Source organism: Rhinatrema bivittatum, chromosome 1, assembly GCF_901001135.1.
Source record: "Rhinatrema bivittatum chromosome 1, aRhiBiv1.1, whole genome shotgun sequence".
NCBI lineage: Eukaryota > Metazoa > Chordata > Amphibia > Gymnophiona > Rhinatrematidae > Rhinatrema > Rhinatrema bivittatum.
In genome coordinates this window covers 824165114-824237202 of record NC_042615.1, presented here as the reverse complement: position 1 = coordinate 824237202, position 72089 = coordinate 824165114, and the positions used below count along the sequence as shown (strand labels likewise).

At 46.8% G+C, this 72089-nt stretch overlaps 1 long non-coding RNA gene across 1 annotated transcript; it reads left to right on the top strand.

Moving 5' to 3' along the window:
- Nucleotides 1–57376: 57376 nt before the first annotated feature.
- LOC115082490 lies at nt 57377–71787 on the top strand. Its single transcript, XR_003854181.1, has 6 exons — nt 57377–57514; nt 67459–67514; nt 69711–69728; nt 70228–70260; nt 71614–71643; nt 71761–71787. It is a non-coding gene; the product is annotated as an uncharacterized LOC115082490 (long non-coding RNA).
- Nucleotides 71788–72089: the final 302 nt, after the last annotated feature.

The following is a 72089-nucleotide window of genomic DNA, read 5'->3' as shown; positions in this document are numbered from 1 at the left end:
GGCCGTTTGGGCTTCTTCTGCAGTCATCTCTATGTTTCTATGTTTCTATAATATACATTGGGAACGTTTTCCATCACAGTCCATACAAAAGCCACTGACCATAATTCCTTTTTAAAATTTGACAATCACCATCTTAGATCCCTGAAGATGCTGCTTCCTTTAAGCTAATACCTCATATTGCACTGCATTTATGCAACTAAGGAAGAGTTCAAACCTAAGCAGCTAAATTGACAGAAAAGTTCAAACTAGTGGTTGTCTGTCATTAGTTTTGAAGCAATCATACAAAATAGATCTTCTTTCTTATAGAATTTCTAAATGAACATCAGCTACTACTTCCATACCAGTATGGATTCCGCAAGAACCATAGTACCGAAACTCTGCTCCTGTCACTTTCAGATTTATTTTATTTATTTTATTTATTTATTTGTATTTTTCTATACCGGCATTCACGGAGTTCATATCATGTCGGTTTACATAAAACAAGGGGTGAGAAATACATTATAACGTAATGTAATTTAGTATTTAATTTAGTATTAAAAATGAAAGACACAGGTCACTCTTACATCTTTGCCCTGCTTGACATATCAGCAGCATTCAACATTGTCAATCACTATACTCTGATCACCCGCCTATCTCAAATCGGAATTTCTGGCACTGCGCTCTGCTGGCTCCAGTCCTATCTTAATGAGAGAAAATACAGTGTTAAAATTGGCATCCACCAATCCAAACCCAGAAAACTACAACAAGGAGTACCTCAAGGATCCTCTCTCTCATCAACACTGTTTAACATTTACCTTATCCCTCTATGTCGACTCTTGATAAAACTTGGATTCCCGCACTTCATATATGCATGCAGACGATGTGCAAATCCTCATCCCCATTAAGGACTTTCTACCCAATGCTCTGAAAATCTGGGATTCTGCACTTGAAGAAATAAAGAATCTACTCACCGAAAACTTTCTGGCAATCAATACTAGTAAAACAGAACTCTCATCATTTCTCCACAAAGCAACATCCCCCTCAATCCTACCAATTATTCACAAGCTGGCCCCCTCGCTTTACAGCAAGTCCGTAGTCTTGGTGTTATCATAGACAACTATTTCTCACTAAAAAAATTCATTGCAGCCACTGTAAAAAACGGATTCTTTAAACTCCACACTCTAAAAAGAATAAAATCTCTCCTACACCCGTACGATTTCCGAACTGTTTTACAAGCTACTATATTGTCAACACTGGACTACTGTAATTCCATTCTACTTGGATTGCCTAAAAACTCATTACAACCGTTACAAATGTTACAAAACGCAGCTGCCCGAATACTCACTAATGTGCATCGCCATGACCACATTACACCGGTACTCCAATACCTCCACTGGCTACCAGTAGCATTGAGAATTACATACAAAGTCCTCACCCTCATACATAAATCAATCTACAACCAAGAAATGCAATGGTTCTCTGACCACTTTACATTCCACAAATCCAATAGACCTACAAGAACGATACATCAAGCCAAGACTCCCACTCTCAAACAAATTAAACATGTTTCCACAAGAGAACGATCATTTACCATAGCTGGAACAAACATCTGGAATAAAATGCCCATAGACCTGCGCCTGGAGCCTTGTCCCAAGAAATTCAAACAAAACTTAAAAACTTGGCTCTTCAGAGAAGCTTATACATAATGCCCTTAGACCCCCAAACAGTCATACTACCTCATACAGCCTCCCTCTCCTACCATTCTATCACCATCCTATCAGCCAGCCTCTCTCTCCCCCCTCCCCTTCTCTCTCAGTACTATCTGCCTTCCTCTGCCTGAATGTATCTAATTATACATAGACTGTATATTTTATTGTACATAATACACCTAAGTTTATACCGTTGGTAATTATACATAGTTTCTCCCATAACATTAGATGGGATCCAATTGTACCATATGTTGACTCATTACCTTGTTTATTGATATATGCTTGTTCTTACTGAATTGATTGTAAAGCCTGTTGCTAAATTATTGTTCATTATAAACCGAGGTGATGTTTTGAAACGTTCCACGGTATATAAAAAAACCTTTAAATAAATAAATAAATAAATAAATAAATAAATAAATACTCATGTACAAGAATCAACCAGAGCACTGAATCAACTGTTTTTTTGTGTTAAAAATATGGTCAGAGTTATGAAGATGGCATTTTCCATCATAAGGCACTGGCATGTCCTTTCTTTACATAACATTTTCTAAGATCTTCCTATGATCGCATATTCCAGAGGACACAACATTGGAGATAAGTTAGTGCATGCGATGTTCACTGAACCTCTCACTCAGATTTCTTCCTTGTTTATTCATACAGCATGTGAGAAATGTGACTTTTGTAATAGTACTATCACAGGATCTACCTGGACTGATTCAGTCACATTGAGAACAATTAAACATAAGATCCCTACTAATTGTGATACATTGTTTCTGGTATATGTGTTATTATATCCTTATCCCAAACTTTATTTTGGATGTACAAAAAGGCCCATTAAGGTGCAACTGATTGAGCAACATACAGGTCAACTCTCTGCTCTAATCGTACAGATTTCAGGTGCTTGATGTGTATTCATTTTGTCTTGGGAGGTCAGGGGGCAGTTGGGAAAAAGCACAGAGCCCTTTCATAGTTACTGTTGACACTGGGCTCTCTGCTGAAACTATTGTTAGGTGTCCTTTTCTGTGAGATTCAGATGATTTCAATTTCTTGATCACTGCCTCAGTATTCCTGATGCTTATCTAACTAGATAAATGAAGCTTGACCGACGTGCCCGCAAATGCGCAGTAGAGAGCAGCTCTACTGCGCATGTGCGGGCGAGCACGTCAGTCTTAGGCAGCGTCAAAAAAAACCAAAAAACATGGCGGCAGCGGTGGTAGCAGCGGCAGCGGGCAGCGGTAGCGGGCGGCAGCGGCGGCGGTAGCGGGGCGGCAGCGGCGGCGGTAGCGGTAGCGGGCGGCGGCGGTAGCGGCAGCGGGGGCGGGCGGCGGCGGCGGTAGCGGGCGGTAGCGGAGGCGGTAGCGGCGGGCGGCAGTGGCGGCGGTAGCGGGCGGCGGTGGCGGGCGGCGGCGGTGGGCGGCGGCGGTAGCGGCAGCGGGCAGCGGCAGCGGCCAGTAGCGAGGGAGGGAGGAGAGAGAGAGAGGGAGGGAGGGACGGACTAAGTGGGAGGGACGAAGAGAGAGAGTGGGAGGGAGTGACTGAGTGAGAGGGAGGGATTGAGTGAGGGGGAGGGAGTGAGGGGGAGGGACTGAGTGAGGGGGAGTGAGCGGGACTGAGGGAGAGGGAGGGAGTGAGTGGGACTGAGGGAGAGGGAGGGAGGGAGTGGGACTGAGGGAGAGTGAGTGGGACTGAGTGTGTGTGAGAGGGAGAGAGGGGGAGGGAGTGAGTGAGACTGAGTGGGAGGGAGGGACTGAGTGAGAGGAGAGGGAGGCTGGGGAGGAGTGGGTGAGTGGGTGGGAGGGAGGTAGGGGAGAGAGAATGAGGGAGGTAGGGGAGAGAGAATGAGGGGGAGGTGAGAGACAGAGGGATGTAGCCCGTTTTAACGGGCTTAACGGCTTGTCTGTAATAAAATATCCCGGGTCTCACAATTTCTAAATGTACACATGCAACTCAGAAAAGTATTCTGGTTGGAGATTTTGGATTTACACGCAAACATTTTTATTTTAAAAAGCTTGCATGTAAATCCGCATGCACAGGTTACTCCCTGCTTGGAGCAGGTGTAGCTTTGTGCAATGTAACTTGTGCGTGTGCTCAGTCACTAACCCAAGGATCTAGGAACACTAAACAAGAGATCAAGTATTTTCACAGCGGCTGAATATCTTCCCCCATGTTCTTTGCAAAAGCTTATGTAGTGGGATCCGTTTATTTTCATTAAGAGGCTGGATACATTTTAATGTGTTTTGGCTTTTCTCTGATAGTTTGACCACTTTTAAAGGATCCTCTGGGGTTCTCATAAGCATGGGGGTAACCCGCACGGAGCGGCAGTAACTACCCTTAATAGAAGGCATGGGATTGCTACCATTAATCAATAAGCCTTGATGCTTTTGACACTGCTGTAGTATTGCTCTCCATTTCAAAAGTGGAAGGAATGGAAATTGGATTCCAGTGACAACCAGCACAGGCCCTGACTTTTACAGTCTGGGGTTACTGATAGAAGACATAAGGGAAAATGCACAGGATTGTTTCTATAGGAAATCCATATGCAAAGCACGCCAAGCAGACCTGTCTGAATTTTCAAGATGACTGATCACCCATTAAAAATGTTGCAAGCAGTAAATGTTTATGGATTATCATAAGGTTTGGGGATTACTTTACAGACCAACAGTTACTACCTTTAGAGAAACAAGGGGGTAACCTGCACAGCTGAAACTACCATAAGAAGCTTGCTGGACACACTGGATGGACAATCTGTTCTTTTTCTGCCCTCATTACTGTGTTACTGTGATACAGCCTCTGTCATCTTTTGCATGAATGTAGGATGTGTCACATCTTGAGTGGGCAGATTACTTCTTACAGATTCTGCTGATGGAACATTTCTCATTGCTTTAAGTACATCGAGCCCTGGGCTATTTTATGAGAGCTTTCTACCTGTATAAACCCTAGAAACCAGGGGAAAGGGGAAAGACTGAATTACCCGGGCCCTCAAATGATTCATTTCCCTGCTGGGAAAAGAGCAACAAATTAGAAGAAGCAGGAATGTGAATGCTTTTGATTTATTGAAGAAGCAATACAAGGGAGAGCAGAATCATGAGAAGTCTCTGGAGGAGAAGATGCTTCGTGTGCCAGCAGAAATGGAAGAAGATCCCTTGTACTGAGCAGGAAGGAGCAGAGAGGATTCAGCCGTCAGCCATCACTTTGCAGATCCATCGGCTGATATTCAGGTATGGACCAGGACTCCCTGAAAGAGAGAATAAGAGCAATAAATACAGAGCAGGGTCAGCCTGAGACAGAAAAATACAAAATCTTCTGAAGGGATCAGTGAGAGTGGATCTCTATTAATGAGGGGATGATCCAAGGGCACCATGGGGAGAAGCTAACTCGCTGCTCGTTTCCTCTGGTTGCACTATGGGAGAGTCCTGATTACTTATTGGCTCTGACTGCACTGCAGAAGCTTTCTGATTGGCTGCTTATTGGCATTGACTGCCCCTGCTTATTAACTTCTATTGCACTGCTTTGATAATTTCTATATTTCCATGCTCACTTTCATCCATGCAATATTTCTGTAATGAATACCCGTCCCGTTCCTGCTCTCTGATTAATAAAACAGAAATCCTAGAGGACTCCGGCTGTAAGGAAGGAGGCTGCAGGTATTTGCTGGAGTAAGAGTCACCTTTGCTCTCCTCCCCAATCTTTCCCCTCAGGAAACAGCTCTCACCCCCTCCACAGCAATCACAGAACCAGGCTGTCTTAGAGCAGGATCGGGTCTCCTCCCAGAACCTCCAGTTTAATGCACATATTGACGACTCTGGACCCTAGCCGCCCCCCCCCCCCCCCTCCTCTAAAGCTGCATAAAGATTGTCCTCTCACCAATTGAGATCTGGTGCCAGCATCCAATATTCCTTGGCGTTCTCAGCCAGGGTTTTGGAGCCTTGGCGGAGATAAAGTATCTCAGATGTCAAGGAGGCTGTACATCCAGGCTCTTCCAAAATGATCTTAAATTGTTGCAGATTGTGCAAAAAATATCTCCCCATGCTCTCAGAGTTAGGACTGCTCCATCCAATAGAGACAACATATATATTGTCTTTGTCTGGTCATCAGGGAACAATGGTGCCTGTAGATAATTGGGAAAAGTGCATATGGCACTGATTCAGAAATCCTTGACATCACTTAGGGTCCTTAGTGTACGGGAGTGAAGATGGTAGCTGCAGTATCATATGGTTGTAAACTCTGAGGGTAGCCATTCTAAGGGCAGAGGAGTTGACACCTTTGACATAGACAAAGCATCCAGGTGAGTGGACAACCATTTCATGGAGGCTGTCAAATTTTCCATGATTCTTTGCTGGTCTTGCAACCGATGAGCTAGACCCAGGATAGCCTGTGAGGATGACATGTCCCCCAGATTCATGGACTCAGCAACCTGTTGTGTTCATGGACCCTTAGGATGAGGCAGGGTTGAAGAGCCCTGCAGGTCCCCACCATCATCAGGCAGATATGGATGAAGCAGAGACCCAGCTGGAGCTTCACGTCTACCAGCCTACCTTCCCTTTGGTTGGGGGACTCTGAAAATGGTGGAGGGATCTGTAGAACAGCTGGGTTGGAGAGGACAAGAGACAGGAGTGTCTGGTGGCAGGCAGCAGTCAGAGATAAGCGGTGGTCTAGCATATCCATGGAAAGACAGTGGTCAATACCAGTTATTCATCTGAAGGAAATGCAGGACAGCTTGGCAAGGTAGTTAGGCATGGAGAAGAGCAGGCGAGCAATGAAGGAGATGCTGAAGAACTGAAGAAAAGGATGCTGAACAGCAGAACCAAAGAGCGGGATGCTGAAGCAAGGAACAAGATGCTGGAGCAACACTCACTACTTCCAAGGTAAGGACACCTGTTGCAGAGGCAATTAATGAAGGTTGGATAACCTTTTATAGGCCTAACTGTCTGAGGTCATCAAGTCATGGGCTTTTTAAATGCAGTGACGTCAGATGCAGATGCACCTAAGGAAAAGTGCAGCAGGAGAGAATCAGTGGTGTCCAGCTGTGGTGCAACCAGTGGCACATTGCTCTGAGGAGGAGAGGTGAGGGTGCATCACTGTGACCGGGGCCTGGCTGTTTCGATTCAGCCTGTGGCAGGAGCCACAGACTGCTTCTCCACCTTTTCCCTTCTCTCTCCCTTACGGTCGGAGCCGTACCGTACCTTCTCCGTGGCCCAGAGGCTGCCAGAGTTCCTCTCGTGGTCCGGAGACCGCCAAAGTCTCTGCATGCGTCTGGAGCCGCGCTACGATCAGCAATGCGGCCAGGAGGCCGCCGACACACTGCACAAGTGGCAGGAGCCGCGCTTCCATTCCTCAAGTGGCCTGGAGGCTGCCAACACATTCTTATATTGGCCGGAGATGCGTTGCTACTTCCTATGTAGCACGGAGGCCGCCGACAGCTCGCCCGCGTGGCTAGTGCCGTGCTGCCACCTTCCAAGCGGCTTGGAAACCGCTGAAGTATACCTCATGCACCTCAGAGGCTACCGGCATCCTCACCATGCAGCTACTGCAGGCCCTATGTGGCCTGGAGGCCACTGACCTACCTCGGTTCCTCCGTGGGAGGGGCCTACATCCCTGGACTCGCCTACAGCATGAAGCTGCCTCTGCTGCTCTCCCTGCAGCCTGGGAGCATCTGACAACCCTAGGCCTGGTTTGCATCCTAGCTCCAGTCCCTGCTCCTGCAGTCTTCAGCGTCGCAACAGGGCCGCTATTCAGGGTCCTGCACTGCTTCCTGCTTCCTGCTTTCTCCTAAGGGGAGAGATCTGATCTCTCTTCAGCATTTAAAGCTACAGTGAAGGAGTGGTCCCCTTCTGATGTAATCGTGGGAGTCACCTCTTCAGTCCTACAAAAGATGCTCTTTGTCATTCCTTCCTTGCCTTCGCAAGAAGCCAGTCCTCCTTAGAAATTCTCTGAATCCATCTTCTCGTTGGCACTATGTTCAATGTGGGATCTCTTGTCTTCATCTTCCCTTGGTCTCTCGTCTCATCCAATCTGTGTTCCAGATGTTCCTGATGTCTTGACCTTCCAATGTCTTTCGTTCTGATGTCGTCCATCTCCTGATGTCTTCACGTAACCTGACCTTCATCTTCTGATGTTTTCACATCCTGATCTTCATCTCCTGATGTCTTCACATCCTGATCTTCATCGACAGATGTATTCTCTTAACCTGATCGTCATCTCCTGATGTCTCCACATTCTGATCTTCACCACCAGATGTCTTTTGGAACTTAATCTTCCTCTCCAGAGGTCTCCTCAGATCTAGTCTTCATGTATCTTGCTCTTCATGTCCTCGGCAGTGCAGCCTCCTGAGGCTCCCGTCTCGGTGATCCTGGCTCTGAGTCCCATCTCCGAGCTTCCTTCCTTCTCCTATATCCTGCCGGTCCTTCGGAGTCTATTGTGCCTGCCTCTATTATCACAAATGAACTCTGCTCTAAAGCTTGTCCCGGTGTGGTTTGCACCTGGCCTTGATTGGCTGAGGAGGACGCCCCTCAGAGCACACCTCACCGGAGTCTTCGTTCAGAATCTTCTAACAGTCTATATTGGGAACCATAAGCGTGATCCGTGACCAGTCAAACTTGGCTGTGTAGGGCATGTGGTATAGCATTACCTACACAGTATTGTGGACACTGTGACTCTTTCAGAGTCCTCCTATTTTCAATCAATTCTGAGTCTTCTCAGACTCTTTCTTCAGCCTTCCGGAGTCCTCCTTTTAACCATCTGAGTCCTGTCTCAGATCTTTTAACCATCTGAGTCCCCCTTCAGATCACCTTCTCCAACCAACCTGAGTCTCGTCTCACCTTCTCCAACCAACCTGAGCGGGGAATCACCAGCATAGTCCGCGACCAGCCCTGACTGGCTGTGTAGGGTGCGCCTGCTGGTGTGATCTGCAACCAGCTCTCATCGGCTGAGTAGGGTACGTGATGTGACAGTACCTACCCAGTACTTTCCAAGCAATACAAGTCTTCATCTTCGTCTCAACCTTCAATCAAGTACCCATGAAGCCCTCACGAATCTAGTCTTCATTTTGATGTCTTCATCTTCTGACCACTGTCCGCCCTGTCGCAGCTGCTGCTCCCATGTGGCAGGTCCAAAAGGGCTAGGAGTAGTCGGAGGAGCACTCATGAGACCAAGCATTAAATTGTTTGGATCTCTCTACTGTGCACAGGTGCGCCGGTGGTCAAGATCCATCTATACCAGCCTACACTTGGATGCCTCTCACCTGCCTCGGCACTTGCTGGAGCTCCTCTGCAGCTGCATCGTGGCCCAGGGGTACACATATACCACCAGAGATGGGTCCGCTACTCGTGTTCCCTCATCACTGGCCCAGGAGGTGAGCATGGTGGATCACAGGATTAGACTATGGAATGATGAACACAACACCATGTTCCAAGCATCAATGTGGGGTCATGACTCCATTGAGTTCCCTATATGCACTATCCCAAGCACCACTGCTATATCATCACTCAACTCAGTTCCTTGGCCTTTCATGTTCAATGTACTTCCACAGGAGAGTCAAGCCAAAGGTGGATGAAGACACAGTAAATATACTAAATAAAAGGAATAAGACAGGGTGAGGTTGGATGAGGTGGGCTGGATGAGGCAGACTGGAGAGATGTCTGGAATTAGGAACACATTACACAGGAACCAGGAATGAGAGCAACACATACTGCAAGGCAGGAGACCCAGTGCTGAGGCATCTGCTTGCTGAGGATCTGAAGATTAAGGTGGAGCCTTGATGATGTCATTGGAGCTCACAGCAGGGATTCTTAGGCAGAGCCTTTAAGAGCAGCCACGTGATGTAAGTTGAGCAGTGGAAATGGCAGCCCGGGAGCATCAGAAGTATCAAATGATGGTGCCTCTGCCACAGAAGGAGCTAGAGGAGCTAGGGGTAGGTAAGTCCCACAACTGGCGAAAGTAGCAACACATTTAGCACTTGGGGCATTGAAAGGAAACTTTCTTTCTACTCAAGAAAGAACTCACTCCTTGGCAAGATAAGAGACAGTGGTCCAGCTAGCCAGGGATATAGCCCTGAAGACTTATCAAAATATATTTTATGGCCCCACCACAGTGCAAATCGCTCCTGGAGGTGGGGTTACATATATACATATATACATATATATATATATATGTAACCGTATCTCAGTTTGTGTAAATGTATCGATGTATCCCAGTTTACCCAACCTGCAGAGAAGTGTTCCAGAGGGCAGAGTTGGGATTTATGCCCAATATTTGTGTTGGTATAATTTTGAGGTGCTGACACAGAGATAAATCTATATACACACATGCATTCATACATGAACACACGCACAGACACACATACACAAACACATTTATTATATACAATGTGAAAAATTAGTTTAAAATACATAAGTTTGTGAAATTATTTAGTAAATTGCTCTTACCATAGGTTTATTAACAGATTCCTTATTGATTTTCTAAAAGAAAAAGAAACAGAAATGATTAAAATGCAGATTTTTTAGCCATCAGAGTTGAGTCTTCTGCTCTCCAGGATGCCTGGGGATAGGGAAGCTGCAAAGGCAGCATTCACAGGCCCTGACTGTAAGAACTCCAGGTCATCGAGTTGTACAGAGATATCTCATGTTTTACCACTGAATGCACCAAATATGAATCATAATAGACAAAGAAGTATGCAGACAAATACCGACAATCTAGCAAAAACAGTTCACCTTAAAAATAATTTTTTCTAGAAATGCCAAAATTATGTGTCTCAGTCAATTACCCAAGTAGCTAGGTGGAACTGAACCAGACATCAATCAAGTATTTTCAGTGTGAACTTATACGTGTTACCCCTTTAATGTATCTCGTAGAGTTAAAAAGATTAACACCAGAGATCAGTGAATACACACACAGACACACATTATTATGTAGAATGTAAAGAATGAGATTAGTGAAACTATTTGTCAGAGTTCAGTAGAACACTCTGACATGTTGTCTTTAACTCAAGTTCATCCCAGTAAAGAGCATGTGGAAAAAGGGAAGCATGGGAAACAGGAAAGGCCTTTGATTGATGAATTTCCGATTACATTAAAGAAGTTTACTCTGGAGGAAATAGGAGTTATGATACTGTCAATGCACAAATCAATAAATACTTTAGCTAAAACAGTACAGGATTCGCTGAATGATAATAAGACCTTACAAGTAAAAGTAGAGAATGTGGAAACAACTGTTAACAATGTAGTAAAAAGAGTGGATGATATTGAAAAGGTTCAGTTGAATTTAATTAAATCCGAGAGGTTATATGCAGGTAAAATAGAACAGATGGAGAATCAGTTAAGGAAAGCCAATTTAAGAATATTGAACTTCCCAGTAACTCATCTGATTTCCCCTATGGAACTATTTAAGAGTTACTTAATCAATGTGTTAAAGTATGTAGAAAATGCTATTCCAGTTATATCTAGAATATATTACCCGTCTCAAAAAGCTGAAATAAAGGGATTACAACAAGAGCAAGATACATCTAAAGAGAATGCTATAAATCTTTCTGATCTGTTGGAGAAATCATCAGAATTAGATATTAAAACAAGAGCAGTGCTGATTGTTCAGTTTGCCTTTATATCAGAGAGAGATACAGTCCTGAGATTTTATTTTAAAAACCAAAAGTCAAAGTTTCATGGCCAATGTGTCAGCATATTTCCTGATATAGCTAGGGACACACAGTTGAGGAGGAGGGAATTCTTAACTTTGAGGGAAAGGGTGATACAACTAGGAGCCAAGTTTACACTGAGATTCCCATATCGATGTATTGTATCTTTACAAGATTCAAGATTTATATTTAACCATCCTGATCAACTCCGGTCTTATCTGGATTCCCATCCCTAAGGTTTCCATATGAGGGAAATGTAAAAGGGGGGTAAAGGTAGCATATTTGATATTATTGAGTTATAAGTTACTGCTCTAGAATTGCTATTTTCCTAGTTCTTTATTTCCTTATTGTAATCTAAATAGAATTTTACACGGATTGCAAACGTGTTAAGATGTTAAAATGTTTTTGCTTTTGGATGTATTAGAGTTGCAAAGGTGTAATGTCTTTATGAAAATTTGAAATTTCAATAAAAATAAAATTTAAAAAAAAAATAATAATAATAATTTTTTCTAGAAATGCCAAAATTATGTGTCTCAGTCAATTACCCAAGTAGCTAGGTGGAACTGAACCAGACATCAATCAAGTATTTTCAGTGTGAACTTATACATGTTACCCCCTTAATGTATCTCGTAGAGTTAAAAAGATTAACACCAGAGATCAGTGAATACACGCACAGACACACATTGTTATGCAGAATGTAAACAATTAGATTAGTGAAACTATTTGTCAGATATTAAATTGCACTTACCAAATATCACAATGCTTTAATTTTAAATAGCTGAAAGAAATAGAAATAGAAATGATTAAAATACACATCTTTACTAACCCTAAGTAAGATATTTTACTCCCCTGGTCACCTAGGGTAGGGATGTTGTGGATGCAAACTTCACCCCCCCTGGGGGGGGACCGGAGGAGAGGATCCTCGAATGACCCCTGGTTTTATACTCCAGTTTAACCCCTTGTGATCCAGATTTAATGATCACCATACAGGATGCAGAAGGAGCCCGGGTGCATGGCCTCAGCCCAGGACAAAAGGACAAACCTTTCCTGACAACCCTTCCATTATGACATTCAGAAAAATGTTGAAAATAACCAGTCTAAAGGACTTATCCCTCAGGCCCCCCAGCAGTAACAGAGAAATCTCCATTCACCACCACCTTTTGTTACCTCCCTCTCAGCCAGTTTCTAACCCCGTCAGTCGCTCTAGGATCCGTGCCAAGGGCTCACAATTTATAAGGCTTCTGTGTGGAACCGAGTCAAAGGCTTGCTGAAGTCCAAGTGCACTATGTCCATTGCTCTCTCATGATCCAGTTCTGTGGTCACCGAAAAGAAATTGATCAGATTCTTCTGACAAGATTCACCTCTGGTAAAACCGTGCTGCCTTGGATCTTGCAATCCATTGGATAGCAAAGTTTGCCCTCTCCTCTGTTTTAGCAGTGATTCCATTAGTTTGCTCACCACAGAGGTCAGACTAACTCTCCTTACTTCCACTTTATGAATAGGAACCACTCCTGCCCTTTTCCAGTCCTCCAGGCCTACTCCAGACTCTAAAGAAGCATTGACAAGGTCACACAGAGGAGCTTCCAGGACATCTCTCAGCTCCCTTAGTGCCCTCGGATGTGTCCCATCCGGCCCCATCGCTTATCTACTTTAAGTTTAGTTCCCCCTCACAAACGCACTGTTCTGAAAATCGATTGAGGTTTACCTCACTTCCAATCTTACTAGTGTTTGATTTATGTGGTCCTGCTCCAGACTCTTCCTCAGGAACAGAATTATTTGTTAAGCAATTTTGCTTTTTCCTCATCAGCCCCTACATATTCCTCCTCTTCACCTTTCAGTCTCCCAAGGCCACTTTTACAATTCCTTCTCTCTGTGACGTATGCAAAAGCAAAGTCTTGATCTTCTGTTTTACTGTATTTCCTATTTCCTCTTCTCTTTGAATTTTCGCATTCCTGACTACTTTCCCAGCTTCTCTTAATTTTTCCAGATATTTCCGCCTGTCTTCCCTTTTCTGCGATCTTGTGCAGTTTATGAATGTGAACCTGTCCTCCCTCACTTTATCAGCTTCTTCTTTAGAAAACCAGAATGGTCTCTTTTTCCTCTTCCCTTTATTTACTTTCCTAACATAAAGATTAGTTTCCCTTATGAGATCCCTCCAGCTGACGACTCCTTGAGGTTCTCCCCCATTCTAACAAAGTTACATTTCCTGACGTCTGGGACCCTCACCTTAGAGACAGAAGAAGAGAAGGAATATTAAGGCTGCACTGAACCATCTGGAGCTGTAAATGGCTGTAAATAATTATCCCAAGCTTCAGTTTCTGTAAATGTATTCATGGATCTCATTTATACAACAGTGATCCAGGGGGCAGAGGTGGGATTCACACACGGAGCCTCTGATGATAAAAAGTGCACATGTAAATCCACACGCACAAGTTACATCTGCTTAGAGCGGTTTTAGCTTTGTACAATGTAAGGTTTGCGTCCACATTTATGGAGCTAAAAGAAACTGATCCAGAGATCAATCAAGTATTTTAAGTATGAACTTATCCGTGTTACCCCCTTAATGTATCTGTAGAGTTATATTGATCTAAACCAGAGATCAGTGAATAAACACACATATACACATTAATATGTAGAATGTAAAAAATTAGATTTAAATTACACAACAGTTACTGAAACTATTTGTCATATATTAAATTGCTCTTACCGAATCAATCATATATCCACCATGATTTCCCTGAAAGAAATAGAAATAGAAATGATTAAAATACACATTTTTAACAAGCCCTCCAAAAGATCTTTTGCTCCCCTGGTTATCTGGGGTAGGGATGCTGTGGATGCAAACTTCACACCCCCTGGGAGATAAGAGGAGAGGTTAATTGAATGACCCCTAGTGTTATACTCAACTTTAACCACTTGAGTCCAGATTTAATGATGCAGAAGGAGCATGGGTGCATGGCGTCAGCTCAGGACAAAAGGACAAACCTTTCCTGACAACCCTTCCATTATGACATTCAGAAAAATGTTGAAAATAACCAGTCTAAAGGATTTATCCCTCAGGCCCCCAGCAGTAACAGAGAAATCTCCATTCACCACCACCTTTTGTCGCCTCCCTCTCAGCCAGTTTCTAACCCCGTCAGTCACTCTAGGATCTGTGCCAAGGGCTCACAATTTATAAGGCTCCTGTGTGGAACCGAGTCAAAGGCCTTGCTGAAGTCCAAGTGCACTATGTCCATTGCTCTCTCATGATCCAACTCTGTGGTCACCCAAAAGAAATTGATCAGATTCTTCTGACAAGATTCACCTCTGGTAAAACCGTGCTGCCTTGGATCTTGCAATCCATTGGATAGCAAAGTTTGCCCTCTCCTCTGTTTTAGCAGTGATTCCATTAGTTTGCTCCCCACAGAGGTCAGATTAACTCTCCTTACTTCCTCTTTTATGAATAGGAACCACTCCTGCCCTTTTCCAGTCCTCCAGGCCTACTCCAGACTCTAAAGAAGCATTGACAAGGTCACACAGAGGAGCTTCCAGGACATCTCTTAGTGCCCTCGCATGTGTCCCATCCGGCCCCATCGCTTATCTATAAGTTTAGTTCCCCCTCACAAACGCACTGTTCTGAAAATCGATTGAGGTTTACCTCACTTCCAATCTTACTAGTGTTTGATTTATGTGGTCCTGCTCCAGGCCCTTCCTCAGGAACAGAATTATTTGTTAAGCAATTTTGCTTTTTCCTCATCAGCCCCTACATATTCCTCCCCTTCACCTTTCAGTCTCCCAATGCCACTTTTACAATTCCTTCTCTCTGTGACGTATGTAAAAGCAAAGCCTTGACATTCTGTTTTACTGTATTTCCTATTTCCTCTTCTCTTTCAATTTTCGCATTCCTGACTACTTTCCCAGCTTCTCTTAATTTTTCCAGATATTTCCGCCTGTCTTCCCTTTTCTGCGATCTCGTGCAGTTTATGAATGTGAACCTGTCCTCCCTCACTTTATCAGCTTCTTCTATAGAAAACCATAATGGTCTCTTTTTCCTCTTCCCTTTATTTACTTTACTAACAAAAAGATTAGTTTCCCTTATAAGATCTCCTTTTTCCCAGATCTTCCCCTCCAGCTGACGACTCCTTGAAGTTCTCCCCCATTCTAACAGTTACTCCTCTGCACCTCGCTGGACCCTAAAATCTCCAGGCAGGAGTGAGTTACACATTGTCAGAGGCACCCACAGTTTATTCTCCCAGCAATGCTAGAGGGCGGGCAGTATGGGATACCCTGGGGCTGGGGCACAGGAACACGGAATATGTGAGGGACCTGATAGAGAAGTGGGGGTAAATAGTGGGGCATTTTCATCATAGCATAAAGGATGGGCAGCTTCCCTGTGAGAAGCAGGAAGAATTTCAGATGCCTCATTATTGTCTCATTCAAGATGTTGGCACTTGTTGGAATTCCTCCTCTCTGATGCTTCAGAGGTCACTGGAGCTGCAGACACCTCTTCATGACCTAGGGCCTGCCTGGGGGATACTGACCCTGTGCCTTACCAAACTCACACAGTGAACCTGTACCAGGGGCTCACAGGATGTCACTTAAATAAAGGAGATACTGGTGGGTAGGGGGTGTGAGCAGGAGCACTAGAAGCAGAGACACAGTGGGTGTATAGGGCAGGAAAGAGTGGCCACTACAGAGAGTAGTGTGAGCATGAGTGCAGCCTCTCAGTTACCACTTCATCCCCCACCTCAATGTGCCACAGCCTCGCTGCCCTCACAGGACCATCTCTCTTGATGCCGGCCATAGCTAGAACAGCTGCAGCTGTAAATGGCTGTAAATAATGATCCCAAGCCTCAGTTTCTGTAAACGTATTCATGGATCTCATTTATACAGCAGTGATCCAGGGGGCAGAGGTGGGATTCACACTCAGAGCTTCTGATGATAATAAGTCCACATGTAAATCTGCAGCACAAGTTGCATCTGCTTAGAGTGGGCGCAGCTTTGTGCAATGTAAGGTTTGTGTGCACTCAATCAATAACCCCAGGAGCAGCGAGGAGGAACTGAACCAGGGATCAATCAAGTATTTTCAATGTGAACATATGCGTGTTACCCCCTTAATGTATCTGTAGAGTTATACTGATGTAAACCAGAGATCAGTGAATACTAGGGGTATGCATTTGTTCCCTACGGATTGTGAATCCGCAACGTATAGGGCCCTATTTGTTGTATTCTTGGGGAAGCAAAACGTATCGCGATTCCCCATGAATACAATGAATCTTCGCTGAATTATTCGGCTGCCTAAAGCAGCCAATTTAAACAACCCCCACCATCCTGACCCCCCCCCCCCCAAGACTTACCAAAACTCCCTGGTGGTCCAGCGGAGCCATCCCCTGCACTCACACCCTCGGCTGCCGGTTTCAAAATGGCGCCGATAACCTTTGACCACCTATATCACAGGGGCTACCGTTACCATTGGTCAGCCCCTGTCACATGGCAATCGGCACCATCTTGTGCTCCGATGTGACAGGAGCTGACCAATGGCCCTGGTAGCCCCTGTGACATAGTAAGGGCAAAGACTATTGGCACCATTTTGAAACCGGCAGCCGAGGGTGTGAGTGCAGGGGATGGCTCCTGGACCCCCCGCTGGACCACCAGGGAGTTTTGGTAAGTCTTGGGTGGGGAGTGGTAGTTAATTTAATTTTAGTGGGGAAACAAATAGGAATTAATGTATAAACATATCGGGGGGGGGGGGGCCCTTTGCCAAATGCAACGTATCTGCCCCCAATGAATACGAATCCCGAATGCAACGTATGGCGTCCCTCTGCACATCCCTAGTGAATACACACACATACACACACTATTATGTAGAATGTAAAAAAATTAAATTTAATTCACAAAAGAGTTAAAGAAAGTATGTCATATAGTAAATTGCTCTTACCAAAACATTTGCTACTTCTGGAGAAATGCTTCCCTAAAAGAAATAGAAATAGAAATGATTAAAATAGACATAAGAACATAAGAACATAAGAAATTGCCATGCTGGGTCAGATCAAGGATCCATCAAGCCCAGCATCCTGTTTCCAACAGAGGCCAAACCAGGCCACAAGAACCTGGCAATTATCCAAACACTAAGAAGATCCTATGCTACTGATGCAATTAATAGCAGTGGCTATTCCCTAAGTAAACTTGATTAATAGCTGTTAATGGACTTCTCCTCCAAGAACTTATCCTTTTTTGAACCCAGCTACACTAACTGCACTAACCACATCCTCTGGCAACAAATTCCAAAGCTTTATTGTGCATTGCGTGAAAAGTAACTTTCTCCGATTAGTCTTAAATGTGCTACTTGCTAACTACATGGAATGAACCCTAGTCCTTTTATTATTCGAAAGTGTAAATAACCGAGTCACATCTACTCGTTCAAGACCTCTCATGATTTTAAAGACCTCTATCATATAGCCTCTCAGTCGTCTCTTCTCCAAGCTGAACAGCCCTAACCTCTTCAGCCTTTCCTCATAGGACAGCTGTTCCATACCCTTTATCATTTTGGTTGCCCTTCTCTGTATCTTCTCCATCGCAATTATATCTTTTCTGAGATGTGGCGACCAGAATTGTACACAGTATTCAAGGCGCGGTCTCACCATGGAGTGATACAGAGGCATTATGACATTTTCCATTTTATTAACCATTCCCTTCATAATAATTCCTAACATTCTGTTTGCTTTTTTGACTGCTGCAGCACACTGAGCCGACGATTTTAAAGTATTATCCACTATGATGCCTAGATCTCTTTCTTGGGTGGTAGCTCCTAATATGGAACCTAACATCGTGTAACTACAGCAAGAGTTATTTTTCCCTATATGCAATACCTTGCACTTGTCCACATTAAATTTCATCTGCCATTTGTATGCACAATTTTCCAGTCTTGCAAGTTCCTCCTGTAATGTATCACAATCCGCTAGTGATTTAACTACTTTGAATAATTTTGTATCATCTGCAAATTTGATAACCTCACTCATCATATTCCTTTCCAGATCATTTATAAAGATATTGAAAAGCACCGGTCCAAGTACAGATCCCTGAGACACACCACTGTTTATCCTTTTCCACTGAGAAAATTGACCATTTAATCCTACTCTCTGACTGTTTCCTGTCTTTTAACCAGTTTGTAATCCACGAAAGCACATTGCCTCCTATCCCATGACTTTTTAGTTTTCTTAGAAGCCTATCATGAGGGATTTTGTCAAATGCCTTCTGAAAATCCAAATACACTGCATCTACTGGTTCACCTTTATCCACATGTTTATTAACCCCTTCAAAAAAATGAAGCAGATTTGTTAGGCGTCCCTTGGGTAAATCCATGTTGACTGTGTCCCATTAAATCATGTCTTTCTATATGCTCTACGATTTTGATCTTGAGAATAGTTTCCACTATTTTTCCTGGCACTGAAGTCAGGCTCTATAGTTACCCGGATTGCCCCTGGAGCCTTTTTTAAATATTGGGGTTACATTGGCCACCCTCCAGTCTTCAGGTACAATGGATGATTTTAATGATAGGTTACAAATTTTAACTAATAGATCAGAAATGTCATTTTTGAGTTCCTTCAGTACCCTAGGATGCATACCATCTGGTCCAGGTGATTTGCTACTCCTTAGTTTGTCAATGTGGCCTACTACATCTTCCTGGTTCACAGTAATTTCATTCAGTTCGTCTGAGTCATCAACTCTGAAAACTATCTCTGGAACTGGTATCTCCCCAACATCCTCATTAGTAAACACGGAAGCAAAGAACTTGTTTAGTCTTTCTGCAATGGCAATGGCAAAGAGCACCTTTAACCCCTCTGTCATCTAATGGTCCAACCGACTCCCTCACAGGTTTCTTCCTTCGGATATATTTTAAAAAGTTGTTATTGTGTGTTTTTCCTTCTATGTCCAACTTCAATTCAAATTACTTTGCTCCCTTGGTCATTTGGGGTAGAGATGCTATAGAGGCAACCTTCACAGACCTTGGTAGAGGGGAGGGAAAGTTTCATCGAGTGACCCCTGTTGCCATATCAAGTTTGACCCCTAGTGGCCAGATTTAATGTCCATCATTGCAGGGTCCGAGAAGGAGTCCAAGGATCAAGGTCTCGGGCCAGGACTGCTTCTGCAATGACAACACTGGAAATGATGAGGAACACAGCAGGGGTTGGGGATTATAAAATAGAGGAAAGTCCTGGGGTAATTGTGAATGAGGGCTCATGGCATAAGGAGTCCCTCCCTGCTTCCAACTGAGCGGGAGAACCAATGGAGCAGGAGGAAACTGCATGGCTCAGTATCTGTAAATGTGTGCATGTAACCTGGTTTTATGTGTGTAAATGTCTATACTAAAATAGCCTGGGGCTCAGTTTGTGTAAATGTATGCATGTAACCTGGTTTTATGTGTGTAAATGTTTGTACCAAAATAGCCTGGGGCTCAGTTTGTGTAAATGTATGCATGTAACCTGGATTTATGTGTGTAAATGTCTGTACTAAAATAGCCTGGGGCTCAGTTTGTGTAACTGTGTGCATGTAACCTGGTTTTATGTGTATAATATCTGTACTAAAATAGCCTGGGGCTAAGTTTGTGTAAATGTATACACGTAACCTGGTTTTATGTGTGTAAATGTCTGTACTAAAATAGCCTGGTGCTCAGTTTGTGTAAATGTATGCATGTAACCTGGTTTTATGTGTGTAAATGTCTGTACTAAAATAGCCTGGGGCTCAGTTTGTGTAAATGTGTGCATGTAACCTAGTTTTATGTGTGTAAATGTTTGTACTAAAATAGCCTGGGGCTCAGTTTGTGTAAATGTATGCATGTAACCTGGTTTTATGTGTGTAATTGTCTCTACTAAAATAGCCTGGGGCTCAGATTGTGTAAATGTATGCATGTAACCTGGTTTTATTTGTGTAAATGTCTGTACTAAAATAGCCTGGGGCTCAGTTTGTGTAAATGTATGCATGTAACCTGGTTTTAAGTGTGTAAATGTCTGTACTAAAAGAGCCTGGGGCTCAGTTTGTGTAAATGTATGCATGTAACCTGGTTTTATGTGTGTATATGTGTCTACTAAAATAGCCTGGGGCTCAGATTGTGTAAATGTATGCATATAACCTGGTTTTATGTGTGTAAATGTCTGTACTAAAATAGCCTGGGGCTCAGATTGTGTAAATGTATGCATGTAACCTGGTTTTATGTGTGTAAATGTCTGTACTAAAATAGCCTGGGCTCAGTTTGTGTAAATGTATGCATGTAACCTGGTTTTAAGTGTGTAAATATCTGTACTAAAATAGCCTGGGGCTCAGTTTGTGTAAATATGTGCATGTAACCTGGTTTTATGTGTGTAAATGTATGTACTAAAATAGCCTGAAGCTCAGTTTGTGTAAATGTGTGTACATAACCTGGTTTTATATGTGTAAATGTCTGAACTAAAACAGCCTGGGGCTCAGTGTGTGTAAATGTATGCATGTAACCTGGTTTTATGTGAGTAAATGTCTGTACTAAAATAGCTGGGCCTTGTTTGTGTAAATGTATGCAGGTAACCTGGTTTTGTGTGTGTAAATGTCTGTACTAAAATAGCCTGGGGCTCAGTTTGTGTAAGTGTATGCATGTAACCTGGTTTTGTGTGTGTAAATGTCTGTACTAAAATAGCCTGGGGCTCAGTTTGTGTAAATGTATGCATGTAATCTGGTTTATGTGAGTAAATGTCTGTACTAAAATAGCCTGGGGCTCAGTTTGTGTAAATGTATGCATGTAACCTGGTTTTATGTGTGTAAATGTCTGTACTAAAATAGCCTGGGGCTCAGTTTGTGTAAATGTATGCATGTAACCTGGTTTATGTGAGTAAATGTCTGTACTAAAATAGCCTGGGGCTCAGTATGTGTAAATGATTGCAGGTATCCCTGTTTGTCCACCCTGCAGAGAAGTGTTCCAGCGGGCTGAGTTGTGATTAATACACAAACATTGTAATAACAAAATATACCCCAGCACAATTTGCACTCTACTTTATGCAATGTAACGTGAGCATTTGGTCTGATACTTGCCCGTCTTATGTGAGTAAATTTGCTTTAAAAATACTTGGTAATATCCGTGGGTGCAATCTACCCTTAGAGTTTACTGTTATTGCTGCTCTTATAAAATTACCCCCTTATTGTATCTGTAGATTTAGGAGGAGCTGAGCAAGGGATGAATTACAAGGTACACACACACACACACACTCACACATGCTGAAACTCACGTGCACAAATACAATTATTATATACAATGTGAAAAATTAGTTTTAAATTACACAACAGTTTGTGAAATTATTTTTAATTTAATAAAATTGCTCTTACCAGTAAATCAATCAATCTAAAGTTAACCTTTCCTCTCTGAAAGAAATAGAAACAGAAGTGATTAAAATGCAGATTTTGTGCCAGCAGAGCTGAGTCTTCTGCTCTCCAGCTTGCAGAGGCAGCGTTCACAGACCCTGGGGGGAACAAGTCCTGGTCATGCTGTCCTTGTCATTGATTGACCTCTGCTGTCCTGCTGAAGGTAGACACCCTGTGGCCAGATTTAGTGGCCATCATTGAGGGTCCTGAGTGCAGGGTCTCGGGCCAGGAAGTCCTCTGCAATGATAACACTGGATATGATGAGGAGCACAGCAGGGGTTGGGGATTATAAAACAGAGGAAAATCCTGGGGTAATTGTGAATGAGGGCTCATGGCATCAGGAGTCCCTCCCTGCTTCTAACTGAGCGGGAGACCCAATGGAGCAGGAGGAAACTGCAGGGTAAGAGAAAAATGTACATCTCAGAGTTCCCCCCAAATTACCAAACCAGGATATAGCAGGATAAATATAAAACTAACACCCAAACACACACAGACTTTATCATCTCTAAATCATTCCAGGCTTGAATTCTGAGGGCAATTTCAAATGATTTTACTGAACCTTTAGCTGGGTAAAAGTGGGGGCTGACATTTGCCCTCCCCCTCTGTGGGTAAGAGAAGCTGCATCCTGCGATGGCAAACAGAGCAGACAATTTTGCGTTTTCCATTTAAAACCTTTAGCTCAGGGGTGGCCAAGCTTTCACACACTAAGGGGTCGATGCTCCCAAGCCCCTCTCCTGGGGGTGCGATGCAATATTTAAATTAGGGCACAGGCTGTCAAGGTGGTGCTAGGGGTGATTGCGTGCCCCTAGTGCCTCCTTGACAGTGTGTGCCCGACAGAGGTCCGCTGTCGGCTGCTGACTGTCGATTAAGAAAACTGAGGCTGAATTTAAAAGCAACTTTTTTCCTAACTGGTGCACAATCATGGGATAGGAACATGGACGCTGTAAACCGTTGTGATTTGAGTGAAATAAATTCAGCGTCCATTTTCCAAACCTGTTGGCGCTGTGGCTGACCTGCCCTGAGCTCCCTCTCTCTGAGTGAATAAATCAATATTAATATGTCGGGCACTTAATATTAATGTATTCACTCCTTCACTTATTGCCGATTGGTCCCTTCACAGTCAAATGTCAATGAAAGGACCAATCCCCTTTCAGAAGGCTGTCCTGAAAGGGGATTGGTCCCTTCATTGACATGTGACAATGAACAGACCAATGGGCAATAAGTGAAGGAGTGAATAAATTAATATTCCAGAGGATACAATATTGGAGATAAGTTAGTGCATGCGATGTTCACTGAACATCTCACTCAAATTTCTTCCTTGTTTACACATAAAACATGTGAGAAATGTGACTTTTGTAATAGAACTATCACAGGATCTACCTGGACTGATTTAGTCACGTTGAGAACAATTAAACATAAGATCCCTACTAATTGTGATTCATTGTTTCTGGTATATGTGTTATTATGTCCTTATCCCAAACTTTATTTTGGATGTACAAAAAGTCCCATTAAGGTGCAACTGATTGAGCATCGTACAGGTCAGCTCTCTGCTCCAATCGTACAGCATAGTATTGATTTGGAATATTCTTTACAAGATTACAGATTGACAATTCTTGAACATGTTCCTCAGCACCAGAGAGGCGGTGACCTACTCTTGTAATGGGTCAACTTACTTGAGTGGTAGCTAGAAAGGACAGGTTCTGCCTGGTAAAGCTTCCAAATGGTCACCTTGGACTTATTATGGAATATTCTAGAATTACCTGTTTCAAAGTGTCCCACTGAAATTGTTCCTTTATCTAATCAGGTTGAGTTTTTTTCACAGCAGCAGGGAAATATTCATCTAGATTTCAAAGTAAAAATTTGGAAATGCAATAAGATTGGGTCTCTGGTCCTTGGAGGCAGGCACCATTGAATTGCCTGTGCAGGACTCTCAAGAGAGGACCAAGAACAGGCAGCACCTGAAGGAGGAGCATTAGGGGATGAGAGGAGGGGGCGGGTAGAGGTCAGGGTTCATGGAGGTTCAGGGGTGAATCAAGCCTGGGGGAATAGGGAGGGGGTAGTTGTGAATCAAGGCCTTGGCTGTGGAAGTTGCCCTGTTACATTTTTATAAACTAAGGATTCTTTATTTATTATTAAAAATGTGAACTTAAAATCGCACGTTTCTTTCCCTGCTCTGCTTTAGTGCTGCTCATGCACACTTACCTCAGTCTTCTTCACTGTGTCCTGAACGGTTCCATTAATGGGGGCAGCAGCAGCACCTGCAGTGTCGAGGACGGCAGCTGCATGTGGGAAATAAAGAGATAAAACAAGCTGAGTAACTGAAGACTGCTCTGTCACTGAAGCTATCATTTTGTAAAGGGCTGGCAACAACTGCAGCTGAGCTGGGCCTGCCTTCACATCAAATTAAGTCTATTGGTGGTTGGTGGTCCTGCTGATTTAAATTATATTCAGACCTTAACTTGACAGATGATTCATCTGTTTTCTATAATAACGCAGGCATTATTTTGTTCCACCGCAGGTAATATTCAGGTCCCTCACTGAGTATAGATTTGTGGGCATTCTTTCATATATTGGTCCCATAAGCCCATAAAGCTTTAGTGAATCCATTGGGAGAGCACCTGGGCTTAATGTCTAGGATATATCACTTATGTAGATGAGTTGGCATGGGATGCGGTGGGACCAGTTAATGACATTACACTAGAGAAGAAAAGTCCTGCCCATTGGCCATTACAATGATCCACAGAGAGGAACTGGTTCAAAAATTCCAGAAAAAATACATATTTATCGCCGGGTATTCCTGATAACTCACGTTGTCTGGTTCTTCATCATCCCATGCAGGGTGTTCCACAATGAGAGGTCACATCGCACTACAGACTGAAACCTCAGGAAATTGAATAGGAGGATGCTGAAACTTATGAGCACTGTATCATGCATGAATTTATGAGCACTGTCAGGGGAACGTGTATCATGCATGAAATTGTTGTGACTGTCCAAATCCGGAAGTGGATCCTTGGGCCGACCGACACAGAAGGACGGTCGGGAGGCAGAACACACACTGGGCAGACGGAACTTCACCTGGAAACCCGTGACCCCTCCAGAGGAGCTGTGGGAGCCCGGGTCGCTAGGACTTAGGAGTCTTCACCCTGGAAGTCCGAGGTCCCCCCAGGAGGAGCCCGTAGGGACCCGGACCGCTGGGACTTAGGAGGAAGACCTGAAGAACCCAAGGAAAGGAGTCACGAACCAGAGTCAGGGCAGGCAGCAGGCAGGCGGAAGCGGAGTCACGGACCGGAGTCAAGGCAGGCGGCAGGCAGGCAGAAGTCGGAGTCACAGACCGGAGTCAAGGCAGGCGGCAGGCAGGCAGAAGTCGGAGTCGCAGACCGGAGTCAAGGCAGGCAGCAGGCAGGCAGGAGTCGGAGTCACAGACCGGAGTCAAGGCAGGCAGCAGGCAGGCAGGAGTCGGAGTCACAGACCGGAGTCAAGGCAGGCGGCAGGCAGGCAGAAGTCGGAGTCACAGACCGGAGTCAAGGCAGGCAGCAGGCAGGCAGGAGTCGGAGTCACAGACCGGAGTCAAGGCAGGCAGCAAGCAGGCAGGAGTCGGAGTCACAGACCGGAGTCAAGGCAGGCGGCAAGCAGGCAGGAGTCGGAGTCACAAGGACAAGCGGAATTCAAGGAACAAGGCAAGCAGGCAGGAATCGAAGTCAGGCAGGCAGGCAGAATCCGGAGACGAACAGGCAGAAGTCAGGAACCAGGCAAGCAGGAACGGCAACTAGCACTCGAATGAGAGACCTCATTGCAAGGCAAAGAATGAATCGCCGGAGCCCTGTTTAAATCCCCTTACCGGCGTCTGACGTCATTTGGGGGCATGTCAGCACATCCGGGTGCTGACTGCTCAAAACTTCGGCCCTCGCACGCGCACGTTCCCCTGTCAAGGGGAGGAGTCTTCGGCGACGTCTCCCTCGTGGAGACGCCGCTGCCATGCGGCCCGGGAGGCCCAGAATCCGGCGTTTCGCGGCGCTGCAGAAGTTGCTAAGGGCCAGGTCACTAAACCAGTGACCAGGATCGTAACAGTACCCCCCCTTTTACGCCCCCTCCGTAGAGGACCGGGCTTTCCGGGATTGTCCAGGTGATATTGAGTCAGCAGAGACTTGTCCAAAATGTTTCGTGCAGGTTCCCAGGAGTCTTCCTCGGGACCATAGCCCTCCCAGGCCAGTAAATACTCCCATCGGCGATTGCGAAAGCGTACATCCCGTATCTCGTGTACCTGATAAACAGGTTCCTCAGGTGAAGTGACTGAGATAGCATCATGAGTAAGTCGATGAAAACGGGAGTACACTACAGGTTTCAAGAGAGATACATGAAACACGTTGTGGATGCGCAAAGATGAGGGAAGACGGAGCCTATAAGATACCAGGCCTATTCGTTCAGCCACGGGAAAAGGACCACAGAACCTGGGAGCCAACTTGCGGGAACGACCCAGGAAGTGAAGGTTCTTGGTACTTAGCCATACCTTAGTGCCGGGCAATAATTCCGGTGCTGGACGTCGATGGCGATTCGCATCTCTTCGTGCTTTCTGCACCGCTGTAGTGAGTCGCTGCTGAAGAATTCTCCAGAGTCGATGAAGTTGAGTGGCCACTGTCTGGGCCGCTGGTGAAGGAACATCCACGGGAAGTGGAACAGGAGATCTGAGATGGCATCCGAAGACGGTCTGGAACGGAGATAGGCCCGTAACCGAATGCGTGTGATTATTGTATGCGAATTCGGCCCAAGGCAGCAGGGAAACCCAATTATCTCTCCTTTCAGAAATGAAGCTGCGAAGAAAGGTCTTGAGAGAGCGATTCATCCATTCCGTCTGCCCGTTCCTCTGTGGGTGGAACGCGGTGGATAGATTCAATTGTACTCCAAATTTCTTGCAAAGGGCGCACCAGTAACGGGCTGTAAACTGAGGCCCACGATCGGAGACAATGCTCTGCGGGAGACCATGAGCCCGGAAGATATGTTGCGTAAATAAATGTGCCAGTTCCGGCGCTGATGGAAGCTTGGGCAGGGGTACCAAGTGAACCATTTTAGAGAACCAATCCACAGTGACCCAGATTACCGTATTACCCTCCGTTGAAGGCAAATCCACCACAAAGTCTGTGGCGATGTGGGTCCAGGGCTCGGTGGGAATCGAAAAGGGTTGTAGGAGTCCCCAGGGTCGTCCAGTGAGAGGTTTCTGCCTGGCACATATTGGGCAAGACGCTACATATTCTTGCACGTCTTGTCGTACCCGAGGCCACCAGTAATATCGGTTCAAAAGGGTTAATGTCCTCTCCCGACCGGCGTGACCTCCCGTGAGGGAGTCATGAGCCCACTCTAGGACCTTCCTTCAGTCTCGTTGAGGAACTACCACTCTCCCTTGAGTGGATACACTGGTGCTGGCAAGAAAGATTCTGGCCGGATTGATGATGTACTGAGGGGGATCATCCTTCTCCTCAAAGATGGTATTCCGAGATAAAGCATCGGCCCGAACATTCTTCGAGGCCGGTCGGTATTTGAGAATGAAATCAAATTGACTAAAGAATAATGACCATCGAGCTTGCCTGGGGTTAAGGCGCTGGGCTTGCGAAAGGAACTCTAAGTTCTTATGGTCAGTATAAACCGTGACCTGATGTTGAGCTCCCTCCAGCCACTGTCTCCATTCTTCGAAAGCCAGCTTGATGGCTAAGAGTTCCTTATCGCCTATTCCATAGTTGCTTTCGGCAGGGGTAACTTCTTGGAGAAGTAGGAGCACGGCAGCAATTTCCCAGTGCTGGAGTACTGAGAAAGTACCGCTCCCACGGCCACACTAGAAGCGTCTACTTCCACGACGAATGGATGTAGAGGATCAGGATAGCGTAAGCAAGTCTCCAACAGGAACGCGTCCTTCAAGTCCTGAAATGCCTTACACGCTTCGGAAGTCCAGTGTCGAGTATCTGCCCCTTTTTTAGTTAGAGCAGTCAGTGGCTCTACCAGCCGGGAATATCCAGGTATGAAGTGCCTGTAAAAGTTCGCGAAGCCCAGAAAGCGTTGTAACGCTTTTAAACCAATAGGTTGAGGCCACTTCTTGATAGCGGACACCTTTTCGGGATCCATGCTGAATCCTGTAGCGGAGATAATATAACCCAAGAAGGGCAAAGAGTCCTGCTCAAATAAGCATTTTTCCAGTTTTGCGTAAAGATGTTGGTCCCGGAGAATCTGGAGTACTTGTTCAACCTGGAGTCGATGAGTGTTCAAGTCTTGCGAGAAAATGAGGACATCGTCCAGGTATACTATAACACAGGAGTATAACAGTTCCCTAAGGATCTCGTTCATGAGATGCTGGAACACTGCTGGGGCATTACATAACCCGAATGGCATGACCAGGTACTCATAGTGTCCGTCCCGGGTATTGAAGGCGGTCTTCCATTCATCCCAGGGACGGATACGAACCAGGTTATAGGCCCCTCTTAAGTCCAGCTTAGTAAAAACTCAGGCCCCTTGGAGTTTGTCTAGTAACTCCGGAATCAATGGTAGCGGGTAACGGTTCTTTTTGGTAATGGTATTCAGGCCCCGGTAATCAATACAGGGCCTTAGTGAACCATCTTTTTTAGCCACAAAAAAGAATCCTGCCCGGCAGGCGATTTAGACTGGCGAATGAATCCTTTAGCGAGGTTTTCTCTGATATATTCAGACATAGCTCTAGTCTCTGGCTGAGAGAGAGGATACACTCTACCCCGTGGAGGAACTGTACCAGGGAGTAACTCTATGGCACAGTTGAAGGGACGATGTTGAGGTAGTAATTCCGCCTTCCCCGTAGAGAAAATGTCAGCGAAGTCTGCGTAAGGAGCCGGGAGTAAGGCCCCGGCGTGTGCCAAGAGAATGGGTGGAACCACCGTGGTTTTAATGCAGGACTGGAAACAATGAGAACTCCACTGGGTAATCTGTAGGTCGTCCCAGCGAATCACCGGAGAATGTTGCTGCAACCAGGGCAGGCCAAGGACTACCAGGTGAACCGACCTCTCCAAGACCAGGAATGAAATCAGCTCTTCATGTAGTAGACCGGTCTGAAGTGTGAGAGGAGCTGTGGCAACAGAAATACTTCCAGGCAAAGGGGTTCCCTGAATGGAGGTAACCCGCAGTGGTGGTTCACGGGGTCGTGTGGCTAACTGAAGTCGTTGGACAAGTGCACGGGTGATAAAGTTCCCTCCAGCTCCAGAGTCAATCAGAGCCTGTGTCTCGAAGGAACCCCCCGGGAACTTTAGAGTTATAGGTACTGTACATTGAGGAGCAGCATTAAGACAGCCCAGGAGACACTCCTCCATTTCCCCTAGGTGCGAGCGTTTTCCGCCCGTTCCTTACATTGTGAAAGGAAGTGTCCTTTTCCACCGCAATACAGACACAGTCCCAGTGTCCAGCGGCGGTGTTTCTCCTCTTCAGACAGGGAGGTTCTTCCTAGCTGCATGGGTTCCTCGGAGGAGGGTTCGACTGAAGCCCCCGTGGACCGAGGAGTTGGCGTGAGCGGCCTCGAGAAGATGGGAGCCAGAGGTGTCATACGTCGTGGAGGGCGTACCTCTCTGGCCCTCTGTTGCAGGCGCCGATCAATGCGTCCGGCGAGTTCAATGAGTGCATTGAGATCCTCGGGAAGATCCCTGGTGGCCAGTACATCCTTAATCCGGCCCGCCAGACCCTCGAGGAAAATCCCATGAAGAGCGTCATCACGCCACCCCACCTCTAGCGCAAGTGTGCGGAATTCTAAGGTGTACTCCGCCAAAGTGCGTGCTCCCTGCCGGAGTTGCAGTAATTCCGAAGTTGCCGAGGTCTGACGAGCGGGTTCGTCGAAGGCTGCTTTGAAACTGGCCACGAAGTGATCCAGGTTAGTAAGGGTGGCATCGTTCTTTTCCCACATAGGCGATGCCCAATTCAGGGTCCGGCCATCCAACAAGGAAAAGATGTATGCTACCTTGACGGAATCAGTGGGGAATTGGTTGGGGAGTAAGGCAAACCGCACGAAGCACTGGTTTAGAAATCTACGACACGCCTTGGAGTCCCCAGCGTATCGTGAAGGAGCAGGAAGCTGCGTAGGTGTCTGGAGCGTGACGACCGGAGCGGGCGCTGGTACTGGAGCTGGTGCAGGAGGTTCAGCATCCATGCGGGTAGCCATGCGCTCCACCGTGGCTACTAAGGAATCTAGCACCTGTTGCTGTTGTACCAGCCGTTGAGCAAGCCCCGGAATGGCCTGGAGACCAGCGAGGTCTGCCGGATCCATGGCCTTGCAAACTGTTGTGACTGTCCAAATCCGGAAGTGGATCCTTGGGCCGACCGACACAGAAGGACGGTCGGGAGGCAGAACACACACTGGGCGGACGGAACTTCACCTGGAAACCCGTGACCCCTCCAGAGGAGCTGTGGGAGCCCGGGTCGCTAGGACTTAGGAGTCTTCACCCTGGAAGTCCGAGGTCCCCCCAGGAGGAGCCCGTAGGGACCCGGACCGCTGGCACTTAGGAGGAAGACCTGAAGAACCAAAGGAAAGGAGTCACGAACCGGAGTCAGGGCAGGCAGCAGGCAGGTGGAAGCGGAGTCACGGACCGGAGTCAAGGCAGGCGGCAGGCAGGCAGAAGTCGGAGTCGCAGACCGGAGTCAAGGCATGCAGCAGGCAGGCAGGAGTCGGAGTCACAGACCGGAGTCAAGGCAGGCGGCAAGCAGGCAGAAGTCGGAGTCACAAGGACAAGCGGAATTCAAGGAACAAGGCAAGCAGGCAGGAATCGAAGTCAGGCAGGCAGGCAGGCAGAATCCGGAGACGAACAGGCAGAAGTCAGGAACCAGGCAAGCAGGAACGGCAACTAGCACTCGAATGAGAGACCTTGTTGCAAGGCAAAGAATGAATCGCCGGAGCCCTGTTTAAATCTCCTTACCGGCGTCTGACATCATTCGGGGGCGTGTCAGCACATCCGGGTGCTGACTGCTCAAAACGTCGGCCCTCGCGCGCGCACGTTCCCCTGCCGAGGGGAGGAGTCTTCGGCAACGTCTCCCTCGTGGAGACGCCGCTGCCATGCGGCCCGGGAGGCCCAGAATCCGGCGTTTCGCGGCGCTGCAGAAGGAGGTAAGGGCCCGGTCACTAAACCAGTGACCGGGATCGTAACAGAAATTATCATGCATGAAATTATCATGCATGAAATTATTGACAATAGCCGTTCCAGCCTATATAGGCCGCATGGGGTTCACTATTCCGATAAAGGCCTTGTCATTGCAGGTGGTAATAGAGGGTTTATCATTCTGCTATGGCCACACCATTGAAAGTGAGGAGCCCTTGACAAATGAGGTGTTGCTGCCTCGGGCTATGGTGGAGGGTGGCCGTGCACGACTCACACTTAGGCAGATCATGAGAACCTGGTATGGAAAGGGTAATTCAGTAAAGAATGTTCATGTCTCCCACATGTCATGTGTTAGATGAATTAAGACTGTGTTGTGGTGTGCTTGAACAATCACCCAAAAAGTGGGACCTATGAGTGATCACGTTCCACTGGTTGGTCAATGAATATGGTGCTTCAATTAACCACGATCTCAAGGCTGAGAACTGCAGCTGGGATCAAACTTAATGGATGTTATACCTGCGTTTACTACGGTGGGTGCTGGGAGTTTTTACAGTCAGCACTCTGAGATTTGGTACTGTTTCCTTGTTATACTATTGTAAGATATTTGTAGTGCAAAGAAAGGTATTACGAGTGGCGGCACAGCCAACCCTAGCTGTTTTCTTTTCATTGATTATAATTAGGAGTGATATTGTTTAGAATATTGGTTTACTAACTTGACTACTGAAATTGATTACATAAAATTATTGACAATAGCCATTCCAGTCCTTCTTTACGTCTTTGAATGGGCAATTGGGGAGTTTTATTTGGCATAACAAGATAGCAGATATTAAATTGACCATGTTGTGTAGCCCTAAGTTGCAGGGTGGAATGGGGTTGTGGGATCCCCAGTGTTATTACTGGGCAGCAGGACTGGTGTGTCTATGAGAGTGGTTCAATCCAGAGGCCCTAGTGAATGATTCCAATTGTAAAGGGCACAAATGAAGAGAATAGAACGACCATTGCTTCTGACACTGCCCTTTCTTCCTGTAGCTGCTAGGAGAGTCCATAAAAGCAACCACCATATTGCACACAGAGTTAATATTTGGTGGAAGGTTTGTAGATTTGTGAGCATCTTCTGAACAGAATGCTCTCCAGTGATGCTCCTGGCTAAAAATCCCCCTCTCTCTCTTACTGCTCCTTTTTTCCTGATATGGACAATTAGCAAAATGTGGTCTCCATTACATTTGTAAATGTGCAAGGGGTTCTCACTGGTGACTCAGTACCAGATTCCACAGAATACTCATCACTTTTATTTACAGATGAGAGATGCTTTGCAAAGACTGAAGGGCAGAGGTTGGAACCCTTGGAACTGCATTTTCTGGAGAGATTTTTGAGAGATCATTCTCATATCTACATTTGTATAACTCTGATACGGCTGTGGAGTGATGACCTGCAACTTACACTGGATGATATGGATTGGGAGACATATGGAGGGAGGGCACTCCATATCAAAATGTGCAAAAATAACTTACCTAATGGTTAAGCTATTGATATGATTATACCAGTACCTATAGATTTTACTGCCTTCTCTACATCCATTTCCGCACTGTGTTGTGAGCTAAATGATGCATGCTTGCATGTTTGGTGGCCATGTCCACTAATGGTGTCTTTCTACTAGGATATTGAATGAAAAATAGGTTAATGTGTAATCATTCATTTCTTTGTCTCCCTGTGTGGGGTTGTTGGAAAGACACCACGGAAGAAATCTCAGCCATGGATAAAGTTCTTATTAATCATTGCTGCCAGACACACAATGCGTTGATGTGGAAGGGTGAACATAACAACATACGATCATGCCATACTGGGTCAGACCAAGGGTCCATCAAGCCCAGCATCCTGTCTCCAACAGTGGCCAATCCAGGCCATAAGAACCTGCAAGTTCCCAAAAACTAAGTCTATCCCATGCTACTGATGCTAGTAATAGCAGTGGCTATTTTCTAAGTCAGCTTGATTAATATCAGGTCATGGACTTCTCCTCCAAGAACTTATCCAATCCTTTTTTAATCACGGCTACACTAATTGCACTAACGACATCCCCTGGCAACAAATTCCAGAGTTTAATTGTGCGTTGAGTGAAAAAGAACTTTCTCCGATTAGTTTTAAATGTGCCACATGCTAAATTCATGGAGTGCCCCTAGTCCTGAAAGACTAAATAACCGATTCACATCTACCCGTTCTAGACCTCTCATGACTTTAAACACCTCTATCATATCCCCCCTCAGCCATCTCTTCTCCATGCTGAAAAATCCTAACATCTTTAGTCTTTCCTCATAGGGGAGTTGTTCCATTCCCCTTATCATTTTGGTCGCCCTTCTCTGTACCTTCTCCATTGCAATTATATCTTTTATAAGATGTGGCTCACAGCATCTCTCATTGGCATTCCCATAAGGATGAAATTTCAATTATTGAGAAAATTATTTATTCCTTAAGGGAAACAACTGATAAATATAATCACATTTGTAGGAAATTTTGGGACTATCTACAAAAGTAAATACAGTGTCTTGTCTGTGGGCCATCGGGATTAAACCCCTCCATGTTTCTGGGTGTTTGGATTGGTCTGGTATTGCTTGACAAGAAACTGAGTATTATATTTTGGGAATATGCAAGCATATTACTCTCACTTTGTTCTAACATTTGCTCTCAAATCTATTCCAGTCTGTTAAAATAAAAAGCATTTAAAAAATGATTCTGAGGGAGAGGGTAAATTAAATAGCTGCTCAGGAGTTTTCTACATGCTATAGACTTCATTAAGCCTGGGGATTTCTGCTCAATATTCTTTGATAATATAAAGATTAGAGATGTGAATCGTGTCCTCGATCGTCTTAACGATCGATTTCGGCTGGGAGGGGGAGGGAATCGTATTGTTGCCATTTGGGTGTGTAAAGTATCGTGAAAATCGTTAAAATCGTGAGCCGGCACACTAAAACCCCCTAAAACCCACCCCTGACCGTTTAAATTAAATCCCCCACCCTCCCAAACCCCCCCCCAAATGCTTTAAATTACCTAGGGATCCAGTGGCGGTTCGGAACGGCGGCGGTCCGAAACAGCCTCCTGCAATTGAATCGTGTCTTCTGCCGGCGCCATTTTCAAAAATGGCAGCGCAAAATGGCGGCGGCCATAGACCAACACGATTCGACTGCAGGAGGTCGTTCCGGACCCCCGCTGGACTTTTGGCAAGTCTTGTGGGGGTCAGGAGGTCGTTCAGCGGGGGTCCAGAACCCTCGCTGAACGACCTCCTGCAGTCGATCTCCTGCCGGCGCCATTTTCCGTACTGAAAACGATTCGCGGCCGGAGATCGCTCCCGGACCCCCGCTGGACCCCCAGAAACTTTTGGCCAGCTTGGGGGGGCCTCCTGACCCCCACAAGACTTGCCAAAAGTCCAGCGGGGGTCCGGAATGACCTCCTGCGTCGAATCGTGTTGGTCTATGGCCGCCGCCATTTTACGGCGGCCATTTTGCAAAATGGCGCCTGCTGAAGACTACACGATTTAGTGTGCCGGTTTTCCTGCTCTCCCCCTTCCCCCGATTTAGCTACGGACCGCCGCTACGGACCCCCAGGTAATTTAAGGCATTTGGGGGGGGGGTTCGGGAGGGTGGGGGATTTAATTTAAAGGGTCGGGGTGGGTTTTAGGGGGTTTTAGTGTGCCGTGTTTTAGTGTGCCGCTGGACCCCCAGGTAATTTAAGGCATTTGGGGGGGGGTCGGGAGGGTGGGGGATTTAATTTAAAGGGTCGGGGGTGGGTTTTAGGGTGTTTTAGTGTGCCGGTTTTCCTGCCCTCCCCCTTCCCCCGATTTACGATTTTTTGACGATAAATCGGGGGAATTGGTATTGTATCGTGGCCCTAACAATTTTTGACGATTTAAAATATATTGGACGATATTTTAAATCGTCAAAAAACGATTCACATCCCTAATAAAGATTACTTACCCTGATAGAAGCAGATCAGAGCCACCACCAGAAAGGCAACTGTGATCTTCATGGCTGGGTTGGTTGTATATTGACTTCTGAGCTTCGATACACAGAGGAGTCTGAGAAGAGAAGTCAGTGCTCGAGCTCATATATTCACTGAATGCCCCCCTCACTCCACCCAGGATCTCAGGAGACAACGCACCTCGTGTCGTCATTTGTGAGATCTTTGGAGCCTCTCCAAATATCAAGCTTTGTACAAGTGCAAACATCCTACATCTGATCATGAGCTTCTCTGAGAAAGAACATAGCGATGCCCTAACTGTCACATGTTCATTATTAATCCAAGGAAGGACACGTGTACAAATCACATAACATTCTGTGTCCTTATTGTTGTGGTCCTGGCTGCGAGCACCGCGGCCAGGCCCTTACCTCCTTGTTCCCGGACCTCCTCCCGCCTCCGGAGCCCTGGCTTGCGGCCTGTTTGGCGGCGTCCTCGCTGGGGCTGCGCCGCCGCAAAGAAAGCCTATAGACACCCTGCTCTTAGGTGCGTGGGCGCGCCACTTGGGCACTTTTCTAGCCCGTTTCCCGCCAGTGGTGACTCTGCCCAGTTCCTGACGTCAGATGCCGCGGCTTTGATAAGCCGGCCGCGGCCTTCCAGTCTTCGCCTTGCAACAGGTTAGCGTCCCGGTTTTCTGTTGCGCTGTGCCCCGGAGTGACTCGCTTGGCTTTTTCGCTCTTTTCCTGCTACAGTACCCGCTTTGTTCCTGTCTGCTTGCTACAGTACCTGCTTGGTTCCTGCCTGCCTGCTACAGTACCTGCTTGGTTCCTGTTTACCTGCTACAGTTCCTGCCTGGTTCCAGTACCCGAGTCCTGCTATAGTTCCTGCCTGGTTCCAGAACCTGAACCCAGTTACAGTATTGCTACTGTCCTAATCTGGTTCCAGTTACCTGTCCCGATTCACAACCCGGCTAAGTCCCAGCGGCCGGGCCCCTACGGGCTCCTCCCGTGGGAGTACCAGCTTCCAGGGTGAACAGCATCTACGTCCTACCTGGACTTCTGCCTCCCGGCCTGCTGTTCATTAGAGACATTGACCATCCTTTCCCAGTCGCCAGCAGGTCGGCCCAAGGGACCACTAAACTGAGACTCCCACAACAGATTGCAAGGCCATGGACTCGGCAGATGCGCCTGTTCTTTCGGACCTGCCAGGTTTGGCCCAGCAGCTGCAGTATCAACAACAATACCTCGAGGCCCTTACTGGTTCGATAGGGGAGTTGTTAGGGATGTGCATCTGTTTTCCACGGAATTGTAATCCGCAACTTATTTTTTGCTATCTGTTACATACGTGGGGAGGCGAAACGCATCGCGACCTCCCACGTATAAAACAGATATCCGTTTTATACGTGACGCCGGCGTCACTCCGCTCCGGCGTCACGTGCTCCTCCGCGCCTCCGCTCCCGGACCCCCGCTGGACTTTTGGGAAGTCTTGTGGGGGTCAGGAGGCCCCCCCAAGCTGGCCAAAAGTTCCGGTTGGGTCCAACGGGGGACCGGGAACGGAGGAGCACGTGACGCCGGCGTCACTCTGCTCCGGCGTCACGTGCTCCTCCGCTCCGGTGTCACGTGATCCTCTGCGCCTCCACTCCCAGACCCCCGCTGGACTTTTGGCAAGTCTTGTGGGGGTCAGGAGGCCCCCCCAAGCTGGCCAAAAGTTCCGGTTGGGTCCAACGAGGGTCTCGGAGCGACCTCCTGCCACATGACCTACCTGTCACGTGGTAGGAGCACAAGATGGTACGGTGACCATGTGACAGGGGCTGACCAATGGCACTGGCGCCGTGAGGAAATCACAAACGAGTGCAGGGATGGCTTCCTGACTCCCCGCTGGACCACCAGGGAGTTTTGGTAAGTCTTGGGGGGGGGGGGGTTAAGGAGGGGGGGGGGTTTAAATTTTATTTAGGGAACCGGGAAACGTATTGATGGATCGGCAACTTATGGAATTTTCCATACTTCCGCATGAAACGGAATCGGCCATCCACGAATACGTATCCCGAATGCAACGAAAACTTTTGGCCTGCACATCCCTAGGAGTTGTTGGCCCGATTGGATGCCAGGGCCTCTTCTGCCCCAGAACCTGCGCCCGAGGGCCAAGATTCTTCAGTGACCCAGTTGCCGGCACCCTCCCGCTACGCTGATGATTTAAGGACCTGACTCAGCTTCCTGAACCAATGTTTTGACGGTTCTCCTTGTTGCCTCGGCAGTTTCCCTCAGATGCAGTGAAAGTGGCATATATCCTGTCCTTGCTCAATGGGAAAGCCTTGATATGGGCTTCTCCCCTTTGGGAAAACAATGATTCTTTGCTAACAGATTTACAATTGTTCATCACGAACTTCCGCCAGGCCTTTGATGAGCCCGCCCGAGTAGCCACGGCTACGTCTGATCTGCTGCAACTTCGTCAGGGGGCTCGCTCCTTGGCAGATTATGCAATGGAGTTTCAGACTTTAGCCCAGGAAGTAGGTTGGCAAGATGGTAGTCTTAAGGCCAACTTCCTGGAAGGCCTCTCTGGACGCATAAAGGATGAAATTGCTGCTCGAGATCTGCCGGAGGACCTCAATGCTTTGATTGAGATGGCTGCTCGTATTGACCGCCGCCTACAGCAACGGGCCAAGGAGCAGCGCTCCTCTCGCCATAGTCCGGCTTGTGGGCTGAGACCTGTGCCCTCTCCTAAGAGTTCTCGTCCAGACGCCCCCACCTGCGAACCCATGTAGTTCGGACGGGCCCCGCTTTCTGCTGAAGAAAGCCAACGTCACCGTTCGTTGAAGTTGTGTTTATATTGTAGCCAGAAGGGCCACTTCTTGGCACGCTCCCAGGAGCGTGCAGAAAACACCAAAGCCTAGGAGGTCTGGAGGAGCTCCTCCGATGCTTTGCTACAGCTCCTCAATGTACTGTCTCTGTTACTCTGGAGTACCCCGGAGGTTCCTTTGAGACGATGGCGTTCCTGGATTCTGGAGCCGGAGATAATTTTATCCTGCATGACTTGGTCTCCAGTTGCGAATTCCTACGCATAGACGGGAGGTCCCGTTATGAATTACCTCTATCCAGGGGACGCTCCTTCCTGGTCCCATCCATATGTCCACAGCACCCATCATTGTCCGCACCGGGGCGATCCATTCGGAGGAGATAGCCTTCCTAGTGTTGGATAAGGCTGTCCACCCTGTGGTGCTAGGGTTGCCGTGGTTACAGAAACACTCGCCCATGATTCAGTGGGATACGCTACAGATTGTTAAATGGAGTCTCTTCTTCCTAGCTAATTGTATGAAAATGCACAGGACTCCCGCACATTTGTTGATGCACTCTGCTGTGGGTCCCCCTGCACCTTATGAGGACTTCACGGATGTATTCTCCAAGACCAAGGTGGAGATCATTCCGCAGCATCGCCCATATGACTGTGCTATTGACTTGCTATGTGGTACTATGCCCCCTCAAGGAAGGGTTTACCTCTTATCTATACCCGAGACTCGGGCCATGTCCATTGCAGAGAATCTGGCCAAGGGGTTTATCCGCCCATCCAAGTCGCCTGCAGTGGCAGGCTTCTTTTTTGTCGGCAAGAAAGACTGCTCACTGAGGCTGTGTATAGACTATCAAGGCCTAAATTTGATTACCAAGCGAGATCTCTACCCACTCCCGTTAATCCCGGAGCTCCTTGATCAGCTTCAAGGAGCGAAGATTTTTACAAAGTTGGACTTACGAGGAGCGTGCAATTTAGTCAGAATCCTTCCCGGAGATCATTGGAAAACCGCGTTTAATACCCGAGACAGGCATTACGAGTACCTCATGATGCCTTTCGGCCTATGTAATGCCCCAGCGGTGTTCCAGCACCTGATGAATGAGGTGTTGCGAGACCTTCTGAACACCTGCGTAATTGTTTACCTCAACGACATGTTAGTCTACTCTCAGGACCTGCCGTCACACCATCAGCATGTCCTTCAAGTGCTCCAGTTACTTAGGGAGCATGGCCTGTACGCGAAACTGGAAAAGTGCAGCTTTGAGAAGACCTCCCTGCTGTTCCTAGGCTACATAGTCTCTGCAGCAGGCTTTCAAATGGACCCTGAGAAAGTGGCGGCTATTAAGAATTGGCCCCGGCCGAGAGGTCTTAAAGCGTTGCAACGCCTTCCTCGCCTTTTTGAATTTTTACCGTCACTTTATTCCCAATTACTCTCGTATTGTGGCTCCATTAACTGCCCTCACCCGAAAGGGCGTAACATGGTGGATTGGCCTACTTCTGCCTGTCAAGCCTTTGAGGCCCTCAAAAAAGCCTTCCTGTTAGCCACCTGCCTTCGTCATCCGGATCCCAGCCCGCCCTTCGTGGTGGAGGTTGATGCCTCCAATGTGGCCGTAGGGGCCGTACTTAGCCTGATTCTGGACAGCTGTTGCCCTGTTCATATTTCTCAAGGAAATTCTCTCCGGCAGAGAGCAACTACTGTGTTGGTGACAAAGAGTTGGTAGCCGTGAAACTTGCCCTGGAGGAATGGAGACAGTGATTGGAGGGAGCCAACCATCCAGTTACGATTTACACCGATCACAAAAACCTAGCATTCTTGAAGCAAGCCCAACGCTTTAATCCAAGACAAGCCCGGTGGTCCCTGTTTTTTGATTAGTTTGACTTTACCTTACGCTACCGACCCGGCTCTAAGAACATTCGATCTGACGCGCTCTTGCGCTCTTCTGAGGTTGATGAGACCCCTGACACCCCTCAGTATATCTTGGACCCTGTGAAAGTAAGTCTTGCTGCAACCTTGGTGTACTCCCAAGGGAAGACAGTCGTTCCGCATCGCTCTCGGAGATCAGTTCTCGCTTGGGCCCATGACTCCCTCACTGGGGGCCATGCTGGTTGGAAAGGGACTTTTGACCTGTTAAACCGGTTCTACTGGTGGCCAGCGGTGAGACAGGACGTCCAAGCCTTTGTGGGTTCATGCCCTACTTGTGCTATTCAAAAGCCGCTCACCGGGAAGCCTAGGGGCTTGTTGCAACCATTGCCCATCCCGGTGGAGCCTTGGGCACACATCTCCACTGATTTCATCGTGGATCTTCCTGCCTCCGGAGGTAATTCAGTCATCTGGGTAACCGTGGACCGATTTTCCAAGATGGCACACTTCGTTCCCTTGCCAAAACTACCTTCTGCCCCTGACCTGGCTGGCCTGTTCGCTCAGCATATCTTTAGACTTCACGGTCTCCCGCAGGATATAGTCTCCGATCGAGGACCACAGTTTACAGCTCATTATTAGAAAGCCCTATGCAAACGCTTCAATGTGCAACTTAGTCTTTCATCTGTGTTCCATCCTCAGAGTAATGGGCAAACGGAACGAACCAATCGAACCCTGAAGACTTTTCTCTGTGCCTTTGTGAACGAATGACAAGATAATTGGGCCAAGCTACTACCATGGGCGGAGTTCTTGTATAATAATCACACGCATGCTGCTACTGGAAGTTCGCCGTTCCTCGTTGTTTATGGGAAGCACTTCGACCGCCCCTACCTTCACCAGAACCTAGTACACTCCCGACAGTGCAACTCTCAGCCCGCCAGGTTCGTTCCTTGTGGATCTCTAACCAGGAAAAGATCCGTAAAGCCGCCCTGTCCGCCAAGGAGTGGGCGGATAGGCATCATCAGCCAGTACCTATCTTCCTCCCAGGAGACCGTGTCTGGCTTAGCACCAGAAATCTACAGCTACATATTCCGTCTCGAAGACTAGCTCTGAAATTCTGTGGGCCCTTTCGGGTCGCCGAACGAGTGGGAGCAGTCTCATACCTTCTATGCCTACCCCCCTCCATGCGCATACATGATGTATTCCATGTGTCATTGCTGAAGCCTCTTGTGTTGTCCAGATACAACTCCCGGGCTCCTGAACCTTCGGACCCTTCAGTACCGGACGAGGTTACGTATCAAGTACGTGAAGTTTTGGATATCCGGTTCCACCAGCGCCGATGGGAATACTTGCTCGCCTGGGAGGGTTGCGGACCCGAGGATAACTCTTGGGAAACGGCCCGTAACATCCTCGACAAGGATTTATTATGGCAGTTCCATTTGGATCAGCCAAGTAAACCCGGATCGGCTAAGAGGGGGTGTAAGAGGGGAGGTACTGTTGCGGTCCTGGCCGCGAGCACCACGTCCAGGCCCTTACCTCCTTGTTCCAGGACCTGCTCCCGCCTCCGGAGCCCTGGCTTGCGGCCTGTTTGGCGGTGTCCCAGCTGAGGCTGCGCCGCCGCGAAGGTGCCTGTAGACATCCTGCTCCTAGGCGCACGCGCGCGCCACTTGGGCGCCTTTCTAGCTCGCTTCCCGCCAGCGGTGACTCTGCCCAGTTCCTGAAGTCATACGCCACGGCCTTCCAGACTTCGCCTTGCAATGGGTTAGCTTCCCGGTTTCCTGTTGCGCTGTGCCCCAGAGTGACTCGCTTGGCTTTGTCACTCTGTTCCTGCTACAGTACCTGCTTGGTTCCTGCCTGCCTGCTACAGTACCTGCTTGGTTCCTGTTTAGCTGCTACAGTTCCTGCCTGGTTCCTGTACCCGAGTCCTGCTACAGTTCCTGCCTGGTTCCTGTACCCGAGTCCTGCTACAGTTCCTGCCTGGTTCCTGTACCCGAGTCCTGCTACAGTTCCTGCCTGGTTCCAGAACCCGAACCCAGTTACAGTATTGCTACTGTCCTAGTCTGGTTCCAGTTACCTGTCCCGAATCACAACCCGCCTAAGTGCCAGCGGCCGAGCCCCTACTGGCTTCTCCCGGGGGGGGGCCTTCGGCTTCCAAGGGTGAAGCCACCTAAGTCCCAGCGGTTGGGCTCCTACGGGCTCCTCCCAGGGGAGCACCAGCTTCCAGGGTGAAGAGAATCTACATCCTGCCTGAACATCTGCCTCCCGTCCTGCTATTCATTAGAGACATTGACCATCCTTTCCCAGTCTCCAGCAGGTCGGCCCAAGGGTCCACTAAACTGAGACTCCCACAACACTTATTTCAACACGAAACAGATGCACATAAATGAAACGTCTATGATACGAGACAAAAGAACATAAATAGATTTATCAAAAGGAGAGTCAAGACGGGGGAATATTAAATAGACTTTTAAATATCAAAACGGTATTAGTAATGTACGGAAATCAAAATGTTTCTGTTGGAAATGAAGCTGTAGAACGTGGGGTCATGATATGATGCTACAAGTGGGTAGACTCGGAAACAATGTCATGAGGGAAGGATGCATTTTCGTTAAACTCCTCTCAGAAGACCCCCAGGTTTTATTATACTAGATTTTGGCAGGAGACCTGGTAGTAAAACAATAAATCTTCTCCCAGGAGGATCAAACATGCGAGTGTCAGCATCTTTATGTGGCTAGATATTCACCCATGCAGCCTAGCTAGGTAAATCCTTACTTATGTGGTCAAGTGATACTGAATATTGATCTCATAATAAGTTGGGGACATAGGATCTTGGCTTGTCATTATTGTCCAATTATAGGGAGTTGGGTGGATCTTTAAACAAACTTACAGACATTCGTATCATGCAGGTATACTATTGGTTTAAAAACCTGTTCCAGATATTCATGTCACTGCATCTTTGATGTGCACTCCTCCGCTTATTGCAGAGACAGAAACCTTGATAGGAGACATAGCAGGGATGCCTGTAGTGAATGAATTTTGGTCATGTAATGAAGATTTCCCCTGATGTAGATTACTTGAAAAAATGAACAGAGTTGTTTTTTTTCCTCTACAAGTGGTCAGCACTGAGATTAGTATTTGGCCACTGAATTTTAACAGCATAAAGAAAACTTTATCAAAGCATTGGGACAAAGACTTTTTAGGACTGTATGATTATAACATGAATCATCATTAGATATAAGTGTATGGTTCTATAAATGATGTTCCTTCCCTGTAAGTACAGAAGTTGCTCAGTGTTTCATTATTTACAGGGAAGGATATTTTGTTCTGTTCCATGGAGCTGTCCAGTCTAAATGCTCTGAGTGTGCTGCTTCTGGTTAGAGATGTCCTGCACGTCATGCTTTCATTCACATCATGGTTTGTTCCAGCTTTGCTTTCATATTTTTTCTTTAGAAATAAAAAAATTACAGTACAAGTCACTTCCACAGGACATCAACAGAGCTGTGCGGCTGTGGTAATGTCCTGGCCTTGACTCACCAGTGTCATTTTCTAAGATGGTGCCGGCCGTCCATTGCTCCTACCATGTGACAGGGGCCGACCACATGGTAAGGGAAAGGGCCATGGTGCCATTTTGTTTACTGACAGCCGTTGTCCCGAGAGCAGGAGATCGCTCCCGGGACCCCCGCTGGACCACCAGAGACTTTAGGCAAGTTTTTTTTTTTTTTGAGGGGGGGTGTAATTAACTAAATTTTAAGGGTTGGGGTGGGTTGTTTGTTTTTTTTTAATAAATGTGCTCCTCCCCCCACGCTAACCTGAACAACAAATTTTCCCCGAAGTTCGGGGAAAATCCATCTTGGGATTCGAGTCCTCCGACCCATACCGAATTGGACTATTTCTTTGAAATTTTCCAATTTGGAAAAACGATTGTACATCCCTAGTCTGTTCCAGCTTTGCTTTCATATTTTTTCTTTAGAAATAACAAAAATTAGAGTACAAGCCAACTTCACTTCCACAGGACGTAACGTGAGCTGTGAGGCTGTGGTAATGTCCTGGCCTTGACTCTCACCACCATCAAATGGGAGGAGCAAAATTCAACAGATTCCCAACACAGAGAGGCCTAAGGGACTCAGAGTGACTCCCTGAAAGTTACAGGTAAAAGGAGACATTACAGTAATGTTCACTTATCTCTCAGGTTCAATATATACAGGAAGGAACCATTTACAAGGGACAACAGAACTCACGGATGACTGAGTGGAAGGATGTGAGAAAGCCAGGGGGAAGTTCATCCTAAACTTCGATAAGACAGAAATAATCATGCTGGATAGAAAGAACAACTCTCCTCAACTACACCACTCAACATAATGAACTAAAAAGCAGCAATCTCCCCTGTCACTCATGCCGCAACCTAGGAGTCATAATTGACAATGAACTATCCTTCAAGAACCACATCACTACTAAAATCAAAGACGGTTATCACAAACTCCTAACCCTACGTTGTCTATAACCTTTCCTTTCCCCCAACAACTTCAGAACAGTCCTTCAACTACTCATCTTCTCTGACCTGGACTACTGCAACTCCCTGCTATTCAACTCTCACTACCATCCGACCAAATCCTCCAAAATACAGCCGCCAGAATACTCACAGGAACTAAAAAAACACCATCCCATTACTCCAACACTTATATCACTACACTGGCTCCCCATAAAATTCAGCATTGAATACAAAATACTATTCATGTTACACAAAATAATATACGAAAAACAAACAAAGTACATCCATAAAACTCCACTCTCCAAACTGAAACCTCCGCTTAGCTAACAAAGGTCTATTAAAGATTCCACCTGCTCGTTCCAAACAATTTACCTCAACTCGGAAGAGAGCCATATCCCTAGGAAGCCCCGAACTCTGGAACACCCTCCCAAATGAACTCAGAACACAGCAACATTTAAAAACCTTCAAAAAAGAAATAAAAACGTGGATGTTTATCAAAGCCTACAAAACACCCAATGACTCTCAGATATTACTTTCCTCCCTACTGGCCCTATGTAAACATGTGGAACCAATGCAACCACGTAATAGAACCTGTATAGTTTGACATCCGAACTACATTTATAAAGCCTCCAATATCTTTGTTAACAATGCATGATTCTTTTGGACACTCTGTTAAACATTGAAACTTTGTAAACCCTTGTGATGGCGAAACCGAACGACGGTATATAAAACTCAATAAATAAATAAATAAATAAATGTGTGGAAAAGGGAGGGAGGGTGAGAAAACAGAAATAACATGAGGGTGAGGCAGAGATGGTGATGAGGATGTGTATGTGAGAGATCCAGAGGGAGTGAAAGGGAAGAGAGGGTGAGGAAACAGAAATAGCATGAGGGTGAGGCAGAGATGGTGATGAGGATGTGTGTGTGAGAGATCCAGAGGGAGTGAAAGGGAAGGGAGGGTGAGGAAACAGAAATAGCATGAGGGTGAGGCAGAGATGGTGATGAGGATGTGTGTGAGAGATCCAGAGGGAGTGAAAGGGAAGAGAGGGTGAGAAAACAGAAATAGCAAGAGGGTGAGGCGGAGATGGTGATGAGGATGTGTGTGCGAGAGATCCAGAGGGGGTGAAAGAGAAGAGAGGGTGAGAAAACAGAAATAGCATGAGGGTGAGGCAGAGATGGTGATGAGGATGTGTGTGTGAGAGATCCAGAGGGAGTGAAAGGGAAGAGAGGGTGAGAAAACAGAAATAGCATGAGGGTGAGGCAGAGATGGTGATGAGGATGTGTGTGCGAGAGATCCAGAGGGGGTGAAAGGGAAGAGAGGGTGAGAAAACAGAAATAGCATGAGGGTGATGAGGATGTGTGTGTGAGAGATACAGAGGGAGTGAAAGGGAAGAGAGTGTGAGAAAACAGAAATAGCATGAGGGTGAGGCAGAGATGGTGATGAGGATGTGTGAGTGAGAGGTCCAGAGGGGGTGAAATGGAAGGGGGGGGTGAGAAAACAGAAATAGCATGAGGGTGAGGCAGAGATGGTGATGAGGATGTGTGTGTGAGAGATCAGAGGGGGTGAAAGGGAAGGGAGGGTGAGAAAACAGAAATAGCATGAGGGTGAGTCAGAGATGGTGATGAGGATGTGTGTGTGAGAGATCCAGAGTGGGTGAAAGGGAAGGGAGGGTGAGAAAACAGAAATAGCATGAGGGTGAGGAAGAGATGGTGATGAGGATGTGTGTGTGAGATCCAGAGGGGGTGAAAGGGAAGAGAGGGTGAGAAAACAGAAATAGCATGAGAGTGAGGCAGAGATGGTGATGAGGATGTGTGTGTGAGAGATCCAGAGTGGGTGAAAGGGAAGGGAGGGTGAGAAAACAGAAATAGCATGAGGGTGAGGCAGGGATGGTGATGAGGATCTGTGTGTGAGAGATCCAGAGGGGGTGAAATGGAAGGGAGGGTGAGAAAACAGAAATAGCATGAGGGTGAGGCAGGGATGATGATGAGGATGTGAGTGTGAGAGATCCAGAGGGGGTGAAAGGGAAGGGAGGGTGAGAAAACAGAAATAGCATGAGGGTGAGGCAGAGATGGTGATGAGGATGTGTGTGTGAGAGATCCAGAGTGGGTGAAAGGGAAGGGAGGGTGAGAAAACAGAAATAGCATGAGGGTGAGGCAGAGATGGTGATGAGGATGTGTGGGTGAGAGATCCAGAGGGGGTGAAAGGGAAGAGAGGGTGAGAAAACAGAAATAGCATGAGGGTGAGGCAGAGATGGTGATGAGGATGTGAGTGTGAGAGATCCAGAGGGGGTGAAAGGGAAGAGAGGGTGAGAAAACAGAAATAGCATGAGGGTGAGGCAGAGATGGTGATGAGGATGTGAGTGTGAGAGATCCAGAGGGGGGTGAAAGGGAAGGGAGGGTGAGAAAACAGAAATAGCATGAGGGTGAGGCAGAGATGGTGATGAGGATGTGTGTGTGAGAGATCCAGAGTGGGTGAAAGGGAAGGGAGGGTGAGAAAACAGAAATAGCATGAGGGTGAGGCAGAGATGGTGATGAGGATGTGTGGGTGTGAGAGATCCAGAGAGGGTGAAAGGGAAGAGAGGGTGAGAAAACAGAAATAGCATGAGAGTGAGGCAGAGATGGTGATGAGGATGTGTGTGTGTGAGAGATCCAGAGTGGGATTTGATAAATGAGGGAACTGTATACAGGCTGGGATAGCCTGGGTGTGCCCGTCTTGCTTAGTGGTGGTGGGAGTCGTGGGATTTGATAAATGAGGGCACTGCATACAGGCTGGGATAGCCTGGGTGTGCCCGTCTTGCTTGGTGGTGGTGGGAGTCGTGGGAGTTGATAAATGAGGGCACTGCATACAGGCTGGGATAGCCTGGATGTGCCCGTCTTGCTGGTTGGTGGTGGGAGTCGTGGGATTTGATAAATGAGGGCACTGCATACAGGCTGGGATAGCCTGGGTGTGCCCGTCGTGCTTGGTGATGGTGGGTGTCGTGGGATTTGATAAATGAGGGCACTGCATACAGGCTGGGATAGCCTGGGTGTGCCCGTCTTGCTTGTTGATGGTGGGAGTCGTGGGATTTGATAAATGAGGGCACTGTATACAGGTGGGATAGCCTGGGTGTGCCCGTCTTGCTGGTTGGTGGTGGATGGGGAGAAATGGGGGGATTTGTTGTTACAATTGCATGGCTTGGGCTATTGGGGTGTTTTAATAAAGCTGCGGCGTGTTTGACTCTCAAATCCACTGTGTGTGTATTCTGTTGTGAAGAGGCAGTCCTGGCTACCCAGATTATAAAGAACTCAGTAACTTTGTCTAGAAATATCTAACATTCAGGCCGATACAGTAAGGTGCATTAGTGCCGGGCGCACTCGCGTTTGCCGCACGCACAGTTCGGATCACATACCGCTCGATACTGTATTTAAATGGCATGCAAATGCAAGCCGCATCCAACGCACGTCCAACAGGCGTCCATGAAGCGCAATCCATTTTACCGTATAGGCTCTATACAGCGCCTATACAGTATCCTGGGTGCGCTGTTACCTGTCATTTCAAATGACAGGTACCAGGAAGTGGATCCCAACTTTAAGCAGAAGAAAACCTAGAAACCAAAAATCCAACGCACCGGGAAAGCCACTCTTCAGATCGCGACTAATCCCATCCCCCAGCCCCCGCTCACCTGTCCTGGCCGCGTCCATGGGTGCCGGTCTCCGGGGCAGCCCCAGTCCTCTCTCCCCTGCCTCCTGGGTGCTCAAGACAGCAAAAGCGTATGAACGAATGTCGTGACGTCACGCATGCCCGTTCATGCGTCTTCTCTGCCTTGAGCGCCCAAATTGCACTACAGGCGTGCGTTCATCCATCTTCGCCGCGGGGGCTGCTGGAAGCTGCTTTCGCCGCCGACTGCCCCCCGGAGGCAGGGGAGAGAGGACTGGGGCTGCCCCGGAGACCGGCACCCATGGACGCGGCCAGGACAGGTGAGCGGGGGCTGGGGGATGGGATTAGTCGCGATCTGAAGAGTGGCTTTCCCGGTGCGTTGGATTTTAGGCTTTTAGGTTTTCTTCTGCTTAAAGTTGGGATCCACTTCCTGGTACCTGTCATTTGAAATGACAGGTACCAGCGCACCCAGGATACTGTATAGGCGCTGTATAGAGCCTATACGGTAAAATGGATTGCGCTTCATGGACGCCTGTTGGACGTGCGTTGGATGCGGCTTGCATTTGCATGCCATTTAAATACAGTATCGAGCGGTATGTGATCCGAACTGTGCGTGCAGCAAACGCAAGTGCGCCCGGCACTAATGCACCTTACTGTATCGGTCTGAATGTTAGATATTTCTAGACAAAGTTACTGTGTTCTTTATAATATGGGAAGCCAGGACTGCCCCTTCACAACAGAATAAATACACACACAGCGGATTTGAGAGTCAAACAGGCCACAGCTTTATTAAAACACCCCCGGAGCCCGAGCCATGCAATTGTAACAAAAAATCCCCCCATTTCTGCCCATCCGCCACCAACCAGCAAGACGGGCACACCCAGGCTATCCCAGCCTGTATGCAGTGCCCTCATTTATCAAATCCCACGACTCCCACCATCACCAAGCACGACGGGCACACCCAGGCTATCCCAGCCTGTACGCAGTGCCCTCATTTATCAAATCCCACGACTCCCACCACCACCAAGCAAGACGGCACACCCAGGCTATCCCAGCCTGTATACAGTGCCCTCATTTATCACCTCCCACGACTCCCACCATCACCAAGCAAGACGGGCACACCCAGGCTATCCCAGCCTGTATGCAGTGCCCTCATTTATCAAATCCCACGACTCCCACCATCACCAAGCAAGACGGGCACACCCAGGCTATCCCAGCCTGTATGCAGTGCCCACATTTATCACCTCCCACGACTCCCACCATCACCAAGCAAGACGGGCACACCCAGGCTATCCCAGCCTGTATGCAGTGCCCTCATTTATCAAATCCCACGACTCCCACCATCACCAAGCAAGACGGGCACACCCAGGCTATTCCAGCCTGTATGCAGTGCCCTCATTTATCAAATCCCACGACTCCCACCATCACTAAGCAAGACGGGCACACCCAGGCTATCCCAGCCTGTATGCAGTGCCCTCATTTATCAAATCCCACGACTCCCACCACCACCAAGCAAGACGGGCACACCCAGGCTATCCCAGCCTGTATGCAGTGCCCTCATTTATCAAATCCCACGACTCCCACCACCACCAAGCAAGACGGGCACACCCAGGCTATCCCAGCCCGTATGCAGTACCCTCATTTATCAAATCCCACGACTCCCACCACCACCAAGCAAGACGGGCACACCCAGGCTATCCCAGCCTGTATGCAGTGCCCTCATTTATCACCTCCCACGACTCCCACCATCACCAAGCAAGACGGGCACACCCAGGCTATCCCAGCCTGTATACAGTGCCCTCATTTATCAAATCCCACGACTCCCACCATCACCAAGCAAGACGGGCACACCCAGGCTATCCCAGCCTGTATGCAGTGCCCTCATTTATCAAATCCCACAACTCCCACCATCACCAAGCAAGACGGGCACACCCAGGCTATCCCAGCCTGTATGCAGTGCCCTCATTTATCAAATCCCACGACTCCCACCATCACCAAGCAAGACGGGCACACCCAGGCTATCCCATCCTGTATGCAGTGCCCTCATTTATCAAATCCCACGACTCCCACCATCACCAAGCAAGACGGGCACACCCAGGCTATCCCAGCCTGTATGCAGTGCCCTCATTTATCAAATCCCACGACTCCCACCATCACTAAGCAAGACGGGCACACCCAGGCTATCCCAGCCTGTATGCAGTGCCCTCATTTATCAAATCCCACGACTCCCACCACCACCAAGCAAGACGGGCACACCCAGGCTATCCCAGCCTGTATGCAGTGCCCTCATTTATCAAATCCCACGACTCCCACCACCACCAAGCAAGACGGGCACACCCAGGCTATCCCAGCCTGTATGCAGTGCCCTCATTTATCAAATCCCACGACTCCCACCATCACCAAGCAAGACGGGCACACCCAGGCTATCCCAGCCTGTATGCAGTGCCCTCATTTATCAAATCCCACGACTCCCACCATCACCAAGCAAGACGGGCACACCCAGGCTATCCCAGCCTGTATGCAGTGCCCACATTTATCACCTCCCACGACTCCCACCATCACCAAGCAAGACGGGCACACCCAGGCTATCCCAGCCTGTATGCAGTGCCCTCATTTATCAAATCCCACGACTCCCACCATCACCAAGCAAGACGGGCACACCCAGGCTATCCCAGCCTGTATGCAGTGCCCTCATTTATCAAATCCCACGACTCCCACCATCACTAAGCAAGACGGGCACACCCAGGCTATTCCAGCCTGTATGCAGTGCCCTCATTTATCAAATCCCACGACTCCCACCATCACTAAGCAAGACGGGCACACCCAGGCTATCCCAGCCTGTATGCAGTGCCCTCATTTATCAAATCCCACGACTCCCACCACCACCAAGCAAGACGGGCACACCCAGGCTATCCCAGCCTGTATGCAGTGCCCTCATTTATCAAATCCCACGACTCCCACCACCACCAAGCAAGACGGGCACACCCAGGCTATCCCAGCCTGTATGCAGTACCCTCATTTATCAAATCCCACGACTCCCACCACCACCAAGCAAGACGGGCACACCCAGGCTATCCCAGCCTGTATGCAGTGCCCTCATTTATCACCTCCCACGACTCCCACCATCACCAAGCAAGACGGGCACACCCAGGCTATCCCAGCCTTTATACAGTGCCCTCATTTATCAAATCCCACGACTCCCACCATCACCAAGCAAGACGGGCACACCCAGGCTATCCCAGCCTGTATGCAGTGCCCTCATTTATCAAATCCCACAACTCCCACCATCACCAAGCAAGACGGGCACACCCAGGCTATCCCAGCCTGTATGCAGTGCCCTCATTTATCAAATCCCACGACTCCCACCATCACCAAGCAAGACGGGCACACCCAGGCTATCCCATCCTGTATGCAGTGCCCTCATTTATCAAATCCCACGACTCCCACCATCACCAAGCAAGACGGGCACACCCAGGCTATCCCAGCCTGTATGCAGTGCCCTCATTTATCAAATCCCACGACTCCCACCATCACTAAGCAAGACGGGCACACCCAGGCTATCCCAGCCTGTATGCAGTGCCCTCATTTATCAAATCCCACGACTCCCACCACCACCAAGCAAGACGGGCACACCCAGGCTATCCCAGCCTGTATGCAGTGCCCTCATTTATCAAATCCCACGACTCCCACCACCACCAAGCAAGACGGGCACACCCAGGCTATCCCAGCCTGTATGCAGTGCCCTCATTTATCAAATCCCACGACTCCCACCATCACCAAGCAAGACGGGCACACCCAGGCTATCCAGCCTGTATGCAGTGCCCTCATTTATCAAATCCCACGACTCCCACCATCACCAAGCAAGACGGGCACACCCAGGCTATCCCAGCCTGTATGCAGTGCCCTCATTTATCACCTCCCACGACTCCCACCATCACCAAGCAAGACGGGCACACCCAGGCTATCCCAGCCTGTATGCAGTGCCCTCATTTATCAAATCCCACGACTCCCACCATCACCAAGCAAGACGGGCACACCCAGGCTATCCCAGCCTGTATGCAGTGCCCTCATTTATCAAATCCCACGACTCCCACCATCACTAAGCAAGACGGGCACACCCAGGCTATCCCAGCCTGTATGCAGTGCCCTCATTTATCAAATCCCACGACTCCCACCACCACCAAGCAAGACGGGCACACCCAGGCTATCCCAGCCTGTATGCAGTGCCCTCATTTATCAAATCCCACGACTCCCACCACCACCAAGCAAGACGGGCACACCCAGGCTATCCCAGCCTGTATGCAGTACCCTCATTTATCAAATCCCACGACTCCCACCACCACCAAGCAAGACGGGCACACCCAGGCTATCCCAGACTGTATGCAGTGCCCTCATTTATCACCTCCCACGACTCCCACCATCACCAAGCAAGACGGGCACACCCAGGCTATCCCAGCCTGTATACAGTGCCCTCATTTATCAAATCCCACGACTCCCACCATCACCAAGCAAGACGGGCACACCCAGGCTATCCCAGCCTGTATGCAGTGCCCTCATTTATCAAATCCCACGACTCCCACCATCACCAAGCAAGACGGGCACACCCAGGCTATCCCAGCCTGTATGCAGTGCCCTCATTTATCAAATCCCACGACTCCCACCATCACCAAGCAAGACGGGCACACCCAGGCTATCCCATCCTGTATGCAGTGCCCTCATTTATCAAATCCCACGACTCCCACCATCACCAAGCAAGACGGGCACACCCAGGCTATCCCAGCCTGTATGCAGTGCCCTCATTTATCAAATCCCACGACTCCCACCATCACTAAGCAAGACGGGCACACCCAGGCTATCCCAGCCTGTATGCAGTGCCCTCATTTATCAAATCCCACGACTCCCACCACCACCAAGCAAGACGGGCACACCCAGGCTATCCCAGCCTGTATGCAGTGCCCTCATTTATCAAATCCCATGACTCCCACCACCACCAAGCAAGGAGCCGATTAGATCGACCCCCGCCACTGTCCAGCAAGGAGCCGTACCAGCAACACCTGCACCCAACCAAGGCATAACCCCCAACCGGCTCGGGCTACCGGCCTCCCCTCCCCCATTGAAGCTGCGACAACGATAAAGCCCCCTTTACAACAACCAACAACAACAGGGGCGGGCGGGTGGGATGCAGCACCAAAACCCAGCCGTGAGCAAGTGAACTTGCCCCGCAGAACACAGGGAAAACACCCCCCCCCCCTCCTCCTGCCCCCCTCCCCCCCCCCCCCCCCCCCCCCCCCCCCCCGCTAATTCCAAGCACAGGAACCAATCAAAAAAAATAAAAAGCAGATGATCATTCAGCTTCCTTAATTCTTTTGGAAGAGTATTCCAGAAGAGAGGGCCCGGTATGGAAAGTGCTCTTCCATGGGTTTCATCTAACCGAGTTATCTTGATAGATGGACATTGAAGAGATTTTGATTTGCTGGGCGTAGGGATAAAACTGGGGCAGGAATTTTCATATTAGCATTTATCCAAGAAGACTGAGGATTATTGATAAGAGAAAGAAACTAATAACCAGTGTAAATGTTTTAAGACTGGGGTGATATAGTTTTGAAGAGATGTGGTGATTAACAAGCAGGTGGCTGAATTTTGGAAGATCTGTAGCAGATGAAGTGTGAATTTTGGTAAACCAATGAAGAGGGAATTACAATAATCTATTTTCTTTTTCTTTTTTAATATTTCATTTTTCACACTTTTGTCAGCACTTCAAAGCAGGACATTATCGCCGGCAGTAGCTCGGTGAATAGCACCAGGTTTACACTATGAAAATGACCCCCTTAGCTGGCTATCTTCTATCTGGTTAGGTTAATTAAATGGCCAGTTTTGAATATTGACCCTTTAAAATCTAAATGAATATATTCAAATATAGCTAATTAGGTTAAAAGTTATCTGAAAAAAGATAGCCAGATAATTGTATTCATTGATAACTTTTAGTGAGTCACTCTGAGTCCCTAAATCCTCTCTGTGTGGGGAATCTGTTGCATTTTCCTAATCCCAATTGACACTGGTGAGTCAAGGCCAGGACACTGCCACAGCTGCACAGCTCTCTTGGCTCCCTGTGGAAGTGATGTTGACATTATACTATTATTTTTTATTCCTAAAACAAAATATGAAAGCAAATCTGGAACAAACCATGATGTGACTGAAAGCATGAAGTGCATCACATTTTTGTACGCTCAGAGCATTTAGACTGGACGGCTCCATGGAACAGAACAAAATATCCTTCCTTGTAAATAATGAAACAGTGAGCACCTCCTGTACTTACAGGGAAGGAACATCATTCATAGAGCCATACACTTATATCTAATGATGATTCATGTTATAATCATCAGGCCTAAAATGTCTCTGTCCCAATGTATGTTAAAGACCTGCTGCTGAATATCCCTTGTAAGTTCACCAGATGCATCTTATCCGGATAACTTACTTAGACATTTTCCTTGGAATATCTACCTCTCTCTCACTAAATCATGAATACCACTCCAACTCTTCATTTAAGCCAATCCATGAAGATCAAAGTGAGAATCAAAATTGCTCATGGTGACTAAGAGGAACATTATATTGCATCCTTCCATGATGAAATAACCTTAGGGAAATACAGAGGGAAACAATATTCACCTCTCATCTTCTCCACATAGGCTTCTCCTTGTGCTCTTCTCTCCAAATCTTGCACCATTCACTCCCTCTAGTACAACTTCTCCTTCAAGCATTCATTTCATTCACTTCTCCCCCAAGTATTCATCAACTACATTCACTCCCTTCTCTCACCCCCTTTTTCTTGCCACAAATAATTCTGTCCTGACTGGAGCTTTGGGTGACTCCTTCCTCCTCTCTGCTATCAGCTGATTCCTAAGTCATGTGGACACATTGAGCTGCTGGGTTGGGGCTTTGTACATTCTTGTCCTTCCCTTCCAGATAGCAGAGCAGAGCCCTCTACTTCAGGTAGCAGATGGGGTGGGGGTTTGGACAGGATGGGAAGGGCTGGAACTAGGAGCTGACTGACTCTTCTTTGCTGCCCTGTCAGCTCCAACCTCACCCACTCCTGTCCTCCACCTTTGTTGATTGCAGACAGAAATGGGAGTGGGTAAGAGGGAAGAGGAGCAGAGCAGGGATTAGTAGAGATAGAGAAACCCTCTGATCCCTTTCCCAGGCCCTCTCTTCTGTCTCTGTAGCATCCACCAGAACTGTTAGATCAGTGTGGGGAGGGGTTGATAAGACTGGAACAGAATGGCTCTTCTCTGCTCTGTTCTATTGTGGTGCTTCCTGCCCCATGACTTCCCCTCAGACCTCTGCAGTGCTGCTCAATTGCAATGTGACCAGGAAGGCAAGAGTCACATTTTGTACATGAAAGAGCCACATGAGGCACCTGATCCACAGGTTGGCCACCCCTGCTCTAGGGTACACAGGTTTAAATATCTAAGTATAACCCTTATGCTTAAAAAAAAAGACCACTGACCATTTTAGTAGCCAATCTCTGGACCAACATCCGCAAAAAGACAAAGCTTTCCCAAGAACTCTTGCTTTTAGTCACTCACAAAAATGTTGAAAAGAACCAGTCCAAGGACAGAAACCTGAGGCACATCACTAGTAACTACTCCCTCCTCAGAGAAAACACTATTTGCCACTATTCTCTGTCACCTCCCACTCAGTCAGTTTCTACTTCAGTTAATCACTCTAGCATCTGTACCAAGGGTGCACAATTTATTTATACATCTTCTGTACTGAACCACTCAGTCGTCCGTGAGTTCTGTTTTCCCTTGTAAATGGTTCCTTCCTGTATTCATTGAACCTGAGAGATAAGTGAACGTTTCTGTAATGTCCCCTTTTACCTGTAACTTTCAGGGAGTCACTCCGAGTCCCTTAGGCCTCTCTGTGCTGGGAATCTGTTGCATTTTGCTCTTCCCATTTGATGCTGGTGAGAGTCAAGGCCAGGACACTGCCACAGCCTCACAGCTCATTTTACTTCCTGTGGAAGTGAAGTTGACTTGTACTCTAATTTTTGTTATTTCTAAAGAAAAAATATGAAAGCAAAGCTGGAACAGACTAGGGATGTGCAATCGTTTTTCCGAATTGGAAAATTTCAAAGAAATAGTCCAATTCGGTATGGGTCGGAGGACCCGAATCCCAAGATGGATTTTCCCCGAACTTCGGGGAAAATTTGTTGTTCAGGTTAGCGTGGGGGGAGGAGCACATTTATTAAAAAAAAAACAAACAACCCACCCCAACCCTTAAAATTTAGTTAATTTCACCCCCCCTCCCAACTCCCCCCTCCCCCCACACTTGCCTAAAGTCCCTGGTGGTCCAGCGGGGGTCCCGGAAGCGATCTCCTGCTCTCGGGCCCTCAGCTGTCAGTAAACAAAATGGCGCTGTGGCCCTTTCCCTTACCATGTGGTTGGCCCCTGTCACATGGTAGGAGTAATGGTCGGCCGGCACCATCTTAGAAAATGACACTGGTGAGTCAAGGCCAGGACATTACCACAGCCGCACAGCTCTGTTGATGTCCTGTGGAAGTGAAGTTGACTTGCACTGTATTTTTTTTTATTTCTAAACAAAAAATGTGAAAGCAAAGCTGGAACACACCATGATGTGACTGAAAGCATGATGTGCATTACATCTCTGTACGCTCAGTGCATTTAGACTGGACGGCTCCATGGAACAGAACAAAATATCTTTCCTTGTAAATAATAAAACAGTGAGCAACTCCTGTACTTACAGGGAAGGAACATCATTCATAGGACCATACACTTATATCTAATGATTCATGTTATAATCATCAGTCCTAAAATGTATCTGTCCCAATGTTTTTATAAAGTTTTCTTTATGCTGTTAAAATTCAGTGGCCAAATACTAATCTCAGTGCTGACCACTTCTAAAGGAAAAAAAACAACACTGTTCATTTTTTCAAGTAATCTACATCAGGGGAAATCTTCATTAGATGACCAAGAATCAGTCACTACAGACATCCCTGCTATGTCTCCTTTCAAGGTTTCTGTCTCTGCAATAAGCGGAGGAGTACACATCAAAAATGTAGTTACATGAAAATCTGGAACAGGTTTTTAAACCAATAGTATACCTGCATGATACTAATGTCTGTAATTTTGTTTAAAGATCCATCCAACTCCCTATAATTGGACAATAATGACAAGCTGAGATCCTATGTCCCCAACTTATTATGAGGTCAATTTTCAGCATCACTTAGCCACATAAGCTAAGAGTTATCTAGCTAAGTGGCAGTGGCTGAATATCTAGCTGCATAAAGGGGCTGACACTCGCATGTTTGATACTCCTGGGAGGAGATTTACTGTTTTACTACCAGGTCTCCTGCCAAAATCTAGTATAATAAAACCTGGGGGTCTTCTGAGAGGATTTTAACAAAAACACATCCTTCCCTCATGACATTGTTTCCGAGTCTACCCACTTGTAGCATCATATCATGACCCCACGTTCTACAGCTTCATTTCCAACAGAAAAGTATTGATTTCCGTACTTTACTAACACCGTTTTATTATTTAAAAGTCTATATCATATTCCCCTGTATTGACTCTTCTTCTGGTAAATCTATTTAGGTTCTTTTGTCTCATTTCATATATTTTCCATTTATGTTCCTCTGTTTCATGTTGAAATCAGGACACAGAATATTATGTGATTTGTACACGTGTCCTTCCTTGGATTAATAATGATCATGTGACAGTTAGTGCATCGCTGTGTTCTTTCTCATAGAAGCTCATGATCAGATGTAGGATATTTGCACTTGTACAAAGCTTGATATTTGGAGAGGCTCCAAAGAGCTCACAAATGACGACACCAGGTGCGTTGTCTCCTGAGATCCTGGGTGGAGTGAGAGGGGCAATCAGTGAATATATGAGCTCGAGCACTGACTTCTCTTCTCAGACTTCTCTGTGTATCGAAGCTCAGAACTCAATATACAACTAACCCAGCCATGAAGATCGCAGTTGCGTTTCTGGTGGTGGCTCTGATCTGCTTCTATCAGGGTAAGTAATCTTTATGTTATCAAAGAATATTGAGCAGAAACCTCTAGATTTACTGAAGTCTATAGCATGTAGAAAACTCCTGAGCACCTATTTGATTTACCCTCTCCCTCAGAGTCATAAAGTCATTTTTTAAATACTTTTTATTTTAACAGACTGGAATACATTAAAGAGCAAATGTTAGAACAAAGTGAGAGTAACATGCTCGCATACTCACAAAATATAACACCCAGAAAACATGGAGGGGTTTATTCCCAATGACCCAGTCAGAATACGCTGGATTAATTTTTGAAGATAAAATTTCCTACAGATGTGATTATATTTATCAGTTGTTTTCCTAAAGGAATAAATAATTTTCTCAGTAATTACAATTTCATCCTTGTGGGAATGCCACTGAGAGATACTGTGAGCTGCATCTCAAAAAAGATATAATTGCGATGGAGAAGGTACAGAGAAGGGCTACCAAAATGATAAGGGGAATGGAACAGCTCCCCTATGAGGAAAGACTAAAGAGGTTAGGACTTTTCAGCTTGGAGAAGAGACGCCTGAGGGGGGATATGATAGAGGTATTTAAAATCATTAGAGTTCTAGAACGGGTAGATGTGAATTGGTTATTTAGTCTTTCAGAATATAGAAGGACTAGGGGGCACTCCTTGAAGTTAGCATGTGGCACATTTAAAACTAATCGGAGAAAGTTCTTTTTCACTCAACACACAATTAAACTCTGGAATTTGTTGCCAGGGGATGTGGTTAGTGCAGTTAGTGTATCCGTGTTTAAAAAAGGATTGGATATGTTCTTGGAGAAGTCCATTATCTGCTATTAATCAAGCTGACTTAGAAAATAGCCACTGCTATTACTAGCATCAGTAGCATGGGATAGACTTAGTTTTTGGGAACTTGCAGGTTCTTATGGTCATGGGTTATGGGTTCATCTGGCACATCCTGAGGGGAGAAGGATCAAGACAAGGCATCAGCCCAAGTGTTCTTCTCTCCCAGACAATATTTCAGCAGGAAATCTAATCTGTTAAAGAACAGGGACCATATTGCTTGATGGTGATTGAGTCATTGAGCATGTCTGAGGTACTCCAAATTTTTGTGATCAGTATATATTACTATTTATTGTTGTGCGCCTTCCAGCCAAGGATGCCATTTTTCGAAGGCCAGCTTGATTGCGAGTAGCTCTTTGTCCCCAATTCCATAATTTCTTTCAGCAGGCAAGAACCACCTTGAAAAGCAGGAGCAAGGATGGAGCACATTAGATTCACTATATTGGCTTAAAACTGTTCCCACGCCATCGTCTGATGCGTCGACTTCAATGATGAATGGACGATGTGGGTCAGGATGGCGGAGGCATGGCTTCTTTTGAAAAGCCTCTTTGAGCATCAGAAAGGCTGATATGGCTTCTGGAGACCAATTGGCAGGATTGGCTCCCTTCTTGGTCATAGCAGTTAGAGGGACTGCCAATGAAGAGTAGTTTTTAATGAAGGATACATAGTATTTGGTGAAGACCAAAAAGTGGCGCAGAGCCTTCAGACCCATAGATTGAGACCAGTCTTGGATACTTTCTAATTTTTTGGGGTCCATCTGAAACCCATTCTTAGAAACAATGTACCCCAGGAAGGGTAGAGACTTCTTGTGGAATTCACTCTTTTCAAGCTTTGCGTATAGATGGTACTCACACAGACATCTTAAAACTTTTTTGACATCCTCCTGATGAGTTTGCAGATCTTGAGAGAAGATCAATATATCATCGAGATATACCACTACACATTGATAAAGTAAGTCCCGTAAGATGTCATTCATCATATTTTCAAAGACTGCAGGTGCCTTACTGAAACCGAAGGGCATGACGAGATATTCAAAGTGTCCATCACAGGTGTTAAAAGCAGTCTTCTATTCGTCTCCTTCACAAATACGCACCAAGTTGTAAGCTCTAGGGGTGTGCATTCGTTTTGAACGCATATGTAAAACGCAACTTATATTTTTAAAAGAGAAAAAAAAGGTTTGAGGAGAAATGCATCGCGAGTTCCAACGTATTCAACATATTTCTGTTGAATACGTTGAACCTAAATAAACACTTAAACCCCCCACCCTCCTGACCCCCCCAAGACTTACCAAAACTCCCTGGTGGTCCAGAGGGGAGTCAGGAAGCCATCCCTGCGCTCCTTTGCGATTTCCTCAAGGCGCCGATAGCCTGTGTCACAGGGGCTGCCGTGCCATTGGTCAGCCCCTGTCACATGGTCACGGCGCCATCTTGTGCTTCTACCACGTGACAGGTAGGTCATGTGGCAGGAGGTCGCTCCGGGACCCCTGCTGGACCGAACCGGAACTTTTGGCCAGCTTGGGGGGGCCTCCTGACCCCCCCAAGCTGGCCAAAAGTTCCGGTTGGGTCCAGCGGGGGTCCGGGAGCGGAGGCGCGGAGGAGCACGTGACGCCGACATCACGCTGACGTCACGTGCTCCTCCGCGCCTCTGCACATCCCTAGTAAGCTCCTTTAAGATCCAATTTGGAGAATATCTTGTTTCCTTGGAGCCTGTCGAACAGTTCGGATATTAAGGGCAGGGGATACCTGTCCTTGATGGTAATCTCATTCAACCCCCTGTAATTGATGCAGGGGCGTAAGGTGCCATCTTTCTTTCCTACAAAAAAGAAGCCTGCACCAGCAGGAGATTTGGAGGATCTAATGAATCCCTTCTGTAAGTTCTCTTGTATATAGCTGGATATGGCTTTAGTCTTAGCTAATGAAAGAGGGTAGACTCTTCCTTTGGGAGGTTCTGAATTAGGCTTCAGATTTATGGCACAATCAAATACTCTGTGTGGTGGAAGTACATCTGCTGCTTGTTTTAAAAAAACATCTTGGAAGGAGGCATATTGAGGAGGTAAGCCAGGTAATGATGGTGTAGTGGGCATGCAAATCAGCGGTGAAACCTCCATGGGGCACCAGCCATGACAGTTAGGCCCCCACTGGGACAGTTTCGATGTGGCCCAATTAAATTTTGGCATATGAGCTTGAAGCCAAGGCAGTCCCAGTACCACCGGATTCATGGCCGTTTCCAATACTAAAAATGAGATGGATTCAGAGTGTAAAGCTCCAGTGCGCAGGCCAATGGCCTGGGTAGTCAATGCAACTTCTCCAGGAAGTGGTGCTCCATGGAGAGATGATAATAGCAAGGGTTTAGCTATTTGTGTGGTAGGAATCTGTAGATGTTCAACCAAGTGCTTCAAAATAAAATTACCTCCGGCACCGGAGTCAATGAGAGCGAGAATCTGAAATTCAAGGCCTCCGCAGAGCAGAGATATTGGTAATGATAATGGTGGAGTAGGAGATGTGAGACCCAGGAGAAGTCCTCCTGCAGATCCTAGGCCCGTCAGTTTCCCGGACAGATGGGACGTCTGGACGGCATGGCCCGATTGGCCACAATACATGCATAACTCATGCATTTTCGAAAACGTCTCTCCATGGAAGTTAAATGGCTTCGGCCTAATTGCATATGCTCTTCCTCTTCTAAGGAAGTTGACAGTAGACTGGAAGCAATAGGCACAGGTTCAGGACGGGTAGCCCCCACCGTGGACTTTCGAGGACTCTTAGCCTCCTGAGTTCGGTCTCGGATACGGCGGTCAATTCTCCCAGCCAGTTCCATCAGGGATTCAAGGGTATCAGGTAATTCACGAGCCACTAATTCATCATTTAAGAGGGAGTTGAGTCCTTCCATGAAAATGGCACGAAGACATCCAGTGTCCCAATATAGTTCAGATGCTAAAGTTTTAAACTCGATAGTGAAGTCTGTGAGAGGCTTATTACCTTGCTGGAGATAGAGCAAAGCAGATCCAGTGACAGTCTGGTGAGCCGGGTCATTAAAGACAGACTTAAAAAGCTAAAGAAATCCTGATAGGAATAATGGTGAAACCCAAGCCAAGGCTCGTCCCTCTAGAAATGATAGGATGTAGGTAACCTTGGAAGCTTCAGTGGGAAAGAGGGTAGGCTGTAATGAAAAATGCATGCTGCATTGATTAATAAACCCTCTACACATCTTTGCTTCACCCGTAAAGCGGGTAGGTGTAGATAACGGTTCAGTGGTCTTGAGGTTCACCACTGGAGACAGCACTTCTTTCACAGGAGTTGCTGAAGAATTCAGTTGAGCATGTAACTGATTGAAGGCAGTAGCTAGGCTCTCAAAAGACTTTTGTTGTTCCGTGATCTGCTGGGCTAGACCAGGCATGGCCTACAAGGTCGCAAGCTGAGCCGATTACTTGGAGTTAGCAATCTGTTGTGTTTGGGGCATTGTGGACCCTTGGTCGCTGTGGATATGACTCCTCCCATGGGGAGGGGCCCCTTGGGGAACCACAGCGATATGCTGATATCAGAGAGCAGACACAGGAGATGGAAAGCCTTCATTGTACTGCTGTAGATAGGTGAGAGGATGCAGGAAGATAAGGCACTGATGCCCGCAAGGTGCCTATACGTTCAACAGTCTCAGATGTAGAAGTCTCACCCAGATGTCCTAGATAGCTAGCAACCCACTGTGCAGGCATCGCTAAGCCTGGTGGGTGGAGTTGGAGCACCGGATCGTAGAGGTACTCACAGGAGCGTAGTGCAGGTGTCTTCCTGGTGATGAGAATGGTGGGACAGAAGGTCCTAGATGCAGGATACACAGACTGGTAGGCCCTCAAGGAGAGAGTACTTGATACTCTAATCCTGGAAGGAGAAGAGAGAAAGACCTCTGAGGAGCGGTTGTCTTAGTTAGAAGAAAACCCCGAAGGGAAGTAGGAAGCGAGAGACCCCCGAGGAGCGGGTGTCAAGAGCTTCGTGAGAAGCAAGATCCCCAGAGAGTAGCGAGGCATCTAAGCGAGCAGCTTAGAGCGGTCAGAGAAGCTTGAACCGAAGTCTTTGCTAATTCAAGGTGGTAGCATTTGTGGAGGCTTTAATTACCCGGAGGTATTGTTGTCATGCAGTGGGGATGCCTCGGAGGTTCCCGCCATGACGTGTATTTGAACATAGGCAATGTGCGAGTTAGTGCCCTAGGAGGCCACTGTAAGGAGCATGGAGGACTGGAACTCCCATGCTAAGTTGGAGACACCGAGGGTTTTGGCACCCTTCACCGGAGGCAGCCATCTTGCCCGAGGAAAAGGGCAGAAAAGAGGTAAGGCAGAGCGGTTGCAGCCGTCTGCGACTGACAAACGCAACAAGGATGGTTTCCTCTCCTCCACTTCCAGTGCTTAATACCATTTCTTCAGCTCAAGGGAAACTGAAGTCAGAGCAGTGATGTGAGTTCAGTCTCTGCTTCAATGGCAGGGGAGAAGAAAAACTGATACTTCACGCATATCCAGCATAGCTCTCTGCTTCAACGGCAGGGGAGAAGAAAAACTGATACTACACGCATATCCAGCATAGCTCTCTGCTTCAACGGCAGGGGAGAAGAAAAACTGATACTACACGCATATCCAGCATAGCTCCCTGCTTCAACGGCAGGGGAGAAGAAAAACTGATACTTCACGCATATCCAGCATAGCTCTCTGCTTCAACGACAGGGGAGAAGAAAAACTGATACTTCACGCATATCCAGCATAGCTCTCTGCTTCAACGGCAGGGGAGAAGAAAAACTGATACTTCACGCATATCCAGCATAGCTCTCTGCTTCAACGGCAGGGGAGAAGAAAAACTGATACTTCACGCATATCCAGCACAGCTCTCTGCTTCAACGGCAGGGGAGAAGAAAAACTGATACTTCACGCATATCCAGCATAGCTCTCTGCTTCAACAGCAGGGGAGAAGAAAAAAGGATTCACACTCACAAAGCGGGGAGTAGCTGGCTTGTTACGGCGGTTACTACCCCAAACCAAATAAGCCTGATACTTCACTTTCAATGCATATCCTGCTTCAACCGCAGGGGAGAAGAAAAACTGATACTTCACGCATATCCAGCATAACTCTCTGCTTCAACGGCAGGGGAGAAGAAAAACTGATACTTCACGCATAGCTCTCTGCTTCAACGGCAGGGGAGAAGAAAAACTGATACTTCACGCATATCCAGCATAGCTCCCTGCTTCAACGGCAGGGGAGAAGAAAAACTGATACTTCACGCATATCCAGCATAGCTCTCTGCTTCAACAGCAGGGGAGAAGAAAAAAGGATTCGTACTCACAAAGCGGGGAGTAGCTGGCTTGTTACGGCGGTTACTACCCCAAACCAAATAAGCCTGATACTTCACTTTCAATGCATATCCTGCTTCAACCGCAGTGGAGAAGAAAAACTGATACTTCACGCATATCCAGCATAGCTCTCTGCTTCAACGGCAGGGGAGAAGAAAAACTGATACTACACGCATATCCAGCATAGCTCCCTGCTTCAACGGCAGGGGAGAAGAAAAACAACCAATAAGGGCTGAATAACACAGTCTGGGTAAAACAAATAAGCATGGGTGTAGCTTGCTTATTGCGGCGGTTACTTCCCCTACTTCCCCTACTACCCATAACTAATCAAGCTTGATATTTCACTTGGTTGCATCTCCATCACTGCTCTCTACATTAATGGTGGGGGTGGAAGGGAAATAGAACCAAAGAGCTAAGAGAAACAGATAAGTATGAGAAAAAAATGTGAAGCTTGCTGGGCAGACTGGATGGGCCGTTTGGTCTTCTTCTGCCGTCATTTCTATGTTTCTATGTTTCTATGTTTTCATTTCCTCCTCTGCTTCAGTTTTCTATCTTAAATGTTTCATAATCATTTCATTAATGTAGATCTAATTATCCCTGATACTTCTCGGTCTTTTGGCAAAACGATGCAAACAAAATAGCAGATGTAACCATATGAGTAAAGTTTTATTAGGATATTTTATGTGGAAAAGTCTGCTTTGAAAAAATTTTATAAAAATAGCTGGCACATTCAATGGCATATATAATTTGGCAATTTTCACATCCATAGCAAGTGCCAGTGAGGCCTCACTGAGCCTCCCTTAACCCAATGAAAACCAACCCAACTCCCTCCTCTCCAGCCCCTCTCACCCCCACCCCACTTCCTCATGTACATCAATGTAAGAGAGACAAGGCAGTGTGTGACAGCATAGTAATATTTTATTGAATTGCAATAAAGACCACAGTAATCAATTCCAGTAGTCAAGTTAGTAAACCAATATTCTAAACAATATTTCTCCTAATTGTAATCAATTTAAAGAAAACAGCTAGGGTTGGTGTGCCGCCACACGTAATACCTTTCCTTGCACTGATAAAGACCTTACAATGGTACAACAAGGAAACAGTACCAAATCTCAGAGTGCTGACCGTAAAAACTCCCAGCACCCACCGTAGTAAACGCAGGTATAACATTGATTAAAGTTTGGCCACAGCTGCAGTTCTCAGCCTTGAGATCATGGTCCATTGAAGCACCATATTCATTGACCAACCAGTGGAACGTGATCACTCATAGGTCCCACTTTTTGGGTGATTGTTCAAGCACACCACAACACAGTCTTAATTCATCTAACACATGACACGGGGGAGACAGGAAAATTCTTTACTGAATGACCCTTTCCATACCAGGTTCTCATAATCTGACTAAGTGTGAGTTATGCATGGCCACCCTCCACCATAGCCTGAGGCAGCAGCACTTCATTAGCCAAGGGCTCCTACTTTCAATGGTGTGGCCATAGCAGAATGATAAACCCTCTATTACCACCTGCAATGACAAGGCCTTTATCGGAATAGTGAACCCCATCTGGCCTATATAGGCTGGAATGGCTATTGTCAATGATTTCATGCATGATACACATTCTCCTGATAGTGCTCATAAATTTCAGCATCCTCCTATTCAATTTTCTGATGTGATCTCTCATTGTACAACACCCTACGTGGGATGATGATGGACCGAATAACGTAAGTTACCAGGAATACCTGGTGATAAATATGCAGTCTTTCTGGAATTTTTGAACCAGTTCCACACTGTGGGTCATTGTAATGGCCAATGGGCAGGACTGCAACCTTTTCTTCTCTAGTAGTAATGGCAATAACTGGTCCCAACGCATCCCATGCCAACTCATCTACATTAGCGATATATCCTAGACATCAAGCCCAGGTGCTCTCCCAATGGTTTCACTAAAGCTTTATGGGTTTATGGGGCCAATATATGAAGGAATGCCCACAAATCTATACTCAGTGAGGGTCCTCAATATTACCTGCGGTGGAGCAAAGTAATGCCTGTGTTATTAGAAAACAGATGAAACATCTGTCAAGTTAAGGTCTGTATATAATTTATATCAGCAGGACCACCAACCACCAATAGACTTAATTTGATGTGAAGGCAAGCCCAGCTCAGCTACAGTCGTTGCCAGCCCTATGCAAAATGAATGCGAGCCACACACTGCTGAGTCTAATCCTCAGATTGCCAAGCATCTCTTAAGTATTCTTGGGAACTGGAACTTTGATAAAGGACGACTGTCCTTGTGAATCAAAAGAAAAACACCCCCTGATCCTGGCTGAAGGAGATTAACTTCACTGCCACTACCCTTGGGAACACAGTGCTTGGCAGACCGTAGAGGATTATTTATGTATTGTTAGACTGCCATGCTGCTGAGGAAACAAAAGAGACTCTGAGCTAGGACGCGCCAGCTTATAACGGCTGAAGCTGCAGCCTAAGCCCTACCTCCTATGTCCCCAACCTCAAACCCGACAGTGAGTGCTGACCCCACTGCGTGGCTCACTGCCCAATCTCCTCCCCCTGAGCAGGTGCATAGAGGGAGTGCCGTGCACACTGCCTGGGCTGTGGCCTCGCCGGGTAAGTGTGCCGGCTGCAGCTACTGAAGCCCAGTTACACAGGTAAAGTGCATTTATATGTGTAAAACCCAATGTAAGCATATAAATGCTTTTTAAAATCAGGACCTATATGTCTTAGCTTGTCATGGAAATAAACTTGTCATGGAAATAAACTTATCTGAATCTGAGATTCCCATTAGTGTAAAATGGTTTCTTTTCATTATTAAAATAATTTCATCTTTTTTGATGCTTGATGACTTTCCAATATTTTTGCTGAGAAATTGTTGTTTCAATGAGCAAAAAATTAAGAATTATAAGAAAATGATTAGAGATGTGAATCGTGTGCCTGATCGTCTTAATGATTGGGTTTGGCTGGAGGGAGAAAAAAATCTGATCGCTGGAGATGTGAATCGGAATCGGTTCCGATTCACATCGTTAATTTTTTTTTAGTGAGGCCCGACCCTTTAAAATTGACCCCTTACCTTCCTCCACCCCCCGAAACCCCCCGAAACCCCCCCAAAACTTTTTACGAGTACCTGGTGGTCCAGTGGGGGCGCAGGAACCGATCTCCCGCTCTCGGGCCATCGGCTCCATTTTGACTGCCACTCAAAAATGGCGCCGATGGCCCGATTAAAAAAAAAAACACCCGACCCTTTAAAGATGACCCCTTAACTTCTCCTACCCTCCCGATCCCCCCAAAACATTTTTAAATTACCTGGTGCTCTAGTGGTGGTCCCGGGAGCGATCTTCCGTTCTCGGGCCGTCGGCTGCTACTCATAAAGATGGCGCCGATGGCCCTTTGCCCTTACCATGTGACAGGGTATCCGTGCCATTGGCCGGCCCCTGTCACATGGTAGGAGCACTGGATGGCCGGCACCATCTTTAAAGGGATTAGTTTTATAGGGTCCGGGTGGTTTTAGGGGTTGTTTTGGTGTGCCGGTTTTCCCGCCCTCCCCCCAAATAACTCCCGTTAGCGGACACTAACGGGAGAAACAATATTTCATGATAAATTGTAAAAATTTCTATTGTATCGTGCACTGTACCGATTTTTGACGATTTAAAAAATATCGGACAATTTTTTAAAATCGTCAAAAAACGATTCACATCCCTAAAAATGATAGCTTCAGTGACAGAGCAGTCTTCAGTTACTCAGCTTGTTTTATCTCTTTATTTCCCACATGCCGCTGCCATCCTCGACACTGCAGGTGCTGCTGCTGCCCCCATTAATGGAAACCTTCAGGACACAGTGAAAGAGATTGTGGTAAGTGTGCATGGGCAGCACTAAAGCAGAGCAGGGAAAGAGACGTGTGTTTTTAGGTTCACTTTTTTATTGCTTTGTTGTTATAAAGAATCCTTAGTTTATAACAATTTAACAAGAGCAACTTCCACAGCCAAGGCCTTGATCCACAGCTCCCCCCTCCATATTCCCCCAGGCTTGATTCACCCCTGAACCTCCATGAACCCCGACCTCTACCCGCCTCCTCCTCTCAACCCCTAATGCTCCTCTGTCAGCTGCTGCCTGTTCTTGGTCCTCTCTTGAGAGTCCTGCACAGGCAATTCAATGGTGCCTGCCTCCAAGGACCAGAGACCCAATCTTATTGCATTTCCAAATTTTTACTTTGAAATCTAGATACATATTTCCCTGCTGCTGTGAAAAAAACTCAACCTGATAGGATAAAGGAACAATTTCAGTGGGACACTTTGAAATAGGTGATTCTAGAATATTCCATAATAAGTCCAAGGTGACTTTAATAAGCTTTACCAGGCAGAGCCTGTCCTTTCTAGCTACCACTCAAGTAAGTTGACCCATTTCAAAGTTGGTCACCGCCTCTCTGGTGCTGAGGAACATATTTAAGAATTGCCAATCTGTAATCTTGTAAAGAATATTCCAAATCAATTCTATGCTGTACGATTGGAGCAGAGAGTTGACCTGTATGATGCTCAATCAGTTGCACCTTAATGGGCCTTTATGTACATCCAAAATAAAGTTTGGGATAAGGACATAATAACACATGTACCAGAAACAATGTATCACAATTAGTAGGGGTCTTACTTTTAATTGTTCTTAACGTGACAATCAGTCCAGGTAGATCCTGTGATAGTTCTATTACAAAAGTCACATTTCTCACATGTTTTATGTGTAAACAAGGAAGAAATTTGAGTGAGAGGTTCAGTGAACATCGCATGCACTATCTTATCTCCAGTATTGTATCCTATGGAATATTAATTTATTCACTCCTTCACTTATTGCCCAATTATCTGTTCATTGTCACATGTCAATAAAAGGACCAATCCCCTTTCAGGACAGCCTTCTGAAAGGGGATTGGTCCTTTCAATGACATGTGACAGTGAAGGGACCAATCATCAATAAGTGAAGGAGTGAATAGATTAATATTGTGCCCGACACATTAATATTGATTTATTCACTCAGAGAGGGAGCTCAGGGCAGGTCAGCCACAGCGCCAACACGTTTGGAAAATGGACGCTGAATTTATCAGCGTCCATGTTCCTATCCCATGGATGTGCACCGGTTAGGAAAACAATGGCTGTTAAATTCAGCCTCAGTTTTCTTAATCAGCGGTCAGCGGTCGACAGCAGACCTCTGTCAGGCACACACTGTGAAGGAGGCACTAGGGGCACGCAATCACCCCTAGCACCTCCTTGACAGCCTGCGCCCTAATTTAAATATTGCATCGCACCCCCAGGAGAGGGGCTTGGGAGCATCGACCCCTTTAGTGTGTGAAAGCTTGGCCACCCCTGAACTAAAGGTTTTAAATGGAAACACAAAATTGTCTGCTCTGTTTGCCATCGCAGGATGCAGCTTCTCTTACCCACAGAGGGAGAGGCAAATGTCAGCCCCCACTTTTACCCAGCTAAAGGTTCAGTAAAATCATTTGAAATTGCCCTCAGAATTCAGGCCTGGAATGATTTAGAGATGATAAAGTCTGTGTGTGTTTGGGTATTAGTTTTATATTTATCCTGCTATATCCTGGTTTGGTAATTTGGGGGGAACTCTGAGATGTACATTTTTCTCTTACCCTGAGGTTTCCTCCTGCTCCGTTGGGTCTCCCGCTCAGTTGGAAGCAGGGAGGGACTCCTGATGCCATGAGCCCTCATTCACAATTACCCCAGGATCTTCCTCTGTTTTATAATCCCCAACCCCTGCTGTGCTCCTCATCACATCCAGTGTTATCATTGCAGGGGCAGTCCTGGCCTGAGACCTTGCACCCGGGCTCCTTCTGGGACCCTGCAATGCTGGACATTAAATCTGGATCACAAGGGTGAAGCATGAGTATAACACCAGGGCTCATTCGATGAACCTCTCCTCTTATCCCCCAGGGGCTCTGAAGTTTACATCCACAGCATCCCTACCCCAGATAAACAGGGGAGCACAAGATCTGATGTAGGGCTTTTTAAAGATGTGTATTTTAATCATTTCTATTTCTATTTCTTTCAGGAACTAACTCTAGATTTGGTAAGAGCAATTTAATATCTGACAAATAGTTTCACTAATCTCATTTTTTACTTTCTAAATAATAATGTGTGTCTGTGCGTGTATTCACTGATCTCTGATGTTAATATTTTTAACTCTATGAGATACATTAAGGGGGTAACACGAATAAGTTCATATTGAAAATACTTGCTTGATCTCTGGTTCATTTCCTCCTAGCTCCTGGGGTTATTGACTGAGTACACATATCTTTGGCATTTCCAAAAAAATTAGTTTTTAAGGTAAACTGCTAGATTGTCGGTATTTGCATACTTCTTTGTCTATTATGATTCATATTTGGTGCATTCTGTGGTAAAACATGAGATATCTCCCTGCAACCTGATGACCTGGAGTTCTTACAATCAGGGTCTGTGAACGCTGCCTTTGCAGCTTCCCTATCCCCAGGCATCCTGGAGAGCAGAAGACTCAACTCTAATGGCTAAAAAATCTGCATTGTAATCACTTTTGTTTCTTTTTCTTTTAGAATGTCAGTAAAGAATCTGTTAATAAACCTATGGTAAGAGCAATTTACTAAATGACAAATGATTTCACAAACTCATGTATTTTAAAACTAATTTTTCACATTGTAAATAATAAATGTGTGTGTGTATGTGTGTCTGTGCATGTGTTCATGTATGCATGCATGTGTACATATCGATTGATCTCTGGGTCAGCACCTCAAAATTATAGCGACACAAAGATTGGGCATAAATCCCAGCTCTTCCCTCTGGAACACTTATCTACAGGTTGGGTAAACTGGGATACATCGATACCTTTACACAAGCTGAGATACAGGTTACATATATATGTAACCCCACCTCAAGGAGTGATTTCCACTGTGGTGGGGCCATAAAAGATATTTTGATTAGTCTTCAGGGCTATAAACCTGGCTAGCTGTACCACTGTCTCTTATCTTGCCAAAGAGTGAGTTCTTTCTTGAGAAGAGGGAAAGTTTCTTTTCAATGCCCCAAGTACTAAATGTGTTGCTACTTTTGCCAGTTGTGGGACTTACCTACCCCTAGCTCCTCTAGCTCCTTCTCTGGCAGAGACGCCATCACTTGATAATGCTGATGCTCCCGGGCTGCCATTTCCACTGCTCAACTTGCATCACGTGGCTGCTCTTAAAGGATTTGCCTAAGAATCCCTGCTAACTGTGAGCTCCAATTATATCATCAAGGCTCCTACTCAATCTTCACATCCTCAGGAAGCAGACACCTCAGCACTGGGTCTCCTGCCTTGCAGTACATGTTGCTTTCATTCGTTCCTGGTTCCTGTGTACTGCATTCCAAATTCCAGACATTTCTCCGGCCTGCCTCATCCAGCCCACCTCATCCAACCACACCCTGTTATTCATCTTATTTAGTATATTCAGTGTGCTTTCATCCACCCTTGGCTTGACTCTCCTGCAGTAGTACATAGTACATGGCAGGCCGAGGGTTGTGTGCATTTCTCCAGCTGCCCTCTGAACTCCACCATTTTTCAGGAGCAGATAAATACATGTCAGTACTGTGATATCTGAGACTGGGGCCTGCATCCATCACCATACTTTCTCTTTGTTTATTAGATCATTTACCTTACTGTTCCTTTGCAACCAATGCATGGCACATCTTATGTTCTTATGTGCTGGAGATTTCCTCTGCTAATCTTTCACATCCTGAGATATAATGCTGAAACCACATGGGGCTTAGAACCCAATGGGATGAGAACAGGAGAACCAGGAGTAGGAGGGAGCCTCTGCTGCTGGTCCTGGTGGTTTTAGCATCTGATCACTGTGACATGGACTTCAGTTCTAACTCTGCTGTCTCCCCTATAAAGTGACCTTCCCATGAGATCCTCTGCCTAATCTCACTGCTCTCTTTCTTTCCTTTAGGAATCAGCTGCTACCTCTGTGCCTGCTAAGGTAATCCTAAACTTATCATCAGAATAATTTTTCTAATTAACTCTTGCTAGGTATAAATTTGTGTTACTGCCTCAGAAACTTCCTCTTTCTCACCTCTGTTTCTGTTCTCGCCTGTAGGATTGCAAGGGCCCTCACTAACTGCAGGTAAAACCACCTTCCTGAATTTTACCACAACATTGGCAGAATGTGGCAATTTTGCTTCCCTGAACCCCAATTCAATCTCCCCCCCACCCCCCCCCCATAAACTTTATGCAGCTTTAGGGGAGTCCTGGGGTTCAGTGCCGTCACCGTGTGCATTAAACTGGAGGTTCTAGAATTCATTGCCAGAAGATGTGGTTAAGACAGTTATGTAGCTGGGTTTAAAAAAGGTTTGGTTAAGTTCCTGGAGGAGAAGTCCATAAACTGCTATTAATCAATAGGGAGTAGACATTGCTTGTTCCCGGCAT